We start from the raw sequence: 72,089 nt of genomic DNA on the forward strand, positions 1-72,089 counted from the left end.
ATATCACTAATACACGGAATGTAAACTTGGCTACACAGGAACTGAATTACAAAACAGAACAGGGTCTCAAATGTAGAAAACCAACTTATGCTTGCTTAAGGGGAAAGGTGAGTTGGGGTGCTGCATAAAACCAGAGATTGAAATTAGCACAGATACCGTTCCATAAGCCAAATATGTAATAGACAAGAGCTACTCCTTGCTCAACGAAGTGGACTCAACACCCCATATTAAACGCCTAAGAATATACCTGACTAGTAAGAATCTTAAAACCTATGGATTTATATGTCTCCGAAAGAGAATCAAGCGTGTGTACAGCGGCATAAACGCAGCAGTGATAGGATTGGTGAGGTTCGGTGAGCAAATGCAGACCCTTTGAAGTCATATTGCATGGTACCCATTCCATGGGTCTCAACTCTGCAGGTTTAAGGATTCTTCCTTCAGCTAAAACATGCATGTGGAACCCAGAGTATGATCCACCGTGTGATCGGGAACGTGTTCAAATGTGTCTCAGTTTTTGTCCCCTGGAACTCGGGTGCAACATTCGAGATGCTTTACTAACTCTACCTACTTGGAGAGTCCGTGCCTTTAACCTCCTGTTTGGCCCAGTTTGCAATTTCTGCGGAAAATGAACAGGAATAGGGAGAACCAATGAGAGACTAGCTGGAGGTGTCTGGACGGGCAAATTTAACTCTCATTTCCCACCAGAAAGAGGAATTAACCAAAGGCTCAGCATGCCGTGCCGGAACCACACTAGGGCCTGAAGCAATCCTGCGGTGTTGCGGCCAGCTCACGAGAAAGCGAGTTGAAGAAAGGAGCTCAGGGGCACTGTAATTCACAAACCTGCAGAGTTATAAATGACAGCTATCGTCCAAAAATATATTGAAGTAAGGCTGCCAAGAGGACTGGAAAGCGGGGCAGAATTGCAGGAAACCGATTTCAGGAGGTAGACTGGAATTGCATGTAAAGCATAGGAAAAGAGGCAGAACGTCCACAATGATGCACTTGGCCAAAAAGGGCGTATGCGTTTTTTCCTGAATATATTCAAGAAAAAACGCATACGCACTTTTTGGCCAACCAAGCAAGCTTGCAAAGGAAATCTGCACTACAATGAAGTCTCACTGCCCCCCGGTCAAAAGGGCCATCTGAAAAAAGTGTATTATCCAGAAAGGCAGGACAGGCCATGGAGAACTGGGAGCCTTGTTATGCTGATGGGCGGGATGTAAATTGCCAACAGCCACTCTGGAGAAGTGTATGGTGTTTCCTGAAACATCTCAAGAACAAAGCAACAGAGCCTAGGGCACTTCCACTTATGGTCCTATAGCTTAGGGAAATTAAAATCAAAAAGACACAGCCACCCCAAAGTTTCGGATGGCTCTGTTTACAAGAACCTCGTTTACAGTACAAGTTCAATATCACAGAAAGCTAAAAATGGATAAAGAAGTTGTGGTACTTACGCACAATGCAATATCACTCAGCAATGAAATCTATGTCATCAGGCCCGTAGCAGCATAATGAGTGGATTCAGGTATGATGATTCTAAGTGAAATAAGTCACACAGAAAAAGAAACATCATAAGATATCACTAATAAACGGAATGTAAACTTGGCTACACAGGAACTGAAATACAAAACAGAACAGGGTCTCAAATGTAGAAAACCAGCTTATGCTTGCTTAAGGGGAAAGGTGAGTTGGGGTGCTGCATAAAACCAGAGATTAAATTAGCACAGATACCGTTCCATAAGCCAAATATGTAATAGACAAGAGCTACTCCTTGCTCAACGAAGTGGACTCAACACCCCATATTAAACGCCTAAGAATATATCTGAGTAGTAAGAATCTTTAAACCTATGGATTTATATGTCTCCGAAGGAGAATCAAGCGTGTGTACAGCGGCATAAGCGCAGCAGTTTTAGGATTGGTGAGGTTCGGTGAGCAAATGCAGACCCTTTGAAGTCATATTGCATGGTACCCATTCCATGGGTCTCAACTCTGCAGGTTTAAGGGATTCTTCCTTCAGCTAAAACATGCATGTGGAACCCAGAGTATGATCCACCGTGTGATCGGGAAACGTGTTCAAATGTGTCTCAGTTTTTGTCCCCTGGTACTCGGGTGCAACATTCGAGACGCTTTACTAACTCTACCTACTTGGAGAGTCCTTGCCTTTAACCTCCTGTTTGGCCCAGTTTGCAATTTCTGCGGAAAATGAACAGGAATAGGGAGAACCAATGAGAGACTAGCTGGAGGTGTCTGGACGGGCAAATTTAACTCTCATTTCCCACCAGAAAGAGGAATTAACCAAAGGCTCAGCATGCCGTGCCGGAACCACACTAGGGCCTGAAGCAATCCTGCGGTGTTGCGACCAGCTCACAAGAAAGCGAGTTAAAGAAAGGAGCTCAGGGGCACTGTCATTCACAAAACTGCAGAGTTATAAATGACAGCTATCGTCCAAAAATATATTGAAGTAAGGCTGCCAAGAGGACTTGAATGTGGGGCAGAATTGCAGGAAACCGATTTCAGGAGGTAGACTGGAATTCCATGTAAAGCATAGGAAAAGAGGCAGAACGTCCACAATGATGCACTTGGCCAAAAAGGGCGTATGCGTTTTCTCCTGAATATATTCAGGAGAAAACGCATACGCCCATTTTGGCCAACCAAGCAAGCTTGCAAAGGAAATCTGCACTACAATGAAGTCTCACTGCCCCCCGGTCAAAAGGGCCATCTGAAAAAAGTGTAAAATCCAGAAAGGCAGGACAGGCCATGGAGAACTGGAAGCCTTCTTATGCTGATGGGCAGGATGTAAATTGCAAACAGAAACTCTGGAGAAATGTATGGTGTTTCCTGAAACATCTAAAAAACACAGCAACAGAGCCTAGGGCACTTCCACTTATGGTCCTATAGCTTAGGGAAATTAAAATCAAAAAGACACAGCCACCCAAAAGTTTGGGACGGCTCTGTTTACAAGAACCTCGTTTACAGTACAACTTCAATATCACAGAAAGCGAAAAATGGATAAAGAAGTTGTGGTACTTACATACAATGCAATATCACTCAGCAATGAAATCTATGTCATCAGGCCCGTAGCGGCATAATGAGTGGGTTCAGGTACGATGATTCTAAGTGAAATAAGTCACACAGAAAAATAAACATCATAAGATATCACTAATACACGGAAAGTAAAATTGGCTACACAGGAGCTGAATTATAAAACAGAACAGGGTCTCAAATGTAGAAAACCAACTTATTCTTGCTTAAGGGGGAAGGTGAGATGGGGTGCTGCATAAAACCAGAGATTGAAATTAGCACAGATACTATTCCATAAGCCAAATATGTAATAGAAAAGAGCTACTCCTTGCTGAACGAAGTGGACTCAACACCCCATATTAAAGGCCTAAGAATATACCTGACTAGTAAGAATCTTAAAACCTATGGATTTATATGTCTCCGAAAGAGAATCAATCGTGTGTACAGCAGCATTAACGCAGCAGTGATAGGATTGGTGAGGTTCGGTGAGCAAATGCAGACCCTTTGAAGTCATATTGCATGGTACCCATTCCATGGGTCTCAACTCTCCAGGTTTAAGGGATTCTGCCTTCAGCTGAAACATGTATGTGGAACCCAGAGTATGATCCACCGTGGGATCGGGAAACGTGTTCAAATGTATCTCAGTTTTCGTCCCCTGGTACTCGGCTGCAACATTCCAGAGGCTTTACTAACACTCTCCCCACTTGGAGAGTCAGTGCCTTTAACCTCCTCTTTGGCCCAGTTTGCAATTTCTGCGGAAAATGAACAGGAATAGGGAGAACCAATGAGAGACTAGCTGGAGGTGTGTGGACGGGCAAATTTAACTCTCATTTCCCACCAGGAAGAGGAATTAACCAAAGGCTCAGCGTGCCATGCCGGAACCACACTCGGGCCTGAAGCAATCTTGCGGTGTTGCGGCCAGCTCACAAGAAAGCGAGTTGAAGAAAGGAGCTCAGCGGCACTGTCATTCACAAACCTGCAGAGTTATAAATGACAGCTATCATCCAAAAATATATTGAAGTAAGGCTGCCAAGAGGACTTGAAAGCAGGGCAGAATTGCAGGAAACCAATTTCAGGAGGTAGACTGGAATTGCATGTAAAGCAGAGGAAAAGAGGCAGAACGTCCACAATGGTGCACTTGGCCAAAAAGGGCGTATGCGTTTTTTCCTGAATATATTCAGGAAAAAACGCATACGCCCTTTTTGGCCAACCAAGCAAGCTTGCAAAGGAAATCTGCAGTACAATGAAGTCTCACTGCCCCCCAGTCAAAAGGGCCATCTGAAAAAAGTGTAAAATCCAGAAAGGCAGGACAGGCCATGGAGAACTGGGAGCCTTGTTATGCTGATGGGTGGGATGTAAATTGCCAACAGCCACTCTGGAGAACTGTATGGTGTTTCCTGAAACATCTAAAAAACAAAGCAACAGAGGCTAAGGCACTTCCACTTATGGTGCTATAGCTTAGGGAAATTAAAATCAAAAAGACACAGCCAACCCAAAGTTTGGGACGACTCTGTTTACAAGAACCTCATTTACGGTACAAGTTCAATATCACAGAAAGCGAAAAATGGATAAAGAAGTTGTGGTACTTACGTACAATGCAATATCACTCAGCAATGAAATCTATGTCATCAGGTCCGTAGCAGCATAAAGAGTGGATTCAGGTAGGATGACTCTAAGTGAAATAAGTCACACAGAAAAAGAAACATCATAAGATATCACTACTACACGGAATGTAATCTTGGCTACACAGGAACTGAATTACAAAACAGAACAGGGTCTCAAATGTAGAAAACCAACTTATGCTTGCTTAAGGGGAAAGGTGAGTTGGGGTGCTGCACAAAACCAGAGATTGAAAGTAGCACAGATATCGATCCATAAGCCAAATATGTAATAGAGAAGAGCTACTCCTTGCTCAATGAAGTGGACTCAACACCACATATTAAACGGCTACGAATATACCTAACTAGTAAGAATCTTAAAACCTATGGATTTCTATGTCTCCGAAAGAGAATCAAGCGTGTGTACAGTGGCATAAACGCAGCAGTGATAGGATTGGTGAGGTTCGGTGAGCAAATGCAGACCCTTTGAAGTCATGTTGCATATTACCCATTCCATGGGTCTCAACTCTCCAGGTTTAAGGGATTCTTCCTTCAGCTAAATCATGCATGTAGAACCAAGAGTATGATCACCGTGTGATTGGGAATCGTGTTCAAATGTGTCTCAGTTTTCGTCCCCTGATACTCAGGTGCAACATTCCAGACGCTTCACTAACACTCTCCCCACTTGGAAAGTCAGTGCCTTTAAACTGCTGTTTGGCCCAGCTTGCAATTTCTGCGGAAAATGAACAGGAATAGGGAGAACCAAGGAGAGACTAGCTGGAGGTGTCTGGACGGGCAAATTTAACTCTCATTTCCCACCAGGAAGAGGAATTATCCAAAGGCTCAGCGTGCCGTGCCGGAACCAGATTAGGGCCTGAAGTAATCCTGCGGTGTTGCGGCCAGCTCACAAGAAAGGGAGTTGTAGAAATGAGCTCAGGGGCACTGTCATTCACAAACCTGCAGAGTTATAAATGACAGCTATTGTCCAAAAATATATTGAAGTAAGGCTGCCAAGAGGACTTGAACGCGGGGCAGAATTGCACGAAACCGATTTCAGGAGGTAGACTGGAATTGCATGTAAAGCATAGGAAAAGAGGCAGAAAGTCCACAATGATGCACTTGGCCAAAAAGGGCGTATGCGTTTTTTCCTGAATATATTCAGGAAAAAACGCATACGCCCTTTTTGGCCAACCAAGCAAGCTTGCAAAGGAAATCTGCACTACAATGAAGTCACACTGCCCCCCGGTCAAAAGGGCCATCTGAAAAAAGTGTAAAATCCAGAAAGGCAGGACAGGCCATGGAGAACTGGGAGCCTTGTTATGCTGATGGGTGAGATGTAAATTGCCAACAGCCACTCTGGAGAAGTGTATGGTGTTTCCTGAAACATGCAAAAAACAAAGCAACAGAGCCTAGGGCACTTCCACTTATGGTCCTATAGCTTAGGGAAATTAAAATCAAAAAGACACAGCCACCCCAAAGTTTGGGACGGCTCTGTTTACAAGAACCTCGTTTACGGTACAAGTTCAATATCACAGAAAGCGAAAAATGGATAAAGAAGTTGTGGTACTCACGTACAATGCAATATCACTCAGCAATGAAATCTATGTCATCAGGCCCGTAGCAGCATAATGAGTGGATTGAGGTACGATGATTCTAAGTGAAATAACTTACACAGAAAAAGAAACATCATAAGATATCACTAATCCACGGAATGTAAACTTGGCTACACAGGAACTGAATTACAAAACAGAACAGGGTCTCAAATATTGAAAACCAACTTATGATTGCTTAAGGGGAAAGGTGAGTTGGGGTGCTGCATAAAACTAGAGATTGAAATTAGCACAGATACCGTTCCATAAGCCAAATATGTAATAGACAAGAGCTACTCCTTGCTCAACGAAGTGGACTCAACACCCCATATTAAACGCCTAAGAATATACCTGACTAGTAAGAATCTTAAAACCTATGGATTTATATGTCTCCGAAAGAGAATCAAGCGTGTGTACAGTGGCATAAACGCAGCAGTGATAGGATTGGTGAGGTTCGGTGCGCAAATGCATACCCTTTGAAGTCATATTGCATATTACCCATTCCATGGGTCTCAACTCTCCAGGTTTAAGGGATTCTTCCTTCAGCTAAAACATGCATGTGGAACCCAGAGTATGATCCACCGTGTGATCGGGAAATGTGTTCAAATGTGTCTCAGTTTTCGTCCCCTGGTACTTGGGTGCAACATTACAGACACTTTACTAACACTCTCCCCACTTGGAGAGCCAATGCCTTTAACCTCCTGTTTGGCCAAATTTGCAATTTCTGCGGAAAATGAACAGGAATAGGGAGAACCAATGAGAGACTATCTGGAGGTGTCTGGACGGGCAAATTTAACTCTCATTTCCCACCAGGAAGAGGAATTTACCAAAGGCTCAGCATGCCGTGTCAGAACCACACTAGGGCCTGAAGCAATCCTGCGGTGTTGCGGCCAGCTCACAAGAAAGCGAGTTGAAGAAAGGAGCTCAGGGGCACTGTAATTCACAAACCTGCAGAGTTATAAATGACAGCTATCGTCCAAAAATATATTGAAGTAAGACTGCGAAGAGGACTTGAAAGCGGGGCAGAATTGCAGGAAACCAATTTCAGGAGATAGACTGGAATTGCATGTAAAGCATAGGAAAAGAGGCAGAACGTCCACAATGATGCACTTGGTCAAAAACGGCTTATGCGTTTTTTCTTGAATATATTCAGGAAAAAACGCATATGCCCTTTTTGGCCAACCAAGCAAGCTTGCAAAGGAAATCTGCACTACAATGAAGTCTCACTGCCCCCCGGTCAAAAGGGACATCTGAAAAAAGTATAAAATCCAGAAAAGCAGGACAGGCCATGGAGAACTGGGAGCCTTGTTATGCTGATGGGCGGGATGTATATTGCCAACAGCCACTCTGGAGAAGTGTATGGTGTTTCCTGAAACATGCAAAAAACAAAGCAACAGAGCCTAGGGCACTTCCACTTATGGTCCTATAGCTTAGGGAAATTAAAATCAAAAAGACACAGCCACCCCAAAGTTTGGGACGGCTCTGTTTACAAGAACCTCGTGTACGGAACAAGTTCAATATCACAGAAAGCGAAAAATGGATAAAGAAGTTGTGGTACTCACGTACAATGCAATATCACTCAGCAATGAAATCTATGTCATCAGGTCCGTAGCAGCATAATGAGTGGATTCAGGTACGATGATTCTAAGTGAAATAACTTACACAGAAAAAGAAACATCATAAGATATCACTAATCCACGGAATGTAAACTTGGCTACACAGGAACTGAATTACAAAACAGAACAGGGTCTCAAATGTTGAAAACCAACTTATGCTTGCTAAAGGGGAAAGGTGAGTTGGGGTGCTGCATAAAACCAGAGATTGAAATTAGCACAGATACTATTCCATAAGCCAAATATGTAATAGAAAAGAGCTACTCCTTGCTGAACGAAGTGGACTGAACACCCCATATTAAAGGCCTAAGAATACACCTGACTAGTAAGAATCTTAAAACCTATGGATTTATATGTCTCCGAAGGAAAATCAAGCGTGTGTACAACGGCATAAACGCAGCAGTGATAGTATTGGTGAGGTTCGGTGCGCAAATGCAGACCCTTTGAAGTCATATTGCATGGTACCCATTCCATGGGTCTCAACTCTCCAGGTGTAAGGGATTCTTCTTTCAGCTAAAACATGCATGTGGAACCCAGAGTATGATCCACTGTGTGATCGGGAAATGTGTTCAAATGTGTCTCAGTTTTCGTCCCCTGGTACTCAGGTGCAACATTCCAGACGCTTTACTAACACTCTCCCCACTTGGAGAGTCAGTGCCTTTAACCTCCTATTTGGCCCAGTTTGCAATTTCTGTGAAAAATGAACAGGAATAGGGAGAACCAATGAGAGACTAGCTGGAGGTGTCTGGACGGGCAAATTTAACTCTCATTTCCCACCAGGAAGAGGAATTAACCAAAGGCTCAGCATGCCATGCCGGAACCACACTAGGGCCTGAAGCAATCTCGTGGTGTTGCGGCCAGCTCACAAGAAAGCGAGTTGAAGAAAGGAGCTCAGGGGCACTGTCATTCACAAAACTGCAGAGGTATAACTGACAGCTATCGTCCAAAAATATACTGAAGTAAGGCTGCCAAGAGGAGTTGAAAGCGGGGCAGAATTGCAGGAAACCGACTTCAGGAGGTAGACTGGAATTGCATGTAAAGCATAGGAAAAGAAGCAGAACGTCCACAATGATGCACTTGGCAAAAAAGGGTGTATGCGTTTATTCCTGAATATATTCACGAAAAAAGGCAAACGCACTTTTTGGCCAACAAAGCAAGCTTGCAAAGGAAATCTGCACTACAATGAAGTCTCACCTCCCCCTGGTCAAAAGGGCCATCTGAAAAAAGTGTAAAATCCAGAAAGGCAGGAAAGGCCATGGAGAACTGGGAGCCTTGTTATGCTGATGGGCAGGATGTAAATTGCCACAGCCACTCTGGAGAAGTGTATGGTGTTTCCTGAAACATCTAAAAAACAAAGCAACAGAGCCTAGGGCACTTCCACTTATGGTCCTATAGCTTAGGGAAATTAAAATCAAAAAGGCACAGCCACCCCAAAGTTTGGGACGGCTCTGTTTACAAGAACCTCGTTTACGGTACAAGTTCAATATCACAGAAAGCGAAAAATGGATAAAGAAGTTGTGGTACTTACGTACAATGCAATATCACTCAGCAATGAAATCTATGTCATCAGGCCCGTGGCAGCATAATGAGTGGATTCAGGTACGTTGATTCTAAGCGAAATAAGTCACACAGAAAAAGAAACATCATAAGATATCACTAATACACGGAATGTAAACTTGGCTACACAGGAACTGAATTACAAAACAGAACAGGGTCTCAAATGTAGAAAACCAACTTATGCTTGCTAAAGGGGAAAGGTGAGATGGGGTGCTGCATAAAACCAGAGATTGAAATTAGCACAGATACTATTCCATAAGCCAAATATGTAATAGAAAAGAGCTACTCCTTGCTGAACGAAGTGGACTGAACACCCCATATTAAAGGCCTAAGAATATACCTGACTAGTAAGAATCTTAAAACCTATGGATTTATATGTCTCTGAAAGAAAATCAAGCGTGTGTACAACGGCATAAACGCAGCAGTGATAGGATTGGTGAGGTTCGGTGAGCAAATGCAGACCCTTTGAACTCACATTGCATATTACCCATTCCATGGGTCTCAACTCTCCTTGTTTAAGCGATTCTTCCTTCAGCTAAAACATGCGTGTGGAACCCAGAGTATGATCCACCATGTGATCGGGAAACGTGTTCAAATGTGTCTCAGTTTTTGTCCCCTGGTACTCGGGTGCAACATTCCAGATGCTTTACTAACACTCTCCCCACTTGGAGAGTCAGTGCCTTTAATCTCCTGTTTGGCCCAGTTTGCAATTTCTGCGGAAAATGAACAGGAATAGGTAGAACCCATGAGGGACTAGCTGGAGGTGTCTGGACGGGCAATTTTAACTCTCATTTCCCACCAGGAAGAGGAATTAACCAAAGGCTCAGCATGCCATGCCGGAACCACACTAGGGCCTGAAGCTATCTCGCGGTGTTGCGGCCAGCTCACAAGAAAGCGAGTTGAAAAAAGGAGCTCAGGGGCACTGTAATTCACAAACTGCAGAGTTATAACTGACAGCTATCGTCCAAAAATATACTGAAGTAAGGCTGCCAAGAGGACTTGAAAGCGGGGCAGAATTGCAGGAAACCGATTTCAGGAGGTAGACTGGAATTGCATGTAAAGCATAGGAAAAGAAGCAGAACGTCCACAATGATGCACTTGGCGAAAAAGTGTGTATGCGTTTATTCCTGAATATATTCACGAAAAAAGGCAAATGCACTTTTTGGCGAACCAAGCAAGCTTGCAAAGGAAATCTGCATAACAATGAAGTCTCACCTCCCCCTGGTCAAAAGGGCCATCTGAAAAAAGTGTAAAATCCAGAAAGGCAGGACAGGCCATGGAGAACTGGAAGCCTTGTTATGCTGATGGGCGGGTTGTAAATTGCCAACAGCCACTCTGTACAAGTGTATGGTGTTTCCTGAAACATCTAAATAACAAAGCAACAGAGCCTAGGGCAATTCCACTTATGGTCCTATAGCTTAGGGAAATTAAAATCAAAAAGACACAGCCACCCCAAGTTTGGGACGGCTCTGTTTACAAGAACCTCGTTTACGGTACAAGTTCAATATCACAGAAAGCGAAAAATGGATAAAGAAGTTGTGGTACTTACGCACAATGCAATATCACTCAGCAATGAAATCTATGTCATCTGCCCGGTAGCAGCATAATGAGTGGATTCAGGTACGATGATTCTAAGTGAAATAAGTCACACAGAAAAAGAAACATCATAAGATATCACTAATACACGTAATGTAAACTTGGTTACACAGGAACTGAATTACAAAACAGAACAGGGTCTCAAATGTAGAACACCAACTTATGCTTGCTTAAGGGGAAAGGTGAGTTGGAGTGCTGCATAAAACAAGAGATTGAAATTAGCACAGATACCATTCCATAAGCCACATATGTAATAGACAAGAGCTACTCCTTGCTCAACGAAGTGGACTCAACACCCCATATTAAACGCCTAAGAATATACCTGACTAGTAAGAACCTTAAAACCTATGTATTTATATGTCTCCGAAAGAGAATCAAGCGTGTGTACAGCGGCATAAACGCAGCAGTGATAGGATTGGTGAGGTTCGGTGAGCAAATGCAGATCCTTTGAAGTCATATTGCATGGTACCCATTCCATGGGTCTCAACTCTCCAGGTTTAAGGGATTCTTCCTTCAGCTAAAACATGCATGTGGAACCCGGAGTATGATCCACCGTGTGATCAGGAAACGTGTTCAAATGTGTCTCAATTTTCATCCCCTGGTACTCGGGTGCAACATTCCAGACGCTTTACTAACACTCTCCCCACTTGGAGACTTAGTGCCTTTAAACTCCTGTTTGGCCCAGTTTCCAATTTCTGCGGAAAATGAACAGGAATAGGGAGAACCAATGAGAGACTAGCTGGAGGTGTTTGGCCGGGCAAATTTAACTCTCATTTTCCACCAGGAAGAGGAATTAACCAAAGGCTCAGCGTGCCAGGCCGGAACCACACTAGGGCCTGAAGCAATCCTGCGGTGTTGCGGCCAGCTCACAAGAAAGCGAGTTGAATAAAGGAGCTCAGGAGCACTCTAATTCACAAAACTGCACAGTTATAAATGACAGCTATAGTCAAAAAACATATTGCAGTAAGGCTGCCAAGAGGACTTGAAAGCGGGACAGAATTGCAGGAAACCGATTTCAGGAGGTAGACTGGAATTGCATGTAAAGCATAGGAAAAGAGGCAGAACGTCCACAATGATGCACTTGGCCAAAAAGGGCGTAAGCGTTTTTTCCTCAATATATTAAGGAAAAAACGCATACGCACTTTTTGGCCAACCAAGCAAGCTTGCAAAGGAAATCTGCACTACAATGAAGTATCACTGCCCCCTGGTCAAATGGGCCATCTGAAAAAACTGAAAATCCAGAAAGGCAGGACAGGCCATGGAGAACTGGGAGCCTTGTTATGCTGATGGGCGGGATGTAAATTGCCAACAGCCACTCTGGAGAAGTGTATGGTGTTTCCTGAAACATCTAAAAAACAAAGCAACAGAGCCTAGGGCACTTCCACTTATGGTCCTATAGCTTAGGGAAATTAAAATCAAAAAGAAACAGCCACCACAATGTTTGGGACGGCTCTGTTAACAAGAACCTCCTTTACAGTACCAGTTCAATATCGCAAAAAGTGAAAAATGGATAAAGAAGTTGTGGTACTTACGTACAATGCAATATCACTCAGCAATGAAATCTATGTCATCAGGCCTGTAGCAGCATAATGAGTGGATTCAGGTACGATGACACTAAGTGAAATAAGTCACACAGAAAAAGAAACATCATAAGATATCATTAGTACACGGAATGTAAACTTGGCTACACAGGAACTGAATTACAAATCAGAACAGGGTCTCAAATGTAGAAAACCAACTTATGCTTGCTGAATGGGAAAGGTGAGTTCGGGTGCTGCATAAAACCAGAGATTGAAATTAGCACAGATACCATTCCATAAGCCACATATGTAATAGACAAGAGCTACTCCTTGCTCAACGAAGTGGACTCAACACCCCATATTAAACGCCTAAGAATATACCTGACTAGTAAGAATCTTAAAACCTATGTATTTATATGTCTCCGAAAGAGAATCAAGCGTGTGTACAGCGGCATAAACGCAGCAGTGATAGGATTGGTGAGGTTCGGTGAGCAAATGCAGATCCTTTGAAGTCATATTGCATGGTACCCATTCCATGGGTCTCAACTCTCCAGGTTTAAGGGATTCTTCCTTCAGCTAAAACGTGCATGTGGAACCCGGAGTATGATCCACCGTGTGATCAGGAAACGTGTTCAAATGTGTCTCAATTTTCATCCCCTGGTACTCTGGTGCAACATTCCAGACGCTTTACTAACACTCTCCCCACTTGGAGACTCAATGCCTTTAAACTCCTGTTTGGCCCAGTTTCCAATTTCTGCGGAAAATGAACAGGAATAGGGAGAACCAATGAGAGACTAGCTGGAGGTGTTTGGCCGGGCAAATTTAACTCTCATTTTCCACCAGGAAGAGGAATTAACCAAAGGCTCAGCGTGCCAGGCCGGAACCACACTAGGGCCTGAAGCAATCCTGCGGTGTTGCGGCCAGCTCACAAGAAAGCAAGTTGAAGAAAGGAGCTCAGGAGCACTCTAATTCACAAAACTGCACAGTTATAAATGACAGCTATAGTCAAAAAACATATTGCAGTAAGGCTGCCAAGAGGACTTGAAAGCGGGACAGAATTACAGGAAACCGATTTCAGCAGGTAGACTGGAATTGCATGTAAAGCATAGGAAAAGAGGCAGAACGTCCACAATGATGCACTTGGCCAAAAAGGGCGTAAGCGTTTTTTCCTCAATATATTAAGGAAAAAACGCATACGCACTTCTTGGCCAACCAAGCAAGCTTGCAAAGGAAATCTGCACTACAATGAAGTCTCACTGCCCCCCGGTCAAAAGGGCCATCTGAAAAAAGTGTAAAATCCAGAAAGGCAGGACAGGCTGTGGAGAACTGGGAGCCTTGTCATGCTGAATGGCAGGATGAAAATTGCCAACAGCCACTCTGGAGAAGTGTATGGTGTTTCCTGAAACATCTAGAAAACAAAGCAACAGAGCCTAGGGCACTTCCACTTATGGTCCTATAGCTTAGGGAAATTAAAATCAAAAAGACACAGCCACCCCAAAGTTTGGGACGGCTCTGTTTACAAGAGCCTCGTTTACGGTACAAGTTCAATATCACAGAAAGCGAAAAATGGATAAAGAAGTTCTGGTACTTACGTACCATGCAATATCACTCAGCATTGAAATCTATGTCATCAGGCCAGTAGCAGCATAATGAGTAGATTCAGGTACGATGATTCTAAGTGAAATAAGTCACACAGAAAAAGAAACATCATAAGATATCACTACTACACGGAATGTAAACTTGGCTACACAGGAACTGAATTACAAAACAGAACAGGGTCTCAAATGTAGAAAACCAACTTATGCTTGCTTAAGGGGAAAGGTGAGTTGGGGTGCTGCATAAAACCAGAGATTGAAATTAGCACATATACCGTTCCATAAGCCAAATACGTAATAGACAAGAGCTACTCCTTGCTCAACGAAGTGGACTCAACACCCCATATTAAACGCCTAAGAATATACCTGACTAGTAAGAATCTTAAAACCTATGGATATATATGTCTCCGAAAGAGAATCAAGCATGTGTACAGCGGCATAAACGCAGCAGTGATAGGATTGGTGAGGTTCGGTGAGCAAATGCAGACCCTTTGAAGTCATATTGCATGGTACCCATTCCATGGGTCTCAACTCTCCAGGTTTAAGGGATTCTTCCTTCAGCTAAAACATGCATGTGGAACCCACAGCATGATCCACCGTGTGATCGGGAAACGTGTTCAAATGTGTCTCAGTGTTCGTCCCCTGGTACTCGGGTGCAACATTCCAGACGCTTTACTCACACTCTCCGAACTTGGAGAGTCAGTGCCTTTAAACTCCTGTTTGGCCCAGTTTGCAATTTCTGTGGAAAATGAACAGGAATAGGGAGAACCAATGAGAGACTAGCTGGAGGTGTCTGGACGGGCAAATTTAACTCTCATTTCCCACCAGGAAGAGGAATTAACCAAAGGCTCAGCATGCCATGCCAGAACCACACTAGGACCTGAAGCAATCCTGCGGTGTTGCGGCCAATTCACAAGAAAGCGAGATGAAGAAAGGAGCTCAGGGGCACTGTAATTCACAAACCTGCAGAGTTATAAATGACAGCTATCATCCAAAAATATATTGAAGTAAGGCTGCCAAGAGGACTTGAAAGCGTTGCAGAATTGCAGGACACCTATTTCAGGAGGTAGACTGGAATTGCATGTAAACCATAGGAAAAGAGGCAGAACGTCCACAATGATGCACTTGGCCAAAAAGGGCGTATGCGTTTTTTATTGAATGTATTCGGGAAAAAACTCATACACCCATTTTGGCCAACCAAGCAAGCTTGCAAAGGAAACCTGCAGAACAATGAAGTCTCACTGCCCCCCGGTCAAAAGGGCCATCTGAAAAAAGTGTAAAATCCAGAAAGGCAGGACAGGCCATGGAGAACTGGGAGCCTTGTTATGCTGATGGGCGGGATGTAAATTGCCAACAGCCACTCTGGAGAAGTGTATGGTGTTTCCTGAAACATCTAAGAAACAAAGCAACAGAGCCTAGGGCACTTCCACTTATGGTCCTATAGCTTAGGGAAATTAAAATCAAAAAGACACAGCCACCCCAAAGTTTGGGATGGCTCTGTTTACAAGAACCTCGTTTACGGTACAAGTTCAATATCACAGAAAGCGAAAAATGGATAAAGAAGTTGTGGTACTTACGTACAATGCAATATCACTCAGCAATGAAATCTATGTCATCAGGCCCGTAGCAGCATAATGAGTGGATTCAGGTATGATGATTCTAAGCGAAATAAGTCACACAGAAAAAGAAACATCATAAGATATCACTACTACACGGAATGTAAATTTGGCTACACAGGAACTGAATTACAAAACAGAAGAGGGTCTCAAATGTAGAAAACCAACTTATGCTTGCTTAAGGGGAAAGGTGAGATGGGGTGCTGCATAAAACCAGAGATTGAAATTAGCACAGATACCGTTCCATAAGCCAAATAGGTAATAGACAAGAGCTACTCCTTGCTCCTCGAAGTGGACTCAACAACGCATATTAAACGCCTAAGAATCTACGTGACTAGTAAGAATCTTAAAACCTATGGATTTACATGTCTCCGAAAGAGAATCAAGCGTGTGTACAGAGGCATAAACGCAGCAGTGATAGGATTGGTGAGGTTCGGTGAGCAAATGCAGACCCTTTGAAGTCATATTGCATGGCACCCATTCCATTGGTCTCAACTCTCCAGGTTTAAGGGATTCTTCCTTCAGCTAAAACATGCATGTGGAACCCAGAGTAGGATCCACCGTGTGATCGGGAAACGTGTTCAAATGTGTCTCAGTGTTCATCCCCTGGTACTCGGGTGCAACATTCCACACGCCTTACTAACACACTCCGAACTTGGAGAGTCAGTGCCTTTAAACTCCTGTTTGGCCCAGTTTGCAATTTCTGCGGAAAATGAACAGGAATAGGGAGAACCAATGTGAGACTAGCTGGAGGCGTCTGCATGGGCAAATTTAACTCTCATTCCCCACAAGGAAGAGGATTTAACCAAAGGCTCAGCGTGCCATGCCGGAACCACACTAGGGTCTGAAGCAATCCTGCGGTGTTGCGGCTAGCTCACAAGAAAGCGAGTTGAAGAAAGGAGCTCAGGGGCACTGTCATTCACAAACCTGCAGAGTTATAAATGACAGCTATCGTCCAAAAATATACTGAAGTAAGGCTGCCAAGAGGACTTGAATGCGGGGCAGAATTGCAGGAAACCGATTTCAGGAGGTAGACAGGAATTGCATGTAAAGCATAGGAAAAGAGGCAGAAAGTCCACAATGATGCACTTGGACAAAAAGGGCATATGCGTTTTTTCCTGAATATATTCAGGAAAAAACGCATACACACTTTTTGGCCAACCAAGCAAGCTTGCAAAGGAAATCTGCACTACAATGAAGTCTCACTGCCCCCCGGTCAAAAGGGCCATCTGAAAAAAGTGTAAAATCCAGAAAGGCAGGACAGGCTGTGGAGAACTGGGAGCCTTGTCATGCTGAAGGGCAGGATGAAAATTGCCAACAGCAACTCTGGAGAAGTGTATGGTGTTTCCTGAAACATCTAGAAAACAAAGCAACAGAGCCTAGGGCACTTCCAATTATGGTCCTATAGCTTAGGGAAATTAAAATCAAAAAGACACAGCCACCCCAAAGTTTGGGACGGCTCTGTTTAAAAGAGCCTCGTTTACGGTACAAGTTCAATATCACAGAAAGCGAAAAATGGATAAAGAAGTTCTGGTACTTACGTACCATGCAATATCACTCAGCATTGAAATCTATGTCATCAGGCCAGTAGGAGCATAATGAGTGGATTCAGGTACGATGATTCTAAGTGAAATAAGTCACACAGAAAAAGAAACATCATAAGATATCACTACTACACGGAATGTAAACTTGGCTACACAGGAACTGAATTACAAAACAGAACAGGGTCTCAAATGTAGAAAACCAACTTATGCTTGCTTAAGGGGAAAGGTGAGTTGGGGTGCTGCATAAAACCAGAGATTGAAATTAGCACAGATAACGTTCCATAAGCCAAATATGTAATAGACAAGAGCTACTCCTTTCTCAACGAAGTGGACTCAACACCCCATATTAAATGCCTAAGAATATACCTGACTAGTAAGAATCTTAAAACCTATGGATTTATATGTCTCCGAAAGAGAATCAAGCATGTGTACAGCGGCATAAACGCAGCAGTGATAGGATTGGTGAGGTTCGGTGAGCAAATGCAGACCCTTTGAAGTCATATTGCATGGTACCCATTCCATGGGTCTCAACTCTCCAGGTTTAAGGGATTCTTCCTTCAGCTAAAACATGCATGTGGAACCCAGAGTATGATCCACCGTGTGATCGGGAAACGTGTTCAAATGCGTCTCAGTGTTCGTCCCCTGGTACTCGGGTGCAACATTCCAGACGGTTTACTAACACTCTCCGAACTTGGAGAGTCAGTGCCTTTAAACTCCTGTTTGGCCCAGTTTGCAATTTCTGCGGAAAATGAACAGGAATAGAGAGAACAAATGAGAGACTAGCTGGAGGTGTCTGCACGGGCAAATTTAACTCTCATTTCCCACAAGGAAGAGGATTTAACCAAAGGCTCAGCGTGACGTGCCGGAACCACACTAGGTCCTGAAGCAATCCTGCGGTGTTGCGGACAGCTCACAAGAAAGCGAGTTGAAGAAAGGAGATCAGGGGCACTGTCATTCACAAAACTGCAGAGTTATAAATGACAGCTATCGTCAAAAAATATATTGAAGTAAGGCTGCCAAGAGGACTTGAAAGCGGGGCAGAATTGCAGGAAACCGATTTCAGGAAGTAGACTGGAATTGCATGTAAAGCATAGGAAAAGAGGCAGAACGTCCACAATGATGCACTTGGCAAAAAAGGGCGTATGCGTTTTTTCCTGAATATATTCATGAAAAAACGCATACGCGCTTTTTGGCCAACCAAGCAAGCTTGCAAAGGAAATCTGCACTACAATGAAGTCTCACTGCCCCCCGGTCAGAAGGAGCATCTGAAAAAGTGTAAAATCCAGAAGGCAGGACATGCCATGGAGAACTGGGAGCCTTGTTATGCTGAAGGGCGGGATGTAAATTGCCAACAGCCACTCTGGAGAAGTGTATGGTGTTTCCTGAAACATCCAAAAAACAAAGCCACAGAGCCTAGGGCACTTCCACTTATGGTCCTATATCTTAGGGAAATTAAAATCAAAAAGACACAGCCACCCCAAAGTTTGGGACGGCTCTGTTTACAAGAACCTCGTTTATGGTACAAGTTCAATATCACAGAAAGCGAAAAATGGATAAAGAAGTTGTGGTACTTCCGTACAATGCAATATCACTCAGCAATGAAATCTATGTCATCAGGCCCATAGCAGCATAATGAGTGGATTCAGGTACGATAATTCTAAGTGAAATAAGTCACAGAGAAAAAGAAACGTCATAAGATATCACTAATACATGGAATGTAAACTTGGCTACACAGGAACTGAATTACAAAACACAACAGGAACTCAAATGTAGAAAACCAACTTATGCTTGCTTAAGGGGAAAGGTGAGTTGGGGTGCTGCATAAAGCAAGAGATTGAAATTAGCACAGATACCGTTCCATAAGCCAAATATGTAATAGACAAGAGCTACTCCTTGCTCAACTAAGTGGACTCAACACCCCATATTAAACGCCTAAGAATATACCTGACTAGTAAGAATCTTAAAACCTATGGGTTTATATGTCTCCGAAAGAGAATCAAGCGTGTGTACTGCGGCATAAACGCAGCAGTGATAGGATTGGTGAGGTTCTTTGAGCAAATGCAGACCCTTTGAAGTCATATTGCATGGTACCCATTCCATGGGTCTCAACTCTCCAGGTTTAAGGGATTCTTCCTTCAGCTAAAACATGCATGAGGAACCCAGAGTATGATCCACAGTGTGATCGGGAAATGTGTTCAAATGTGTCTCAGTTTTCGTCCCCTGGTACTCGGGTGCAACATTCCAGACGCTTTACTAACACTCTCCCCACATGGAGAGTCAGTGCCTTTAACCTCCTGTTTGGCCCAGTTTGCAATTTCTGCGGAAAATGAACAGGAATAGGGAGAACTAAAGAGAGACTAGCTGGAGGTGTCTGGACCGGCATATTTAACTCTCATTTCCCACCAGGAAGAAGAATTAACCAAAGGCTCAGCGTGCCGTGTCGGAACCACACTAGGGCCTGAAGCAATCCTGCTGTGGTGTGCCACCTCACAAGAAAGCGTGTTGAAGAAAGGTGCTCAGGGGCACTGTCATTCACAAACCTGCAGAGTTATAAATGACAGCTATCGTGCAAAAATATATTGAAGTAAGGCTGCCAAGAGGACTTGAAAGCGGGGCAGAATTTCAGGAAACCGATTTCAAGAGTTAGACTGGAATTGAATGTAAAGCATAGGAAAAGAGGCAGAACGTCCACAATGATGCACTTGGCCAAAAAGTGTGTATGAGTTTATTCCTGAATATATTCAGGAAAAAACGCATACGCGCTTTTTGGCCAACCAAGCAAACTTGCAAAGGAAATCTGCACTACAATGAAGTCTCACTGCCCCCCGGTCAAAAGGGCCATCTGAAAAAAGTGTAAAATCCAGAAAGGCAGGAGAGGCCATGGAGAACTGGGAGCCTTGTTATGTTAATGGGCGGGATGTAAATTGCCAACAGCCACTCTGGAGAAGTGTATGGTGTTTCCTGAAACATCTAAAAAACAAAGCAACAGAGCCTAGGGCACTTCCACTTATGTTCCTATAGCTTAGGGAAATTAAAATCAAAACGACACAGCCACCCCAAAGTTTGGGACGGCTGTGTTTACAAGAACCTCGCGTGCGGTACAAGTTCAATATCACAGAAAGCGAAAAATGGATAAAGAAGTTGTGGTACTTACGTACAATGCAATATCACTTCGCAATGAAATCTATGTCATCAGGCCCGTAGCAGCATAATGAGTAGATTCAGGTATGATGATTCTAAGTGAAATAAGTAACACAGAAAAAGAAACATCATAAGATATCACTAATACACGGAATGTAAACTTGGCTACACAGGAACTGAATTACAAAACAGAACAGGGTCTCAAATGTAGAAAACCAATTTATGCTTGCTTAAGGGGAAAGGTGAGTTGGGGTGCTGCATAAAACCAGAGATTGAAATTAGCACAGATACCGTTCCATAAGCCAAATATGTAATAGACTAGAGCTACTCCTTGCTCAACGAAGTGGACTCAACACCCCATATTAAACGCCTAAGAATATACCTGACTAGTAAGAATCTTAAAACCTATGGATTTCTATGTCTCTGAAAGAGAATCAAGCGTGTGTACAGCGGCATAAACACAGCAGTGATAGGATTGGTGAGGATCGGTGAGCAAATGCAGACCCTTTGAAGTCATATTGCATGGTACCCATTCCATGGGTCTCAACTCTCCAAGTTTAAGGGATTCTTCCTTCAGCTAAAACATGCATGTGGAACCCAGAGTATGATCCACCATGTGATCGGGAAACATGTTCAAATGTGTCTCAGTTTTCGTCCCCTGGTACTCGAGTGCAACATTCCAGTCGCTTTACTAACACTCTCCCCACTTGGAGAGTTAGTGCCTTTAAACTCCTGTTTGGCCCAGTTTGCAATTTCTGCGGAAAATGAACAGGAATAGGGAGAAGCAATGAGAGACTAGCTGGAGGTGTCTGGACGGGCAAATTTAACTCTCATTTCGCACCAGGAAGAGGAATTAACCAAAGACTCAGCGTGCCATGCCGGAACCACACTAGGGCCTGAAGCAATTCTGCGGCGTTGTGGCCAGCTCACAAGAAAGGGAGTTGAAGAAAGGAGCTCAGGGGCACTGTAATTCACAAACCTGCACAATTATAAATGACAGCTATCGTCCAAAAATATATTGAAGTAAGGCTGCCAAGAGGACTTGAAAGTGGGGTAGAATTGCAGGAAACCGATTTCAGGAGGTAGACTGGAATTGCATGTAAAGCATAGGAAAAGAGGCAGAACGTCCACAATGATGCACTTGGTCAAAAAGGGCATATGCGTTTATTCCTGAATATATTCAGGAAAAATCGCATACGCCCTTTTTGGCCAACCAAGCAAGCTTGCAAAGGAAATCTGCACTACAATGAAGTCTCACATCCAACTGGTCAAAAGGGCCATCTGAAAAAATGGTAAAATCCAGAAAGGCAGGACAGGCCATGGAGAACTGGGAGCCTTGTTATGCTGATGGGCGGGATGTAAATTGCCAACAACCACTCTGGAGAAGTGTATGGTGTTTCCTGAAACATCCAAAAAACAAAGCAACAGAGCCTAGGGCACTTCCACTTATGGTCCTATAGCTTAGGGAAATTAAAATCAAAAAGACACAGCCACCCCAAAATTTGGGATGGCTCTGTTTACAAGAACCTCATTTACGGTTCAAGTTCAAAATCACAGAAAGCAAAAAATGGATAAAGAAGTTGTGGTACTTACGTACAATGCAATATCACTCAGCAATGAAATGTATGTCATCAGTCCCGAGGCAGCATAATGAGTGGATTCAGGTTCGATGATTCTAAGCAAAATAAGTCACACAGAAAAAGAAACATCATACTATATCACTAGTACACCGAATGTAAACTTGGCTACCCAGGAACTGAATTACAAAACAGACCAGTGTCTCAAATGTAGAAAACCAACTTATGCTTGCTTAAGGGGAAAGGTGAGTTGGGGTGCTACATAAACCAGAGATTGAAATTAGCACAGATACCATTCCATAAGCCAAATATGTAATAGACAAGAGCTACTCCTTTCTCAACGAAGTGGGCTCAAGACACCATATTTAACGCCTAAGAATATACCTGACTAGTAAGAATGTTAAAACCTATGGATTTGTATGTCTCCGAAAGAGAATCAAGCGTGTGTACAGCGGCATAAACGCAGCAGTGATAGGATTGGTGAGGTTGGGTGAGCAAATGCAGACCCTTTCAAGTCATATTGCATGGTACCCATTCATAGGGTCTCAACTCTCCAGGTTTAAGGGCTTCTTCCTTCACCAAAAACATGCATGTGGAACCCAGAGTATGATCCACCGTGTGATCGGGAAACGTGTTCATATGTGTCTCAGTTTTCGTCCCTTGGTACTCGGGTGCAACATTCCAGACGCCTTACTAACACTCTCCCCACTTGGAGAGGCAGTGCCTTTAAAATCCTGTTTGGCTCAGTTTGCAATTTCTTCGGAAAATGAACAGGAATAGGGAGAACCCATGAGAGACTAGCTGGAGGTGTCTGGACGGACAAATTTAACTCTCATTTCCCAGCAGGAAGAGAAATTAACCATAGGCTCAGCGTGCCGTGCCAGAACCACACTAGGGCCTGAAGCAATCCTGCGGTGTTGCGGCCAGCTCACAAGAAAGCGAGTTGAAGAAAGGAGCTCAGGGGCACTGTCATTCACAAACCTGTAGAATAATAAATGACAGCTATCGTCCAAAAATATATTGAAGTAAGGCTGCCAAGAGGACTTGAAAGCGGGGCAGAATTGCAGGAAACCGATTTCAGGAGGTTGAGTGGAATTGCATGTAAAGCATAGGAAAAGAGGCAGAACGTCCACAATGATGCACTTGGCCAAAAAGGGCGTATGCGTTTTTTCCTGAATATATTCAGGAAAAAACGCATACGCAGTTTTTGGCCAACCAAGCAAGCTTGCAAAGAAATCTGCACTAAAATGAAGTCTCACTACCCCCCAGTCAAAAGGGCCATCTGAAAAAAGTGTAAAATCCAAAAAGGCAGGACAGGCCATGGAGAACTGGGAGCATTGTTATGCTGATAGGCAGGATGTAAATTGCCAATAGCCACTCTGGAGAAGTGTATGGTGTATCCTGAAACATCTAAAAAACAAAGCAACAGAGCCTAGGGCACTTCTACATATGGTCCTATAGCTTAGGGAAATTAAAATCAAAAAGACACAGCCACCCCAAAGTTTCGGCCGGCTCTGTTTTCAAGAACCTCGTTTATGGTACAAGTTCAATACCGCAGAAAGTGAAAAATGGATAAAGAAATTGTGGTACTTACGTACAACGCAATATCACTCAGCAATGAAATCTATGTCATCAGGCACGTAGCAGCATAATGAGTGGATTCAGGTACGATGATTCTAAGTGAAATAAGTCACACAGAAAAAGAAACATCATAAGATATCACTAGTACACGGAATGTAAACTTGGCTACACAGGAACTGAATTACAAAACAGAACACGGTTTCAAATGTAGAAAACCAACTTATGCTTGCTTAAGGGGAAAGGTGAGTTGGGGTGCTGCATAAAACCAGAGATTGAAATTAGCACAGATACCGTTCCATAAGCCAAATATGTAATAGAAAAGAGCTACTCCTTGCTCAACGAAGTGGACTCAACACCCCATATTAAACGCCTAAGAATATACCTGACTAGTAAGAATCTGAAAACCTATGGATTTATATGTCTCCGAAAGAGAATCAAGCGTGTGTACAGCGGCATAAACGCAGCAGTGATAGGACTGGTGAGGTTTGGTGAGCAAATGCAGACCCTTAGAAGTCATATTGCATGGTACCCATTTCATGGGTCTCTACTCTCCAGGTTTAAGGGATTTTCCTTCAGCTAAAACATGTATTTGGAACCCAGAGTATGATCCACCGTGTGATCGGGAAACGTGTTCAAATGTATCTCAGTTTTCGTCGCCTGGTACTCAGGTGCAACATTCCAGACGCTTTTCTAACACTCTCCCCACTTGGAGAGTCAGTGCCTTTAACCTGCTGTTTGGCCCAGTTTGCAATTTGTGCGTAAGATGAACAGGAATAGGGAGAATCCATGAGAGACTAGCTGGGGGTGTCTGGACGGGCAAATTTAACTCTCATTTCCCACCAGGAAGAGGAATTAAACAAAGGCTCAGTGTGCTATGCCGGAACCACACTAGGGCCTGAAGCAATCCTGCGGTGTTGCGGCCAGCTCACAAGAAAGCGAGTTGAAGAAAGGAGCTCAGGGGCACTGTCATTCACAAACCTGCAGAGTTATAAATGACAGCTATCGTCCAAAAATATATTGAAGTAAGGCTGCCAAGAGGACTTGAAAGCGGGGCAGGTTGCAGGAAACCGATTTCAGGAGGTAGACTGGAATTGCATGTAAAGCATAGGAAAAGAGGCAGAACGTCCACAATGATGCACTTGGCCAAAAAGTGCGTATGCGTTTTTTCCTGAATATATTCAGGGAAAAACGCATACGCACATTTTGGCCAACCAAGCAAGCTTGCAAAGGAAATCTGCACTACAATGAAGTCTCACTTCCCCCAGGTCAAAAGGGCCATCTGAAAAAAGTGTAAAACCCAGAAAGGCAGGACGGGCCATGGAGACCTGGGAGCCTTGTTATGCTGATGGGCGGGATGTAAATTGACAACAGCCACTCTGGAGAAGTGTATGGTGTTTCCTGAAACATCCAAAAAACAAAGCAACAGAGCCTAGGGCACTTCCACTTATGGTCCTATAGCTTAGGGAAATTAAAATCAAAAAGACACAGCCACCCCAAAGTTTGGGACGGCTCTGTTTACAAGAACCTAGTTTACAGTACAAGTTCAATATCACAGAAAGCGAAAAGTGGATAAAGAAATTGTGGTACTTACGTACAATGCAATATCACACAGCAATGAAATCTATGTCATCAGGCCCGTAGCAGCATAATGAGGGGATTCAGGAAGGGTGATTCTAAGTGAAATAAGTCACACAGAAAAAGAAACATCATAAGATGTGACTACTACACAGAATGTAAACTTGGCTACACAGGAACTGAATTAAAAAACAGAACACGTTCTCAAATGTAGAAAACCAACTTATGCTTGCTTAAGGGGAAAGGTGAGTTAGGGTGCTGCATAAAACCAGAGATTGAAATTAGCACAGATACCGTTCCATAAGCCAAATATGTAATAGACAAGAGCTACTCCTTGCTCAACTAAGTGGACACAACACCCCATATTAAACGCCTAAGAATATACCTGAGTAGTAAGAATCTTAAAACCTATGGATTTATATGTCTCTGAAAGAGAATCAAGCGTGTGTACAGTGGCATAAACACAGCAGTGATAGGACTGGTGCGGTTCGGTGAGCAAATGCAGAGCCTTTGAAGTCATATTGCATATTAGCCATTCCATGGGTCTCAACTCTCAAGGTTTAAGGGATTCTTCCTGCAGCTACAACATGCATGTGGAACCCAGAGTATGATCCACCATGTGATCGGGAAACGTGTTCAAATGTGTCTAAGTTTTTGCCCCCTGGTACTCGGGTGCAACATTCCAGACGCTTTACTAACACTCTCCCCACTTGGAGAGTCAGTGCCTTTAACCTCCTGTTTGGCCCAGTTTGCAGTTTCTGCGAAAAATGAACAGGAATAGGGAGAACCAATGAGAGACTAGCTGGAGGTGTCTGGACGGGCAAATTTAACTCTCATTTCCCACCAGGAAGAGGAATTAACCAAAGGCTCAGCGTGCCATGTCGGAACCACACTAGGACCTAAAGCAATACTGCGGTGTTGCGGCCAGCTCACAAGAAATCGAGTTGAAGAAAGGAGCTCAGGGGCACTGTCATTCACAAACTTGCAGAGTTATAAATGACAGCTATCGTCCAAAAATATATTGAAGTAAGGCTGAAAAGAGGACTTGAAAGCGGGGCAGAATTGCAGGATACCTATTTCAGGAGGTAGACTGGAATTACATGTAAAGCATAGGAGAAGAGGCAGAACGTCCACAATGATGCAGTTGGCCAACCAAGCAAACTTGCAAAGGAAATCTGCACTACAATGAAGTCTCACTGCCCCCCGGTCAAAAGGGCCATCTGGAAAAAGTGTAAAATCCAGAAAGGCAGGACAGGCCATGGAGAACTGGGAGCCTTGTTATGCTGATGGGCGGGATGTAAATTGCCAACAGCCACTCTGGAGAAGTGTATGGTGTTTCCTGAAACATCCAAAAAACAAAGCAACAGAGCCTACGGCACTTCCACTTATGGTCCTATAGCTTAGGGAAATTAAAATCAAAAAGACACAGCCACCCCAAAGTTTGGGACGGCTCTGATTACAAAAACCTCGTTTACGCTACAAGTTCAATATCACAGAAAGCGAAAAATGGATAACGAAGTTGTGGTAATTACGTACAATGCAATATCACTCAGCAATGAAATCTATGTCATCAGGCCCAAAGCAGCATAATGAGTGGATTCAGGTACGATGATTCTAAGTGAAATAAGTCACACAGAAAATGAAACATCATAAGATATCACTAATACACGGAATGTAAACTTGGCTACACAGGAACTGAATTACAAAGCAGAACAGGGTCTCAAATGTAGAAAACCAACATATGCTTGCTTAAGGGGAAAGGACAGTTGGGGTGCTGCATAAAACCAGAGATTGAAATTAGCACAGATACCGTTCCATAAGCCAAATATGTAATAGACAAGAGCTACTCCTTGCTCAACGAAGTGGACTCAACACCACATATTAAACGCCTAAGAATATACCTGACTAGTAACAATCTTAAAACCTATGGATTTATATGTCTCCGAAAGAGAATCAAGCGTGTGTACAGTGGCATAAACACAGCAGTGATAGGATGGTGAGGTTCGGTGAGCAAATGAAGACCCTTTGAATTCACATTGCATGGTACCATTCCATGGGTCTCAATTCTCCAGGTTTAAGGGATTCGTCCCTCAGCTAAAACATGCATGTGAAACCCAGAGTATGATCCACTGTGTATTCGGGAAACGTGTTCAAATGTGTCTCAGTTCGTCCCCTGGTACTCGGGTGCAACATTCCAGACGCTTTACTAACACTCTCCCCACTTGGAGAGTCAGTGCCTTTAACCTCCTGTTTTGCCCAGTTTGCAATTTCTTCGGAAAATCAACAGGAATAGGGAGAACAAATGAGAGACTAGCTGGAGGTGTCTGGACGGGCAAATTTAACTCTCATTTCCCACCAGGAAGAGGAATTAACCAAAGGCTCAGCGTGCCATGCCGGAACCACACTAGGGCCTGAAGCAATCCTGCGGTGTTGCGGCCAGCTCACAAGAAAGCGAGTTGAAGAAAGGAGCTCAGGGGCACTGTAATTCAAAAACCTGCAGAGTTATAAATGACAGCTATCGTCCAAAAATATATTGAAGTAAGGCTGCCAAGAGGACTTGAATGCGGGGCAGAATTGCAGGAAACCGATTTCAGAAGGTAGACAGGAATTGCATGTAAAGCATAGGAAAAGAGGCAGAACGTCCACAATGATGCACTTGGCCAAAAAGGGCGTATGCGTTTTTTCCTGAATATATTCAGGAAAAAACGCATACGCCCTTTTTGGCCAACCAAGCAAGGTTGCAAAGGAAATCTGCATTACAATGAAGTCTCACTGCACCCAGGTCAAAAATGCCATCTGAAAAAAGTGTAAAATCCACAAAGGCAGGACAGGCCATGGAGAACTGGGAGCCTTGTCATGCTGAAGTGCGGGATGAAAATTGCCAACAGCCACTCTTGAGAAGTTTATGGTGTTTCCTGAAACATCTACAAAACAAAGCAACAGAGCTTAGGGCACTTCCTCTTATGGTCCTATAGCTTAGGAAAATTAAAATCAAAAAGACACAGCCACCCCAAGGTTTGGGACGGCTCTGTTTACAAGAACCTCGTTTACGGTACAAGTTCAATATCACAGAAAGTGAAAAATGGATAAAGAAGTTGTGGTACTTACGTACAATGCAATATCACTCAGCAATGAAATCTATGTCATCAGGCCCGAAGCAGCATAATGAGTGGATTCAGGTACGATGATTGTATGTGAAATAAGTCACACAGAAAAAGAAACATCATAAGATATCGCTACTACACGCAATGTAAACTTGGCTACACAGGAACTGAATTACAAAACAGATCAGGGTCTCAAATGTAGAAACCAACTTATGCTTGCTTAAGGGGAAAGGTGAGTTGAGGTTCGGTGAGCAAATGCAGACCCTTTGAAGTCATATTGCATGGTACCAATTCCATGGGTCTCAACTCTCCAGGTTTAAGGGATTCTTCATTCAGCTTAAGCATGCATGTGGAACCCAGAGTATGATCCACTTTGTGATCGGGAAACGTGTTCAAATGTGTCTCAGTTTTCGTCCCCTTGTACTCGGGTGCAACATTCCAGAGGCTTTACTAACACTCTCCCCACTTGGAGAGTCAGTGCCTTTAACCTCCTGTTTGGCCCAGTATGCAATTTCTGCGGTAAATGAACAGGAATAGGGAGAACCAATGAGAGACTAACTGGAGGTGTCTGGACGGGCAAATTTAACTCTCATTTCCCACCAGGAAGAGGAATTAACCAAAGGCTCAGCGTGCCATGCCAGAACCACACTAGGGCCTGAAGCAACCCTGCGGTGTTACGGCCAGCTCACAAGAAAGTGAGTTGAAGAAAGGAGCACAGGGGCACTGAATATATTCAGGAAAAAAAGCATACGCCCTTTTTGGCCAACCAAGCAAGCTTGCAAAGGAAATCTGCACTACATTGAAGTCTTACTTCCCCCCAGTCAAAAGGGCCATCTGAAAAAAGTGTAAAATCCAGAAAGGCTGGACAGTGCGTGGAGAAATGGGAGCCCTGTCATGCTGAAAGGCAGGATGAAAATTGCCAACAGCCACTCTGGAGAAGTGTATGGTGTTTCCTGAAACATCTAAAAAACAAAGCAACAGAGCCTAGGGCACTTCCACTTATGGCGCTATAGCTTAGGGAAATTAAAATCAAAAAGACACAGCCACCCCAAAGTTTGGGACGGCTCTGTTTACAAGAACCTCATTTACGGTACAAGTTCAATATCACAGAAAGCGAAAAATGGATAAAGAAGTTGTGGTACTTACGTACCATGAAATATCACTCAGCATTGAAATCTATGTCATCAGGCCCATAGCAGCATAATGAGTGGATTCAGGTACGATGATTCTAAGTGAAATAAGTCACACAGAAAAAGAAACATCATAAGATATCACTACTACACGGAATGTAAACTTGGCTACACAGGAACTGAATTACAAAACAGAACAGGGTCTCAAATGTAGAAAACCAACTTGTGCTTGATTAAGGGGAGAGGTGAGTTGGGGTGCTGCATAAAATCAGAGATTGAAATTAGCACAGATACCATTCCATAAGCCAAATATGTAATAGACAAGAGCTACTCCTTGCTCAACGAAGTGGACTCAACACCCCATATTAAACGCCTAAGAATATACCTGACTAGTAAGAATCTTAAAACCTATGGATTTATATGTCTCCGAAAGAGAAACAAGCGTGTGTACAGAGGCATAAACGCAGCAGTGATAGGACTGGTGAGGTTCGGTGAGCAAATGCAGAGCCTTTGAAGTCATATTGCATGGTACTCATTCCATGGGTCTCAACTCTCCAGGTTTAAGGGATTCTTCCTTCAGCTAAAACATGCATGTGGGACCCAGAGTAGGATCCACCCTGTGATCGGGAAACGTGTTCAAATGTGTCTCAGTTTTCGTCCCCTGGTACTCGGGTGCAACATTCCAGACGCTTTACTAACACTCTCCCCACTTGGAGAGTCAGTGCCTTTAACCTCCTGTTTGGCCCAGTTTGCAATTTCTGCGGAAAATGAACAGGAATAGGGAGAACCAATGAGAGACTAGCTGGAGGTGTCTGGACGGGCAAATTTAACTCTCATTTCACACCAGGAAGAGGAATTAACCAGAGGCTCAGCGTGCTGTGCCGGAAACACACTAGGGCCTGAAGCAATCCTGCGGCTTTGCGGACAGCTCACAAGAAAGCGAGTTGAAGAAAGGAGATCAGGGGCACTGTCATTCATAAAACTGCAGAGTTATAAATGACAGCTATCGTCCAAAAATATATTGAAGTAAGGCTGCCAAGAGGACTTGAAAGCGGGGCAGAATTGCAGGAAACCGATTTCAGGAAGTAGACTGGAATTGCATGTAAAGCATAGGAAAAGAGGCAGAACGTCCACAATGATGCACTTGGCAAAAAAGGGCGTATGCGTTTTTTCCTGAATATATTCATGAAAAAACGCATATGCCCTTTTTGGCCAACCAAGCAAGCTTGCAAAGGAAATCTGCACTACAATGAAGTCTCACTGCCCCCCGGTCAGAAGGAGCATCTGAAAAAGTGTAAAATCCAGAAGGCAGGACATGCCATGGAGAACTGGGAGCCTTGTTATGCTGAAGGGCGGGATGTAAATTGCCAACAGCCACTCTGGAGAAGTGTATGGTGTCTCCTGAAACATCCAAAAAACAAAGCCACAGAGCCTAGGGCACTTCCACTTATGGTCCTATATCTTAGGGAAATTAAAATCAAAAAGACACAGCCACCCCAAAGTTTGGGACGGCTCTGTTTACAAGAACCTCGTTTATGGTACAAGTTCAATATCACAGAAAGCGAAAAATGGATAAAGAAGTTGTGGTACTTCCGTACAATGCAATATCACTCAGCAATAAAATCTATGTCATCAGGCCCATAGCAGCATAATGAGTGGATTCAGGTACGATAATTCTAAGTGAAATAAGTCACAGAGAAAAAGAAACGTCATAAGATATCACTAATACATGGAATGTAAACTTGGCTACACAGGAACTGAATTACAAAACAGAACAGGATCTCAAATGTAGAAAACCAACTTATGCTTGCTTAAGGGGAAAGGTGAGTTGGGGTGCTGCATAAAGCAAGAGATTGAAATTAGCACAGATACCGTTCCATAAGCCAAATATGTAATAGACAAGAGCTACTCCTTGCTCAACTAAGTGGACTCAACACCCCATATTAAACGCCTAAGAATATACCTGACTAGTAAGAATCTTAAAACCTATGGGTTTATATGTCTCCGAAAGAGAATCAAGCGTGTGTACTGCGGCATAAACGCAGCAGTGATAGGATTGGTGAGGTTCGTTGAGCAAATGCAGACCCTTTGAAGTCATATTGCATGGTACCCATTCCATGGGTCTCAACTCTCCAGTTTTAAGGGATTCTTCCTTCAGCTAAAACATGCATGAGGAACCCAGAGTATGATCCACAGTGTGATCGGGAAATGTGTTCAAATGTGTCTCAGTTTTCGTCCCCTGGTACTCGGGTGCAACATTCCAGACGCTTTACTAACACTCTCCCCACTTGGAGAGTCAGTGCCTTTAACCTCCTGTTTGGCCCAGTTTGCAATTTCTGCGGAAAATGAACAGGAATAGGGAGAACTAAAGATAGACTAGCTGGAGGTGTCTGGACCGGCATATTTAACTCTCATTTCCCACCAGGAAGAAGAATTAACCAAAGGCTCAGCGTGCCGTGTCGGAACCACACTAGGGCCTGAAGCAATCCTGCTGTGGCGTGCCACCTCACAAGAAAGCGTGTTGAAGAAAGGTGCTCAGGGGCACTGTCATTCACAAACCTGCAGAGTTATAAATGACAGCTATCGTGCAAAAATATATTGAAGTAAGGCTGCCAAGAGGACTTGAAAGCGGGGCAGAATTTCAGGAAACCGATTTCAAGAGTTAGACTGGAATTGAATGTAAAGCATAGGAAAAGAGGCAGAACGTCCACAATGATGCACTTGGCCAAAAAGTGTGTATGAGTTTATTCCTGAATATATTCAGGGAAAAAGGCATACGCGCTTTTTGGCCAACCAAGCAAACTTGCAAAGGAAATCTGCACTACAATGAAGTCTCACTGCCCCCCGGTCAAAAGGGCCATCTGAAAAAAGTGTAAAATCCAGAAAGGCAGGAGAGGCCATGGAGAACTGGGAGCCTTGTTATGTTAATGGGCGGGATGTAAATTGCCAACAGCCACTCTGGAGAAGTGTATGGTGTTTCCTGAAACATCTAAAAAACAAAGCAACAGAGCCTAGGGCACTTCCACTTATGTTCCTATAGCTTAGGGAAATTAAAATCAAAACGACACAGCCACCCCAAAGTTTGGGACTGCTGTGTTTACAAGAACCTCGTTTGCGGTACAAGTTCAATATCACAGAAAGCGAAAAATGGATAAAGAAGTTGTGGTACTTACGTACAATGCAATATCACTTCGCAATGAAATCTATGTCATCAGGCCCGTAGCAGCATAATGAGTGGATTCAGGTATGATGATTCTAAGTGAAATAAGTCACACAGAAAAAGAAACATCATAAGATATCACTAATACACGGAATGTAAACTTGGCTACACAGGAACTGAATTACAAAACAGAACAGGGTCTCAAATGTAGAAAACCAATTTATGCTTGCTTAAGGGGAAAGGTGAGTTGGGGTGCTGCATAAAACCAGAGATTGAAATTAGCACAGATACCGTTCCATAAGCCAAATATGTAATAGACTAGAGCTACTCCTTGCTCAACGAAGTTGACTCAACACCCCATATTAAACGCCTAAGAATATACCTGACTAGTAAGAATCTTAAAACCTATGGATTTCTATGTCTCCGAAAGAGAATCAAGCGTGTGTACAGCGGCATAAACACAGCAGTGATAGGATTGGTGAGGATCGGTGAGCAAATGCAGACCCTTTGAAGTCATATTGCATGGTACTCATTCCATGGGTCTCAACTCTCCAAGTTTAAGGGATTCTTCCTTCAGCTAAAACATGCATGTGGAACCCAGAGTATGATCCACCATGTGATCGGGAAACGTGTTCAAATGTGTCTCAGTTTTCGTCCCCTGGTACTCGGGTGCAACATTCCAGACGCTTTACTAACACTCTCCCCACTTGGAGAGTCAGTGCCTTTAAACTCCTGTTTGGCCCAGTTTGCAATTTCTGCGGAAAATGAACAGGAATAGGGAGAAGCAATGAGAGACTAGCTGGAGGTGTCTGGACGGGCAAATTTAACTCTCATTTCGCACCAGGAAGAGGAATTAACCAAAGACTCAGCGTGCCATGCCGGAACCACACTAGGGCCTGAAGCAATTCTGCGGCGTTGTGGCCAGCTCACAAGAAAGGGAGTTGAAGAAAGGAGCTCAGGGGTACTGTAATTCACAAACCTGCAGAATTATAAATGACAGCTATCGTCCAAAAATATATTGAAGTAAGGCTGCCAAGAGGACTTGAAAGTGGGGCAGAATTACAGGAATCCGATTTCAGGAGGTAGACTGGAATTGCATGTAAAGCATAGGAAAAGAGGCAGAACGTCCACAATGATGCACTTGGTCAAAAAGGGCATATGCGTTTATTCCTGAATATATTCAGGAAAAAACGCATACGCCCTTTTTGGCCAACCAAGCAAGCTTGCAAAGGAAATCTGCACTGCAATGAAGTCTCACATCCAACTGGTCAAAAGGGCCATCTGAAAAAATGGTAAAATCCAGAAAGGCAGGACAGGCCATGGAGAACTGGGAGCCTTGTTATGCTGATGGGCGGGATGTAAATTGCCAACAGCCACTCTGGAGAAGTGTATGGTGTTTCCTGAAACATCCAAAAAACAAAGCAACAGAGCCTAGGGCACTTCCACTTATGGTCCTATAGCTTAGGGAAATTAAAATCAAAAAGACACAGCCACCCCAAAATTTGGGATGGCTCTGTTTACAAGAACCTCATTTACGGTTCAAGTTCAAAATCACAGAAAGCAAAAAATGGATAAAGAAGTTGTGGTACTTACGTACAATGCAATATCACTCAGCAATGAAATGTATGTCATCAGTCCCGAGGCAGCATAATGAGTGGATTCAGGTTCGATGATTCTAAGCAAAATAAGTCACACAGAAAAAGAAACATCATACTATATCACTAGTACACCGAATGTAAACTTGGCTACCCAGGAACTGAATTACAAAACAGACCAGTGTCTCAAATGTAGAAAACCAACTTATGCTTGCTTAATGGGAAAGGTGAGTTGGGGTGCTGCATAAACCAGAGATTGAAATTAGCACAGATACCATTCCATAAGCCAAATATGTAATAGACAAGAGCTACTCCTTTCTCAACGAAGTGGGCTCAAGACACCATATTTAACGCCTAAGAATATACCTGACTAGTAAGAATGTTAAAACCTATGGATTTGTATGTCTCCGAAAGAGAATCAAGCGTGTGTACAGCGGCATAAACGCAGCAGTGATAGGATTGGTGAGGTTGGGTGAGCAAATGCAGACCCTTTCAAGTCATATTGCATGGTACCCATTCATAGGGTCTCAACTCTCCAGGTTTAAGGGCTTCTTCCTTCACCAAAAACATGCATGTGGAACCCAGAGTATGATCCACCGTGTGATCGGGAAACGTGTTCATATGTGTCTCAGTTTTCGTCCCTTGGTACTCGGGTGCAACATTCCAGACGCCTTACTAACACTCTCCCCACTTGGAGAGGCAGTGCCTTTAAAATCCTGTTTGGCTCAGTTTGCAATTTCTTCGGAAAATGAACAGGAATAGGGAGAACCCATGAGAGACTAGCTGGAGGTGTCTGGACGGACAAATTTAACTCTCATTTCCCAGCAGGAAGAGAAATTAACCATAGGCTCAGCGTGCCGTGCCGGAACCACACTAGGGCCTGAAGCAATCCTGCGGTGTTGCGGCCAGCTCACAAGAAAGCGAGTTGAAGAAAGGAGCTCAGGGGCACTGTCATTCACAAACCTGCAGAATAATAAAATACAGCTATCGTCCAAAAATATATTGAAGTAAGGCTGCCAAGAGGACTTGAAAGCGGGGCAGAATTGCAGGAAACCGATTTCAGGAGGTTGAGTGGAATTGCATGTAAAGCATAGGAAAAGAGGCAGAACGTCCAAATGATGCACTTGGCTAAAAAGGGCGTATGCGTTTTTTCCTGAATATATTCAGGAAAAAACGCATACGCAGTTTTTGGCCAACCAAGCAAGCTTGCAAAGAAATCTGCACTAAAATGAAGTCTCACTATCCCCCAGTCAAAAGGGCCATCTGAAAAAAGTGTAAAATCCAAAAAGGCAGGACAGGCCATGGAGAACTGGGAGCATTGTTATGCTGATAGGCAGGATGTAAATTGCCAATAGCCACTCTGGAGAAGTGTATGGTGTTTCCTGAAACATCTAAAAAACACAGCAACAGAGCCTAGGGCACTTCCACTTATGGTCCTATAGCTTAGGGAAATTAAAATCAAAAAGACACAGCCACCCCAAAGTTTCGGCCGGCTCTGTTTTCAAGAACCTCGTTTATGGTACAAGTTCAATACCGCAGAAAGTGAAAAATGGATAAAGAAATTGTGGTACTTACGTACAACGCAATATCACTCAGCAATGAAATCTATGTCATCAGGCACGTAGCAGCATAATGAGTGGATTCAGGTACGATGATTCTAAGTGAAATAAGTCACACAGAAAAAGAAACATCATAAGATATCACTAGTACACGGAATGTAAACTTGGCTACACAGGAACTGAATTACAAAACAGAACACGGTCTCAAATGCAGAAAACCAACTTATGCTTGCTTAAGGGGAAAGGTGTGTTGGGGTGCTGCATAAAACCAGAGATTGAAATTAGCACAGATACCGTTCCATAAGCCAAATATGTAATAGAAAAGAGCTACTCCTTGCTCAACGAAGTGGACTCAACACCCCATATTAAACGCCTAAGAATATACCTGACTAGTAAGAATCTGAAAACCTATGGATTTCTATGTCTCCGAAAGAGAATCAAGCGTGTGTACAGCGGCATAAACGCAGCAGTGATAGGACTGGTGAGGTTTGGTGAGCAAATGCAGACCCTTAGAAGTCATATTGCATGGTACCCATTTCATGGGTCTCTACTCTCCAGGTTTAAGGGATTTTCCTTCAGCTAAAACATGTATTTGGAACCCAGAGTATGATCCACCGTGTGATCGGGAAACGTGTTCAAATGTATCTCAGTTTTCGTCGCCTGGTACTCAGGTGCAACATTCCAGACGCTTTTCTAACACTCTCCCCACTTGGAGAGTCAGTGCCTTTAACCTGCTGTTTGGCCCAGTTTGCAATTTGTGCGTAAGATGAACAGGAATAGGGAGAATCCATGAGAGACTAGCTGGGGGTGTCTGGACGGGCAAATTTAACTCTCATTTCCCACCAGGAAGAGGAATTAAACAAAGGCTCAGTGTGCTATGCCGGAACCACACTAGGGCCTGAAGCAATCCTGCGGTGTTGCGGCCAGCTCACAAGAAAGCGAGTTGAAGAAAGGAGCTCAGGGGCACTGTCATTCACAAACCTGCAGAGTTATAAATGACAGCTATCGTCCAAAAATATATTGAAGTAAGGCTGCCAAGAGGACTTGAAAGCGGGGCAGGTTGCAGGAAACCGATTTCAGGAGGTAGACTGGAATTGCATGTAAAGCATAGGAAAAGAGGCAGAACGTCCACAATGATGCACTTGGCCAAAAAGTGCGTATGCGTTTTTTCCTGAATATATTCAGGGAAAAACGCATACGCACATTTTGGCCAACCAAGCAAGCTTGCAAAGGAAATCTGCACTACAATGAAGTCTCACTTCCCCCAGGTCAAAAGGGCCATCTGAAAAAAGTGTAAAACCCAGAAAGGCAGGACGGGCCATGGAGACCTGGGAGCCTTGTTATGCTGATGGGCGGGATGTAAATTGACAACAGCCACTCTGGAGAAGTGTATGGTGTTTCCTGAAACATCCAAAAAACAAAGCAACAGAGCCTAGGGCACTTCCACTTATGGTCCTATAGCTTAGGGAAATTAAAATCAAAAAGACACAGCCACCCCAAAGTTTGGGACGGCTCTGTTTACAAGAACCTAGTTTACAGTACAAGTTCAATATCACAGAAAGCGAAAAGTGGATAAAGAAATTGTGGTACTTACGTACAATGCAATATCACACAGCAATGAAATCTATGTCATCAGGCCCGTAGCAGCATAATGAGGGGATTCAGGAAGGATGATTCTAAGTGAAATAAGTCACACAGAAAAAGAAACATCATAAGATGTGACTACTACACAGAATGTAAACTTGGCTACACAGGAACTGAATTAAAAAACAGAACACGTTCTCAAATGTAGAAAACCAACTTATGCTTGCTTAAGGGGAAAGGTGAGTTAGGGTGCTGCATAAAACCAGAGATTGAAATTAGCACAGATACCGTTCCATAAGCCAAATATGTAATAGACAAGAGCTACTCCTTGCTCAACTAAGTGGACACAACACCCCATATTAAACGCCTAAGAATATACCTGAGTAGTAAGAATCTTAAAACCTATGGATTTATATGTCTCTGAAAGAGAATCAAGCGTGTGTACAGTGGCATAAACACAGCAGTGATAGGACTGGTGAGGTTCGGTGAGCAAATGCAGAGCCTTTGAAGTCATATTGCATATTAGCCATTCCATGGGTCTCAACTCTCAAGGTTTAAGGGATTCTTCCTGCAGCTACAACATGCATGTGGAACCCAGAGTATGATCCACCATGTGATCGGGAAACGTGTTCAAATGTGTCTAAGTTTTTGCCCCCTGGTACTCGGGTGCAACATTCCAGACGCTTTACTAACACTCTCCCCACTTGGAGAGTCAGTGCCTTTAACCTCCTGTTTGGCCCAGTTTGCAGTTTCTGCGAAAAATGAACAGGAATAGGGAGAACCAATGAGAGACTAGCTGGAGGTGTCTGGACGGGCAAATTTAACTCTCATTTCCCACCAGGAAGAGGAATTAACCAAAGGCTCAGCGTGCCATGTCGGAACCACACTAGGACCTAAAGCAATACTGCGGTGTTGCGGCCAGCTCACAAGAAATCGAGTTGAAGAAAGGAGCTCAGGGGCACTGTCATTCACAAACTTGCAGAGTTATAAATGACAGCTATCGTCCAAAAATATATTGAAGTAAGGCTGAAAAGAGGACTTGAAAGCGGGGCAGAATTGCAGGATACCTATTTCAGGAGGTAGACTGGAATTACATGTAAAGCATAGGAGAAGAGGCAGAACGTCCACAATGATGCAGTTGGCCAACCAAGCAAACTTGCAAAGGAAATCTGCACTACAATGAAGTCTCACTGCCCCCCGGTCAAAAGGGCCATCTGGAAAAAGTGTAAAATCCAGAAAGGCAGGACAGGCCATGGAGAACTGGGAGCCTTGTTATGCTGATGGGCGGGATGTAAATTGCCAACAGCCACTCTGGAGAAGTGTATGGTGTTTCCTGAAACATCCAAAAAACAAAGCAACAGAGCCTACGGCACTTCCACTTATGGTCCTATAGCTTAGGGAAATTAAAATCAAAAAGACACAGCCACCCCAAAGTTTGGGACGGCTCTGATTACAAAAACCTCGTTTACGCTACAAGTTCAATATCACAGAAAGCGAAAAATGGATAACGAAGTTGTGGTAATTACGTACAATGCAATATCACTCAGCAATGAAATCTATGTCATCAGGCCCAAAGCAGCATAATGAGTGGATTCAGGTACGATGATTCTAAGTGAAATAAGTCTCACAGAAAATGAAACATCATAAGATATCACTAATACACGGAATGTAAACTTGGCTACACAGGAACTGAATTACAAAGCAGAACAGGGTCTCAAATGTAGAAAACCAACATATGCTTGCTTAAGGGGAAAGGACAGTTGGGGTGCTGCATAAAACCAGAGATTGAAATTAGCACAGATACCGTTCCATAAGCCAAATCTGTAATAGACAAGAGCTACTCCTTGCTCAGCGAAGTGGACTCAACACCACATATTAAACGCCTAAGAATATACCTGACTAGTAACAATCTTAAAACCTATGGATTTATATGTCTCCGAAAGAGAATCAAGCGTGTGTACAGTGGCATAAACACAGCAGTGATAGGATGGTGAGGTTCGGTGAGCAAATGAAGACCCTTTGAAGTCACATTGCATGGTACCATTCCATGGGTCTCAATTCTCCAGGTTTAAGGGATTCGTCCCTCAGCTAAAACATGCATGTGAAACCCAGAGTATGATCCACTGTGTATTCGGGAAACGTGTTCAAATGTGTCTCAGTTCGTCCCCTGGTACTCGGGTGCAACATTCCAGACGCTTTACTAACACTCTCCCCACTTGGAGAGTCAGTGCCTTTAACCTCCTGTTTTGCCCAGTTTGCAATTTCTTCGGAAAATCAACAGGAATAGGGAGAACAAATGAGAGACTAGCTGGAGGTGTCTGGACGGGCAAATTTAACTCTCATTTCCCACCAGGAAGAGGAATTAACCAAAGGCTCAGCGTGCCATGCCGGAACCACACTAGGGCCTGAAGCAATCCTGCGGTGTTGCGGCCAGCTCACAAGAAAGCGAGTTGAAGAAAGGAGCTCAGGGGCACTGTAATTCAAAAACCTGCAGAGTTATAAATGACAGCTATCGTCCAAAAATATATTGAAGTAAGGCTGCCAAGAGGACTTGAATGCGGGGCAGAATTGCAGGAAACCGATTTCAGAAGGTAGACAGGAATTGCATGTAAAGCATAGGAAAAGAGGCAGAACGTCCACAATGATGCACTTGGCCAAAAAGGGCGTATGCGTTTTTTCCTGAATATATTCAGGAAAAAACGCATACGCCCTTTTTGGCCAACCAAGCAAGGTTGAAAAGGAAATCTGCATTACAATGAAGTCTCACTGCACCCAGGTCAAAAATGCCATCTGAAAAAAGTGTAAAATCCACAAAGGCAGGACAGGCCATGGAGAACTGGGAGCCTTGTCATGCTGAAGTGCGGGATGAAAATTGCCAACAGCCACTCTTGAGAAGTTTATGGTGTTTCCTGAAACATCTACAAAACAAAGCAACAGAGCTTAGGGCACTTCCTCTTATGGTCCTATAGCTTAGGAAAATTAAAATCAAAAAGACACAGCCACCCCAAGGTTTGGGACGGCTCTGTTTACAAGAACCTCGTTTACGGTACAAGTTCAATATCACAGAAAGTGAAAAATGGATAAAGAAGTTGTGGTACTTACGTACAATGCAATATCACTCAGCAATGAAATCTATGTCATCAGGCCCGAAGCAGCATAATGAGTGGATTCAGGTACGATGATTGTATGTGAAATAAGTCACACAGAAAAAGAAACATCATAAGATATCGCTACTACACGCAATGTAAACTTGGCTACACAGGAACTGAATTACAAAACAGATCAGGGTCTCAAATGTAGAAACCAACTTATGCTTGCTTAAGGGGAAAGGTGAGTTGAGGTTCGGTGAGCAAATGCAGACCCTTTGAAGTCATATTGCATGGTACCCATTCCATGGGTCTCAACTCTCCAGGTTTAAGGGATTCTTCATTCAGCTTAAGCATGCATGTGGAACCCAGAGTATGATCCACTTTGTGATCGGGAAACGTGTTCAAATGTGTCTCAGTTTTCGTCCCCTTGTACTCGGGTGCAACATTCCAGAGGCTTTACTAACACTCTCCCCACTTGGAGAGTCAGTGCCTTTAACCTCCTGTTTGGCCCAGTATGCAATTTCTGCGGTAAATGAACAGGAATAGGGAGAACCAATGAGAGACTAACTGGAGGTGTCTGGACGGGCAAATTTAACTCTCATTTCCCACCAGGAAGAGGAATTAACCAAAGGCTCAGCGTGCCATGCCAGAACCACACTAGGGCCTGAAGCAACCCTGCGGTGTTGCGGCCAGCTCACAAGAAAGTGAGTTGAAGAAAGGAGCACAGGGGCACTGAATATATTCAGGAAAAAACGCATACGCCCTTTTTGGCCAACCAAGCAAGCTTGCAAAGGAAATCTGCACTACATTGAAGTCTTACTGACCCCAGCTCAAAAGGGCCATCTGAAAAAAGTGTAAAATCCATAAAGGCAGGACAGTGCGTGGAGAAATGGGAGCCCTGTCATGCTGAAAGGCAGGATGAAAATTGCCAACAGCCACTCTGGAGAAGTGTATGGTGTTTCCTGAAACATCTAAAAAACAAAGCAACAGAGCCTAGGGCACTTCCACTTATGGCGCTATAGCTTAGGGAAATTAAAATCAAAAAGACACAGCCACCCCAAAGTTTGGGACGGCTCTGTTTACAAGAACCTCATTTACGGTACAAGTTCAATATCACAGAAAGCGAAAAATGGATAAAGAAGTTGTGGTACTTACGTACCATGGAATATCACTCAGCATTGAAATCTATGTCATCAGGCCCATAGCAGCATAATGAGTGGATTCAGGTACGATGATTCTAAGTGAAATAAGTCACACAGAAAAAGAAACATCATAAGATATCACTACTACACGGAATGTAAACTTGGCTACACAGGAACTGAATTACAAAACAGAACAGGGTCTCAAATGTAGAAAACCAACTTATGCTTGCTTAAGGGGAGAGGTGAGTTGGGGTGCTGCATAAAATCAGAGATTGAAATTAGCACAGATACCATTCCATAAGCCAAATATGTAATAGACAAGAGCTACTCCTTGCTCAACGAAGTGGACTCAACACCCCATATTAAACGCCTAAGAATATACCTGACTAGTAAGAATCTTAAAACCTATGGATTTATATGTCTCCGAAAGAGAAACAAGCGTGTGTACAGAGGCATAAACGCAGCAGTGATAGGACTGGTGAGGTTCGGTGAGCAAATGCAGAGCCTTTGAAGTCATATTGCATGGTACTCATTCCATGGGTCTCAACTCTCCAGGTTTAAGGGATTCTTCCTTCAGCTAAAACATGCATGTGGGACCCAGAGTAGGATCCACCCTGTGATCGGGAAACGTGTTCAAATGTGTCTCAGTTTTCGTCCCCTGGTACTCGGGTGCAACATTCTAGACGCTTTACTAACACTCTCCCCACTTGGAGAGTCAGTGCCTTTAAACTCCTGTTTGGCCCAGTTTGCAATTTCTGCGGTAAATGAACAGGAATAGGGAGAACCAATGAGAGACTAGCTGGAGGTGTCTGGACGGGCAAATTTAACTCTCATTTCACACCAGGAAGAGGAATTAACCAGAGGCTCAGCGTGCTGTGCCGGAAACACACTAGGGCCTGAAGCAATCCTGCGGCTTTGCGGACAGCTCACAAGAAAGCGAGTTGAAGAAAGGAGCTCAGGGGCACTGTCATTCACAAACCTGCAGAGTTATAAATGACAGCTATCGTCCAAAAATATATTGAAGTAAGGCTGCCAAGAGGACTTGAAAGCGGGGCAGAATTGCAGGAAACCGATTTCAGGAAGTAGACTGGAATTGCATGTAAAGCATAGGAAAAGAGGCAGAACGTCCACAATGATGCACTTGGCAAAAAAGGGCGTATGCGTTTTTTCCTGAATATATTCATGAAAAAACGCATATGCCCTTTTTGGCCAACCAAGCAAGCTTGCAAAGGAAATCTGCACTACAATGAAGTCTCACTGCCCCCCGGTCAGAAGGAGCATCTGAAAAAGTGTAAAATCCAGAAGGCAGGACATGCCATGGAGAACTGGGAGCCTTGTTATGCTGAAGGGCGGGATGTAAATTGCCAACAGCCACTCTGGAGAAGTGTATGGTGTCTCCTGAAACATCCAAAAAACAAAGCCACAGAGCCTAGGGCACTTCCACTTATGGTCCTATATCTTAGGGAAATTAAAATCAAAAAGACACAGCCACCCCAAAGTTTGGGACGGCTCTGTTTACAAGAACCTCGTTTATGGTACAAGTTCAATATCACAGAAAGCGAAAAATGGATAAAGAAGTTGTGGTACTTCCGTACAATGCAATATCACTCAGCAATAAAATCTATGTCATCAGGCCCATAGCAGCATAATGAGTGGATTCAGGTACGATAATTCTAAGTGAAATAAGTCACAGAGAAAAAGAAACGTCATAAGATATCACTAATACATGGAATGTAAACTTGGCTACACAGGAACTGAATTACAAAACAGAACAGGATCTCAAATGTAGAAAACCAACTTATGCTTGCTTAAGGGGAAAGGTGAGTTGGGGTGCTGCATAAAGCAAGAGATTGAAATTAGCACAGATACCGTTCCATAAGCCAAATATGTAATAGACAAGAGCTACTCCTTGCTCAACTAAGTGGACTCAACACCCCATATTAAACGCCTAAGAATATACCTGACTAGTAAGAATCTTAAAACCTATGGGTTTATATGTCTCCGAAAGAGAATCAAGCGTGTGTACTGCGGCATAAACGCAGCAGTGATAGGATTGGTGAGGTTCGTTGAGCAAATGCAGACCCTTTGAAGTCATATTGCATGGTACCCATTCCATGGGTCTCAACTCTCCAGGTTTAAGGGATTCTTCCTTCAGCTAAAACATGCATGAGGAACCCAGAGTATGATCCACAGTGTGATCGGGAAATGTGTTCAAATGTGTCTCAGTTTTCGTCCCCTGGTACTCGGGTGCAACATTCCAGACGCTTTACTAACACTCTCCCCACTTGGAGAGTCAGTGCCTTTAACCTCCTGTTTGGCCCAGTTTGCAATTTCTGCGGAAAATGAACAGGAATAGGGAGAACTAAAGATAGACTAGCTGGAGGTGTCTGGACCGGCATATTTAACTCTCATTTCCCACCAGGAAGAAGAATTAACCAAAGGCTCAGCGTGCCGTGTCGGAACCACACTAGGGCCTGAAGCAATCCTGCTGTGGTGTGCCACCTCACAAGAAAGCGTGTTGAAGAAAGGTGCTCAGGGGCACTGTCATTCACAAACCTGCAGAGTTATAAATGACAGCTATCGTGCAAAAATATATTGAAGTAAGGCTGCCAAGAGGACTTGAAAGCGGGGCAGAATTTCAGGAAACCGATTTCAAGAGTTAGACTGGAATTGAATGTAAAGCATAGGAAAAGAGGCAGAACGTCCACAATGATGCACTTGGCCAAAAAGTGTGTATGAGTTTATTCCTGAATATATTCAGGGAAAAAGGCATATGCGCTTTTTGGCCAACCAAGCAAACTTGCAAAGGAAATCTGCACTACAATGAAGTCTCACTGCCCCCCGGTCAAAAGGGCCATCTGAAAAAAGTGTAAAATCCAGAAAGGCAGGAGAGGCCATGGAGAACTGGGAGCCTTGTTATGTTAATGGGCGGGATGTAAATTGCCAACAGCCACTCTGGAGAAGTGTATGGTGTTTCCTGAAACATCTAAAAAACAAAGCAACAGAGCCTAGGGCACTTCCACTTATGTTCCTATAGCTTAGGGAAATTAAAATCAAAACGACACAGCCACCCCAAAGTTTGGGACTGCTGTGTTTACAAGAACCTCGTTTGCGGTACAAGTTCAATATCACAGAAAGCGAAAAATGGATAAAGAAGTTGTGGTACTTACGTACAATGCAATATCACTTCGCAATGAAATCTATGTCATCAGGCCCGTAGGAGCATAATGAGTGGATTCAGGTATGATGATTCTAAGTGAAATAAGTCACACAGAAAAAGAAACATCATAAGATATCACTAATACACGGAATGTAAACTTGGCTACACAGGAACTGAATTACAAAACAGAACAGGGTCTCAAATGTAGAAAACCAATTTATGCTTGCTTAAGGGGAAAGGTGAGTTGGGGTGCTGCATAAAACCAGAGATTGAAATTAGCACAGATACCGTTCCATAAGCCAAATATGTAATAGACTAGAGCTACTCCTTGCTCAACGAAGTTGACTCAACACCCCATATTAAACGCCTAAGAATATACCTGACTAGTAAGAATCTTAAAACCTATGGATTTCTATGTCTCCGAAAGAGAATCAAGCGTGTGTACAGCGGCATAAACACAGCAGTGATAGGATTGGTGAGGATCGGTGAGCAAATGCAGACCCTTTGAAGTCATATTGCATGGTACTCATTCCATGGGTCTCAACTCTCCAAGTTTAAGGGATTCTTCCTTCAGCTAAAACATGCATGTGGAACCCAGAGTATGATCCACCATGTGATCGGGAAACGTGTTCAAATGTGTCTCAGTTTTCGTCCCCTGGTACTCGGGTGCAACATTCCAGACGCTTTACTAACACTCTCCCCACTTGGAGAGTCAGTGCCTTTAAACTCCTGTTTGGCCCAGTTTGCAATTTCTGCGGAAAATGAACAGGAATAGGGAGAACCAATGAGAGACTAGCTGGAGGTGTCTGGACGGGCAAATTTAACTCTCATTTCGCACCAGGAAGAGGAATTAACCAAAGACTCAGCGTGCCATGCCGGAACCACACTAGGGCCTGAAGCAATTCTGCGGCGTTGTGGCCAGCTCACAAGAAAGGGAGTTGAAGAAAGGAGCTCAGGGGTACTGTAATTCACAAACCTGCAGAATTATAAATGACAGCTATCGTCCAAAAATATATTGAAGTAAGGCTGCCAAGAGGACTTGAAAGTGGGGCAGAATTACAGGAATCCGATTTCAGGAGGTAGACTGGAATTGCATGTAAAGCATAGGAAAAGAGGCAGAACGTCCACAATGATGCACTTGGTCAAAAAGGGCATATGCGTTTATTCCTGAATATATTCAGGAAAAAACGCATACGCCCTTTTTGGCCAACCAAGCAAGCTTGCAAAGGAAATCTGCACTGCAATGAAGTCTCACATCCAACTGGTCAAAAGGGCCATCTGAAAAAATGGTAAAATCCAGAAAGGCAGGACAGGCCATGGAGAACTGGGAGCCTTGTTATGCTGATGGGCGGGATGTAAATTGCCAACAGCCACTCTGGAGAAGTGTATGGTGTTTCCTGAAACATCCAAAAAACAAAGCAACAGAGCCTAGGGCACTTCCACTTATGGTCCTATAGCTTAGGGAAATTAAAATCAAAAAGACACAGCCACCCCAAAATTTGGGATGGCTCTGTTTACAAGAACCTCATTTACGGTTCAAGTTCAAAATCACAGAAAGCAAAAAATGGATAAAGAAGTTGTGGTACTTACGTACAATGCAATATCACTCAGCAATGAAATGTATGTCATCAGTCCCGAGGCAGCATAATGAGTGGATTCAGGTTCGATGATTCTAAGCAAAATAAGTCACACAGAAAAAGAAACATCATACTATATCACTAGTACACCGAATGTAAACTTGGCTACCCAGGAACTGAATTACAAAACAGACCAGTGTCTCAAATGTAGAAAACCAACTTATGCTTGCTTAAGGGGAAAGGTGAGTTGGGGTGCTGCATAAACCAGAGATTGAAATTAGCACAGATACCATTCCATAAGCCAAATATGTAATAGACAAGAGCTACTCCTTTCTCAACGAAGTGGGCTCAAGACACCATATTTAACGCCTAAGAATATACCTGACTAGTAAGAATGTTAAAACCTATGGATTTGTATGTCTCCGAAAGAGAATCAAGCGTGTGTACAGCGGCATAAACGCAGCAGTGATAGGATTGGTGAGGTTGGGTGAGCAAATGCAGACCCTTTCAAGTCATATTGCATGGTACCCATTCATAGGGTCTCAACTCTCCAGGTTTAAGGGCTTCTTCCTTCACCAAAAACATGCATGTGGAACCCAGAGTATGATCCACCGTGTGATCGGGAAACGTGTTCAAATGTGTCTCAGTTTTCGTCCCCTGGTACTCGGGTGCAACATTCCAGACGCTTTACTAACACTCTTCCCACTTGGAGAGTCAGTGCCTTTTACCTCCTGTTTGGCCCAGTTTGCAATTTCTGCGGAAAATGAACAGGAATAGGGAGAACCAATGAGAGACTAGCTGGAGGTGTCTGGACGGGCAAATTTAACTCTCATTTCCCACCAGGAAGAGGAATTAACGAAAGGCTTAGCGTGCCATGCCAGAATGACACTAGGGCCTGAAGCAATCCTGCGGTGTTGCGGCCAGCTCACAAGAAAGCGAGTTGAAGAAAGGACCTCAGGGGCAATGTAATTCACAACCATGCAGAGTTATAAATGACAGGTATCGTCCAAAAATATATTGAAGTAAGGCTGCCAAGAGGACTTGAAAGCGGGGCAGAATTGCAGGAAACCGATTTCAGGAGGTAGACTGGAATTGCATGTAAAGCATAGGAAAAGAGGCAGAATGTCCACAATGATGCACTTGGCCAAAAAGGGCGTATGCGTTTTTTCCTGAATATATTCAGGAAAAAACACCTACGCACTTTTTGGCCAACCAAGCAAGCTTGCAAAGGAAATCTGCGCTACAATGAAGTCTCACTGCCCCCCAGTCAAAAGGGCCATCTGAAAAATGAGTAAAATCCAAAAAGGCAGGACAGGCCATGGAGAACTAGAAGCCTTGTTATGCTGATGGGCGGGATGTAAATTGCCAACAGCCACTCTGGAGAAGTGTATGGTGTTTCCTGAAACATCCAAAAACAAAGCAACAGAGCCTATGGCACTTCCACTTATGGTCCTATAGCTTAGGGAAATTAAAATCAAAAAGACACAGCCACCCCAAAGTTTGGGATGGCTCTGTTTACAAGAACCTCGTTTACGGTACATGTTCTATATCGCAGAAAATGAAAAATGGATAAAGAAGTTGTGGTACTTAGGTACAATTCAATATCACACAGCAATGAAATCTATGTCATCAGGCCCGTAGCAGCATAATGAGGGGATTCAGGAAGGATGATTCTAAGTGAAATAAGTCACACAGAAAAAGAAACATCATACTATATCACTAGTACACCGAATGTAAACTTGGCTACCCAGGAACTGAATTACAAAACAGACCAGTGTCTCAAATGTAGAAAACCAACTTATGCTTGCTTAATGGGAAAGGTGAGTTGGGGTGCTGCATAAACCAGAGATTGAAATTAGCACAGATACCATTCCATAAGCCAAATATGTAATAGACAAGAGCTACTCCTTTCTCAACGAAGTGGGCTCAAGACACCATATTTAACGCCTAAGAATATACCTGACTAGTAAGAATGTTAAAACCTATGGATATGTATGTGTCCGAAAGAGAATCAAGAGTGTGTACAGCGGCATAAACGCAGCAGTGATAGGATTGGTGAGGTTGGGTGAGCAAATGCAGACCCTTTGAAGTCATATTGCATGGTACCCATTCATAGGGTCTCAACTCTCCAGGTTTAAGGGCTTCTTCCTTCACCAAAAACATGCATGTGGAACCCAGAGTATGATCCACAGTGTGATCGGGAAACGTGTTCATATGTGTCTCAGTTTTCGTCCCTTGGTACTCGGGTGCAACATTCCAGACGCCTTACTAACACTCTCCCCACTTGGAGAGGCAGTGCCTTTAAAATCCTGTTTGGCTCAGTTTGCAATTTCTTCGGAAAATGAACAGGAATAGGGAGAACCCATGAGAGACTAGCTGGAGGTGTCTGGACGGACAAATTTAACTCTCATTTCCCAGCAGGAAGAGAAATTAACCATAGGCTCAGCGTGCCGTGCCGGAACCACACTAGGGCCTGAAGCAATCCTGCGGTGTTGCGGCCAGCTCACAAGAAAGCGAGTTGAAGAAAGGAGCTCAGGGGCACTGTCATTCACAAACCTGCAGAATAATAAATGACAGCTATCGTCCAAAAATATATTGAAGTAAGGCTGCCAAGAGGACTTGAAAGTGGGGCAGAATTGCAGGAAACCGATTTCAGGAGGTTGAGTGGAATTGCATGTAAAGCATAGGAAAAGAGGCAGAACGTCCACAATGATGCACTTGGCCAAAAAGGGCGTATGCGTTTTTTCCTGAATATATTCAGGAAAAAACGCATACGCAGTTTTTGGCCAACCAAGCAAGCTTGCAAAGAAATCTGCACTAAAATGAAGTCTCACTACCCCCCAGTCAAAAGGGCCATCTGAAAAAAGTGTAAAATCCAAAAAGGCAGGACAGGCCATGGAGAACTGGGAGCATTGTTATGCTGATAGGCAGGATGTAAATTGCCAATAGCCACTCTGGAGAAGTGTATGGTGTTTCCTGAAACATCTAAAAAACAAAGCAACAGAGCCTAGGGCACTTCCACTTATGGTCCTATAGCTTAGGGAAATTAAAATCAAAAAGACACAGCCACCCCAAAGTTTCGGCCGGCTCTGTTTTCAAGAACCTCGTTTATGGTACAAGTTCAATACCACAGAAAGTGAAAAATGGATAAAGAAATTGTGGTACTTACGTACAACGCAATATCACTCAGCAATGAAATCTATGTCATCAGGCACGTAGCAGCATAATGAGTGGATTCAGGTACGATGATTCTAAGTGAAATAAGTCACACAGAAAAAGAAACATCATAAGATATCACTAGTACACGAATGTAAACTTGGCTACACAGGAACTGAATTACAAAACAGAACACGGTCTCAAATGCAGAAAACCAACTTATGCTTGCTTAAGGGGAAAGGTGTGTTGGGGTGCTGCATAAAACCAGAGATTGAAATTAGCACAGATACCGTTCCATAAGCCAAATATGTAATAGAAAAGAGCTACTCCTTGCTCAACGAAGTGGACTCAACACCCCATATTAAACGCCTAAGAATATACCTGACTAGTAAGAATCTTAAAACCTATGGATTTATATGTCTCCGAAGGAGAATCAAGCGTGTGTATAGCGGCATAAACGCAGCAGTGATAGGACTGGTGAGGTTCGGTGAGCAAATGCAGAGCCTTTGAAGTCATATTGCATATTACCCTTTCCATGGGTCTCAACTCTCCAGGTTTAAGGGATTCTTTCTTCAGCTAAAACATGCATGTGGAACCCAGAGTATGATCCACCGTGTGATCGGGAAACGTGTTGAAATGTGTCTCAGTTTTTGTCCCCTGGTACTCGGGTGCAACATTCCAGACGCTTTACTAACACTCTCCCCACTTGGATAGTCAGTGCCTTTAACCTCCTGTTTGGCCCAGTTTGCAATTTCTGCGGAAAATGAACAGGAATAGGGAGAACCCATGAGAGACTAGCTGGAGGTGTCTGGACGGGCAAATTTAACTCTCATTTCCCACCAGGAAGAGGAATTAAACAAAGGCTCAGTGTGCTATGCCGGAACCACACTAGGGCCTGAAGCAATCCTGCGGTGTTGCGGCCAGCTCACAAGAAAGCGAGTTGAAGAAAGGAGCTCAGGGGCACTGTCATTCACAAACCTACAGAGTTATAAATGACAGCTATCGTCCAAAAATATATTGAAGTAAGGCTGCCAAGAGGACTTGAAAGCGGGGCAGGTTGCAGGAAACCGATTTCAGGAGGTAGACTGGAATTGCATGTAAAGCATAGGAAAAGAGGCAGAACGTCCACAATGATGCACTTGGCCAAAAAGGGCGTATGTGTTTTTTCTTGAATATATTCAGGAAAAAACGCATACGCACTTTTTGGCCAACGAAGCAAGGTTGCAAAGGAAATCTGCATTACAATGAAGTCTCACTGCCCCCCGGTCAAAAGGGATATCTGAAAAAATTGTAAAATCCAGAAAGGCAGGACAGGCTGTGGAGAACTGGGAGCCTTGTCATGCTGATGGGCGGGATGTAAATTGCCAACAGCCACTCTGGAGAAGTGTATGGTGTTTCCTGAAACATCCAAAAAACAAAGCAACAGAGCTTAGGGCACTTCCACTTATAGTCCTATAGCTTAGGGAAATTAAAATCAAAAACACACAGCCACACCAAAATTTGGGACAGCTCTGTTTACAAGAACCTCATTTACGGTACAAGTTCAATATCACAGAAAGCGAAAAATGGATAAAGAAGTTGTGGTACTTACGTACAATGCAATATCACTCAGCAATGAAATCTATGTCATCAGGCCCATAGCAGCATAATGAGTGGATTCAGGTACGATGATTCTAAGTGAAATAAGTCACACAGAAAAAGAAACATCATAAGATATCCCTACTACACGGAATGTAAACTTGGCTACAAAGGAACTGAATTACAAAACAGAACAGGGTCTCAAATGTAGAAAACCAACTTATGCTTGCTTAAGGGGGAATGTGAGTTGGGGTGCTACATAAAACCAGAGATTGAAATTAGCACAGATACCGTTCCATAAGCCAAATATGTAATAGACAAGAGCTACTCCTTGCTCAACGAAGTGGACTCAACACCCCATTTTAAATGCCTAAGAATATACCTGACTGGTAAGAATCTTAAAACCTATGGATTTATATGTCTCCGAAAGAGAATCAAGCGTGTGTACAGCGGCATAAACGCAGCAGTGATAGGATTGGTGAGGTTCGGTGAGCAAATGCAGACCCTTTGAAGTCATATTGCATGGTACGCATTCAATAGGTCTCAACTCTGCAGATTTAAGGGATTCTTCCTTCAGCTAAAACATGCATGTGGAACCCAGAGTATGATCCACCGTGTGATTGGGAAACGTGTTCAAATGTGGTCTCAGTTTTCGTCCCCTGGTACTCGGGTGCAACATTCCAGATGCTTTACTAACACTCTCCCACTTGGAGAGTCAGTGCCTTTAAACTCCTGTTTGGCCCAGTTTGCGATTTCTGCGGAAAATGAACAGGAATAGGGAGAACCAATGAGAGACTCGCTGGAGGTGTCTGGACAGGCAAATTTAACTCTCATTTCCCACCAGGAAGAGGATTTAACCAAAGGCTCAGCGTGCCGTGCCGCAACAACACTAGGGCCTGAAGCATTCCTGCGGTGTTGCGGCCAGCTCACAAAAAAGCGAGTTGAAGAAAGGAGATCAGGGGCACTGTAATTCACAAACATGCAGAGTTATAAATGACAGCTATCGTCCAAAAATATATTGAAGTAAGGCCACCAAGAGGACTTGAAAGCGGGGCAGAATTGCAGGAAACCAATTTCAGGAGGTAGACTGGAATTGCATGTAAAGCATAGGAAAAGAGGCTGAACGTCCACAATGAGGCACTTGGCCAAAAAGGGCGTATGCGTTTTTTCCTGAATATATTCAGGAAAAAACGCATACACCCTTTTTGGCCAACCAAGCAAGCTTGCAAATGAAATCTGCACTACAATGAAGTCTCACTGCCCCTTGGTCAAAAGGGCCATGTGAAAAAAGTGTAAAATCCAGAAAGGCAGGACAGGCCATGGAGAACTGGGAGCCTTGTTATGCTGATGGGCGGGATGTAAATTGCCAACAGCCACTCTGGAGAAGTGTATGGTGTTTCATGAAACATCTAAAAAACATAGCAACAGAGCCTAGGGCACTTCCACTTATGGTCCTATAGCTTAGGGATATTAAAACCAAAAAGCACAGCCACCCCAAAGTTTGGGATGGCTCTGTTATAAGAACCTCGTTTACAGTACAAGTTCAATATCACAGAAAGCGAAAAATGGATGAAGAAGTTGTGGTACTTACATACAATGCAATATCACTCAGCAATGAAATCTATGTCATCAGGCCCGTAGCAGCATAATGAGTGGATTCAGGTACGATGATTCTAAGTGAAATAAGTCACACAGAAAAAGAAACATCATAAGATATCACTACTACATGGAATGTAAACTTGGCTAAACAGGAACTGAATTACAGAACAGAACATGGTCTCAAATGTAGAAAACCAACTTATGCTTGTTTAAGGGGAAAGGTGAGTTGGGGTGCTGCATAAAACCAGAGATTGAAATTAGCACAGATACCATTCCATAAGTCACATATGTAACAGACAAGGGCTACTCCTTGCTCAACGAAGTGGACTCAACACCCCATATTAAACGCCTAAGAATATACCTGACTAGTAAGAATCTTAAAACCTATGGATATATATGTCTCCGAAAGAGAATCAAGCGTGTGTACAGCGGCATAAACGCAGCAGTGATAGGATTGGTGAGGTTCGGTGAGCAAATGCAGAACCTTTGAAGTCATATTGCATGGTACCCATTCCATGGGTCTGAACTCTCCAGTTTTAAGGGATTCTTCCTTCAGCTTAAACATGCATGTGGAACACAGAGTATGATCCACTTTGTGATCGGGAAACGTGTTCAAATGTGTCTCAGTTTTTGTCCCCTTGTACTCGGGTGCAACATTCTAGACGCTTTAATAACACTCTCCCTACTTGGAGAGTCAGTGCCTTTAACCTCCTGTTTGGCCGAGTATGCAATGTCTGCGGAAAATGAACAGGAATAGGGAGAACCAATGATAGACTAGCTGGAGGTGTCTGGACGGGCCAATTTAACTCTCATTTCCCACCAGGAAGAGGAATTAACCAAAGGCTCAGCGTGCCATGCCAGAAACACAGTAGGGCCTGAAGCAATCCTGCGGTGTTGCGGCCAGCTCACAAGAAAGCGAGTTGAAGAAAGGAGCTCAGGGGCACTGTCATTCACAAACCTGCAGAGTTATAATGGACAGCTATCATCCAAAAATATATTTAAGTAAGGTTGCCAAGAGGACTTGAATGCGGGGCAGAATTGCAGGAAACCGATTTCAGGAGGTAGACTGGAATTGCATGTAAAGCATAGGAAAAGAGGCAGAAAGTCCACAATGATGCACTTGGCCAAAAAGGGCGTATGCGTTTTTTCCTGAATGTATTCAGGAAAAAACGCATACGCCCTTTTTGGCCAACCAAGCAAGCTTGCAAAGAAATCTGCACTAAAATGAAGTCTCACTGCCCCCCGGTCAAAATGGCCATCTGAAAAAAGTGTAAAATCCAGAAAGGCAGGACAGGCCATGGAGAACTTGGAGCCTTGTTATGCTGCTGGGCAGGATGTAAATTGCCAACAGCCACTCTGGAGAAGTGTATGGTGTTTCCTGAAACATCTAAAAAACAAAGCAACAGAGCCTACGGCACTTCCACTTATGGTCCTATAGCTTAGGGAAATTAAAATCAAAAAGACACAGCCACCCCAAAGTTTGGGACGGCTCTGTTTACAAGAACCTCGTTTACAGTACAAGTTCAATATCACAGAAAGCGAAAAATGGATAAAGAAGTTGTGGTACTTACGTACAATGCAATATCACTCAGCAATGAAATCTATGTCATCAGGCCCGTAGCAGCATAATGAGTAGATTCAGGTATGATGATTCTAAGTGAAATAAGTCACACAGAAAAAGAAACATCATAAGATATCACTAGTACACGGAATGTAAACTTGGCTACACAGGAACTGAATTACAAAACAGAACAGGGTCTCAAATGTAGAAAACCAACTTATGCTTGCTTAAGGGGAAAGGTGAGTTGGGGTGCTGCATAAAACCAGAGATTGAAATTAGCACAGATACCGTTCCATAAGCCAAATATGTAATAGACAAGAGCTACTCCTTGCTCAACGAAGTGGACTCAACACCCCATATTAAACGCCTAAGAATATACCTGACTAGTAACAATCATAAAACCTATGGATTTATATGTCTCCGAAAGAGAATCAAGCGTGTGTACAGCGGCATAAACGCAGCAGTGATAGGATTGGTGAGGATTGGTGAGCAAATGCAGACCCTCTGAAGTCATATTGCATGGTACCCATTCTATGGGTCTCAACTCTCCAAGTTTAAGGGATTCTTCCTTCAGCTAAAACATGCATGTGGAACCCAGTATGATCCACCGTGTGATCGGGAAATGTGTTCAAATGTGTCTCAGTTTTCATCCCCTGGTACTCGGGTGCAACATTCCAGACGCTTTACTAACACTCTCCCCACTTGGAGAGTCAGTGCCTTTAAACTCCTGTTTGGCCCAGTTTGCAATTTCTGCGGAAATTGAACAGGAATAGGTAGAACCAATGAGAGACTAGCTGGAGGTGTCTGGACGGGCAAATTTAACTCTCATTTTGCACCAGGAAGAGGAATTAACCAAAGGCTCAGCGTGCCATGCCAGAACCACACTAGGGTCTGAAGCAATCCTGCAGCATTGTGTTCAGCTCACAAGAAAGGTAGGTGAAGAAAGGACCTCAGGGGCACTGACATTCACAAACCTGCAGAATTATTAATGACAGCTATCGTCCAAAAATATATTGAAGTAAGGCTGCCAAGAGGACTTGAAAGTGGGGCAGAATTGCAGGAAACCGATTTCAGGAGGTAGACTGGAATTGCATGTAAAGCATAGGAAAAGAGGCAGAACGTCCACAATGATGCACTTGGCCAAAAAGTGTGTATGAGTTTTTTCCTCAATATATTCAGGGAAAAACGCATATGCCCTTTTTGGCCAACCAAGCATGCTTGCAAAGGAAATCTGCACTACAATGAAGTCTCACTGCCCCCTGGTCAAAAGGGCCATCTGAAAAAAGTGTAAAATCCAGAAAGGCAGGACAGGCCATGGAGAACTTGGAGCCTTGTTATGCTGATGGGCGGGATGTAAATTGCCAACAGCCACTCTTCAGAAGTGTATGGTGTTTCCTGAAACATCCAAAAAACAAAGCAACAGAGCCTAGGGCACTTCCACTTATGGTCCTATAGCTTAGGGAAATTAAAATCAAAAAGACACAGCCACCCCAAAGTTTGGGACGGCTCTATTTACAAGAACCTCTTTTACGGTACAAGTTCAATATCACAGAAAGCGACAAATGGATAAAGAAGTTGTGGTACTTACGTACAATGCAATATCACTCAGAAATGAAATCTATGTCATCAGGCCCATAGCAGCATAATGAGTGGATTCAGGTACGATGATTCTAAGTGAAATACGTCACACAGAAAAAGAAACATCATAAGATATTTCTAGTACACGGAATGTAAACTTGGCTACAGAGGAACTGAATTACAAACCAGAACATGGTCTCAAATGTAGAAAACCAACTTATTCTTGCTGAAGGGGAAAGGTGAGTTGGGGTGCTGCATAAAACCAGAGATTGAAATTAGCACAGATACCATACCATAAGCCAAATATGTAATAGACAAGAGCTACTCCTTGCTTAACGAAGTGGACTCAAAACCCCATATTAAATGCCTAAGAATATACCTGACTAGTAAGAACCTTAAAACCTATGGATTTCTATGACTCCGAAAGAGAATCAAGCATGTGTACAGCGGCATAAACGCAGCAGTGATAGGATTGGTGAGGTTTGGTGAGCAAATGCAGACCCTTTGAAGTCATATTGCATGGTACCCATTCCATGGGTCTCAAGTCTCCAGGTTTAAGGGATTCTTCCTTCAGCTAAAACATGCATGTGGAACCCAGAGTATGATCCACCGTGTGATCGGGAAACGTGTTCAAATGTGTCTCAGTTTTCGTCCCCTGCTACTCGGGTGCAACATTCTAGATGCTTTACTAACACTCTCCCCACTTGGAGAGTCAGTGCCTTTAAACTCCTGTTTTTCCCAGTTTGCAATTTCTGCGGAAAATGAACAGGAATAGGGAGAACCAATGAGAGACTAGCTGGAGGTGTCTGGACGGGCAAATTTAACTCTCATTTCCCACCAGGAAGAGGAATTAACCAAAGGCTCAGCGTGCCATGCCAGAACCACCCTAGGGCCTGAAGCAATCCTGCAGGGTTGTGGCCAGCTCACAAGAAAGCAAGTTGACGAAAGGAGCTCAGGGGCACTGTAATTCACAAACCTGCAGAGTTATAAATGACAGCTATCGTCCAAAAATATGTTGAAGTAAGGCTGCCAAGAGGACTTGAATGTGGAGCAGAATTGCAGGAAACCGATTTCAGGAGGTAGACTGGAATTGCATGTAAAGAATAGGAAAAGAGGCAGAACGTCCACAATGATGCACTTGGCCAAAAAGGGCGTATGCGTTTTTTCCTGAATATATTCAGGAAAAAACGCATACGCCCTTTTTGGCCAACCAAGCAAGCTTGCAAAGGAAATCTGCATTACAATGAAGTCTCACTGCCCCCGGTCAAAAGGGCCATCTGAAAAAAGTGTAAAATCCAGAAAGGCAGGACAGGCCATGGAGAACTGGGAGCCTTGTTATGCTGATGGGCGGGATGTAAATTGCCAACTGCCACTCTGGAGAAGTGTATGGTGTTTCCTGAAACATCTAGAAAACAAGCAACAGAGCCTAGGGCACTTCCACTTATGATCCTATAGCTTAGGGAAATTAAAATCAAAAAGACACAGCCACCCCAAATTTTGGGACGGCTCTGTTTACAAGAACCTCGTTTACGGTACAAGTTCAATATCACAGAAAGCGAAAAATGGATAAAGAAGTTGTGGTACTTACGTACCATGCAATATCACTCAGCATTGAAATCTATGTCATCAGGCCCGTAGCAGCATAATGAGTGGATTCAGGTACGATGATTCTAAGTGAAATAAGTCACACAGAAAAAGAAACATCATAAGAGATCACTAATACACGGAATGTAAACTTGGCTACACAGGAACTGAATTACAAAACAGAACAGGGTCTCAAATGTAGAAAAACAACTTATGCTTGCTAAAGGGGAAAGGTGAGTTGGGGTGCTGCATAAAACAAGAGATTGAAATTAGCACAGATACCGTTCCATAAGCCAAATATGTAATAGACAAGAACTACTCCTTGCTCAACGAAGTGGACTCAACACCCCATATTAAACGCCTAAGAATATACCTGACTAGTAAGAATTTTAAAACCTATGGATTTATATGTCTCCGAAAGCGAATCAAGCGTGTGTACAGCGGCATAAATGCAGCAGTGATAGGATTGTTGAGGTTCGGTGAGCAAATGCAGACCCTTTGAATTCATATTGCATGGTACCCATTCCATGGGTCTCAACTCTCCAGGTTTAAGGGATTCTTCTTCCAGCTAAAACATGCATGTGGAACCCAGAGTATGATCCACCGTGCCTTCGGGAAACGTGTTCAAATGTGTCTCAGTTTTCGTCCCCTGGTACTCGGGTGCAACATTCCAGACGCTTTACTAACACTCTCCCCACTTGGAGAGTCAGGGCCTTTAAACTCCTCTTTGGCCCAGTTTGCAATTTCTGCGGAACATGAACAGGAATAGGGAGAACCAATGAGAGACTAGCTGGAGTATCTGAACGGGTAAATTTAACTCTCATTTCCCACCAGGAAGAGGAATTAACCAAAGGCTCAGCGTCCCATGCCAGAACCACACTAGGGCCTGAGGCAATACTGCGGTGTTGCGGCCATCTCTCAAGAAAGCGAGTTGAAGAAAGGAGCTCATGGGCACTGTAATTCACAAACCTGCAGAGTTATAAATGACAGCTATCGTCCAAAAATATATTGAAGTAAGGCTGCCAAGAGGACTTGAAAGAGGGGCAGAATTGTAGGAACCTGATTTCAGGAGGTAGACTGGAATTGCATCTAAAGCATAGGAAAAGAGGCAGAATGTCCACAATGATGCACTTGGCCAAAAAGGGCGTATGCGTTTTTTCCTCAATATATTCAGGAAAAAACGCATACGCACTTCTTGGCCAACCAAGCAAGCTTGCAGGGGAAATCTGCACTACAATGAAGTCTCACTGCCCCCCGGTCAAAAGGGCCATCTGAAAAAAGTGTAAAATCCAGAAAGGCAGGACAGGCCATGGAGACCTGGGAGCCTTGTTATGCTGATGGGCGGGATGTAAATTGCAAACAGCCACTCTGGAGAAGTGTATGGTGTTTCCTGAAACATCCAAAAAACAAAGCAACAGAGCCTAGGGCACTTCCACTTATGGTCCTATAGCTTAGGGAAATTAAAATCAAAAAGACACATCCACCCCAAAGTTTGGGACGGCTCTGTTTACAAGAACCTCGTTTACAGTACAAGTACAATATCGCAGAACGCGAAAAATGCATAAAGACGTTGTGGTACATACGTACAATGCAATATTACTCAGCAATGAAATCTATGTCATCAGGCCCATAGCAGCATAATGAGTGGATTCAGGTCGATGATTCTAAGTGAAATAACTCACACAGAAAAAGAAATATTATAAGATATCACTACTACACGGAATGTAAACTTGGCTACAGAGGAACTGAATTACAAAACAGAACAGGGTCTCAAACGTAGAACACCAACTTATGCTTGCTTAAGGGGAAAGGTGAGTTGGGGTGCTGCATAAAACCAGAGATTGAAATTAGCACAGATACCGTTCCATAAGCCAAATATGTAATAGACAAGAGCTACTCCTTGCTGAACGAAGTGGACTCAACAGGCCATATTAAACGCCTAAGAATATACCTGACTAGTAAGAATCTTAAAACCTATGGATTTATATGTCTCCAAAACAGAATCAAGCGTGTGTACAGCGACATAAACGCAGCAGTGATAGGATTGGTGAGATTCGGTGAGCAAATGCAGACCCTTTGAAGTCATAATGCATGGTACCCATTCCATGGGTCTCAACTCTCCAGGTTTAAGGGGTGCTTCCTACAGCTAAAACATGCATGTGGAACCCAGAGTATGATCCACCATGTGATCGGCAAACGTGTTCAAATGTGTCTCAGTTTTCGTCCCCTGGTACTCGGGTGCAACATTCCAGACGCTTTACTAACACTCTCCCTAATTGGAGAGTCAGTGCCTTTAATCTCCTGTTTGGCCCAGTTTGCAATTTCTGCGGAAGATGAACAGGAATAGGGAGAACCAATGAGAGACTAGCTGGAGGTGTCTGGACGGGCAAATTTAACTCTCATTTCCCACCAGGAAGAGGAATTAACCAAATGCTCAGCATTCCATGCCATAACCACACTAGGGTCTGAAGCAATCCTGCAGGGTTGCGGCCAGCTCACAAGCAAGCGAGTTGAAGAAAGGAGCTCAGTGGCCCTGTAATTCAAAAACATGCAGAGTTATAAATGACAGCTATCGTCCAAAAATATACTGAAGTAAGGTTGCCAAGAGGACTTGAATGAGGGGCAGAATTGCAGTAAACAGATTTCAGGAGGTAGACTGGAATTGCATGTAAAGCATAGGAAAAGAGGCAGAACGTCCACAATGATGCACTTGGCAAAAAAGGGCGTATGCGTTTTTTCCTGAATATATTCAGGAAAAAACGCATACGCCCTTTTTGGCCAACCAAGCAAGCTTGCAAAGGAAATCTGCACTACAATGAAGTCTCACTGTCCCCCGGTCAAAAGGGCCATCTGAAAAAAGTGTAAAATCCAGAAAGGCAGGACAGGCCGTGGAGAACTGGGAGCCTTGTCATGCTGAAGGGCAGGATAATAATTGCCAACAGCCACTCTGGAGAAGTGTATGGTGTTTCCTGAAACATCTACAAAACAAAGCAAGAGAGCCTAGGGAACTTCCACTTATGGTCCTATAGCTTAGGGAAATTAAAATCAAAAGGACACAGCCACCCCAAATTTTGGGACGGCTCTGTTTACAAGAACCTCGTTTACGGTACAAGTTCAATATCACAAAATGCGAAAAATGGATAAAGAAGTTGTGGTACTTACGTACCATGCAATATCACTCAGCATTGAAATCTATGTCTTCAGGCCCGTAGCAGCATAATGAGTGGATTCAGGTACGATGATTCTAAGGGAAATAAGTCACACAGAAAAAGAAACATCATAAGATATCTCTAATGCACGGAAGGTAAACTTGGCTACACGGGAACTGAATTACAAAACAGAACAGTGTCTCAAATGTAGAAAACCAACTTATGCTTGCTTAAGGGGAAAGGAGAGTTGGGGTGCTGCATAAAACCAGAGATTGAAATTAGCACAGATACCGTTCCATAAGCCAAATATGTAATAGACAAGAGCTACTCCTTGCTCAACGAAGTGGACTCAACACCACATATTAAGCGCCTAAGAATATACCTGACTAGTAAGAATCTTAAAACCTATGGATATATATGTCTCCAAAAGAGAATGAAGCGTGTGTACAGTGGCATAAACACAGCAGTGATAGGATGGTGAGGTTCAGTGAGCAAATGCAGACCCTTTGAAGTCATAATGCATGGTACCCATTCCATGGGTCTCAACTCTCCAGGTTTAAGGGATTCTTCCTTCAGCTAAAATATGCATGGGGAACCCAGAGTATGATCCACCGTGCGTTCGGGAAAAGTGTTCAAATGTGTCTCAGTTTTCGTCCCCTGGTACTCGGGTGCAACATTCCAGACGCTTTTCTAACACTCTCCCCACTTGGAGAGTCAGTTCCTTTAACCTCCAGTTTGGCCCAGTTTGCAATTTCTGCATAAGATGAAGAGGAATAGGGAGAACCAATCAGAGACTAGCTGGAGGTGTCTGGACGGGTAAATTTAACTCTCATTTCCCACCAGGAAGAGGAATTAACCAAAGGCTCAGTGTGCCGTGCCGGAATCACACTAGGTCCTGAAGCAATCCTGCGGTGTTGCGGCCAGCTCACAAGAAAGCGAGTTGAAGAAAGGAGCTCAGGGGCACTGTAATTCACAAACCTGCAGAGTTATAAATGACAGCTATCGTCCAAATATATATTGAAGTAAGGCTGCCAAGAAGACTTGAAAGCGCGGCAGAATTGCAGGAAACCGATTTCAGGAGGTAGACTGGAATTTCATGTAAAGCACAGGAAAAGGGGCAGAACGTCCACAATGATGCACTTGGCCAAAAAGGGCGTATGCGTTTTTTCCTGAATATATTCAGGGAAAAATGCATACGCACTTTTTGGTCAACCAAGCAAGGTTGCAAAGGAAATCTGCACTACAATGAAGTCTCACTGCCCCCCGGTCAAAAGGGCCATCTGAAAAAAGTGTAAAATCCAGAAAGGCAGGACAGGCCATGGAGAACTGGGAGCCTTGTTATGCTGATGGACAAGATGTAAATTGCCATCAGCCACTCTGCAAAAGTGTATGGTGTTTCCTGAAACATCTAAAAATCAAAGCAACAGAGCCTCGGGCACTTCCACATATGGTCCTATAGCTTAGGGAAATTAAAATCAAAAAGACACAGCCACCCCAATATTTGGGACGGCTCTGTTTACAAGAACCTCATTTACGGTACAAGTTCAATATCACAGAAAGCGAAAAATGGGTAAAGAAGTTGTGGTACTTACGTACAATGCAATATCACTCAGCAATGAAATCTATGTCATTAGGCCCGTAGAAGCATAATGAGTGGATTCAGGTACGATGATTCTAAGTGAAATAAGTCACACAGAAAAAGAAACATCATAAGATATCACTACTACACGGAATGTAAACTTGGCTACACAGGAACTGAATTACAAAACAGAACATGGTCTCAAATGTAGAACACCAACTTATGCTTGCTTAAGGGGAAAGGTGAGTTGGGGTGTTGCATAAAACCAGAGATTGAAATTAGCACAGATACCGTTCCATAAGCCAAATATATAATAGACAAGATCTACTCCTTGCTCAACGAAGTGGACTCAACACCACATATTAAACGCCTAAGAATATACGTGACTAGTAAGAATCTTAAAACCTATGGATTTATATGTCTCCGAAAGAGAATCAAGCGTGTGTACAGCGGCATAAACGCAGCAGTGATAGGATTGGTGAGGTTGGGTGAGCAAATGCAGACCCTCTGAAGTCATATTGCATGGTACCCATTCATAGGTTCTCAACTCTCCAGGTTTAAGGGATTCTTCCTTCACCTAAAACATGCATGTGGAACCCAGAGTATGATCCACTGTGTGATCGGGAAACGTGTTCAAATGTGTCTCAGTTTTCGTCCCCTGGTACTCGGGTGCAACATTCCAGATGCTTTACTAACACTCTCCTCACTTGGAGAGTCAGTGCCTTTAACCTCCTGTTTGGCCCAGTTTGCAATTTCTGCGGAAAATGAACAGGAATAGGGAGAACCAATGAGAGACTAGCTGGAGGTGTCTGGACAGGTAAATTTAACTCTCATTTCCCACCAGGAAGAGGAATTAACCAAAGGCTCTGCGTGCCATGGCATAACCACACTAGGGCCTGAAGCAATCCTGCGGTGTTGCGGCCAGCTCACAAGAAAGCGAGTTGAAGAAAGGAGCTCAGGAGCCCTGTCTTTCACAAACCTGCAAGTTATAAATAACAGCTATCGTCCAAAAATATATTGAAGTAAGTCTGCCAAGAGGACTTGAAGGTGGGGCAGAATTGCCGGAAACCGATTTCAGGAGGTAGACTGGAATTGCATGTAAAGCATAGGAAAAGAGGCAGAACGTCCACAATGACGCACTTGGCCAAAAAGGGCGTATGCGTTTTCTCCTGAATATATTCAGGAAAAAACGCATACGCCCTTTTTGGCCAACCAAGCAAGCTTGCAAAGGAAATCTGCACTACAATGAAGTCTCACTGCCCCCCGGTCAAAAGGGCCATCTGAAAAAAGTGTAAAATCCAGAAAGGCAGGAGAGGCCATGGCGAACTGGGAGCCTTGTTATGCTGATGGGCGGGATGTAAATTGCCAACAGCCACTCTGGAGAAGTGTATGGTGTTTCCTGAAACATCTAAAAAACAAAGAAACAGAGCCTAGGGCACTTCCACTTATGGTCCTATAGCTTAGGGAAATTAAAATCAAAAAGACACAGCCACCCCAAAGGTTGGGCCGGCTCTGTTTACAAGAACCTCGTTTACAGTACAAGTTCAATATCACAGAAAGCTAAAAATGGATAAAGAAGTTGTGGTACTTACGTACAATGCAATATCATTCAGCAATGAAATCTATGTCATCAGGCCCGTAGCAGCATAATGAGTGGATTCAGGTACGATGATTCTAAGTGAAATAAGTCACACAGAAAAAGAAACATCATAAGATATCACTAATACACGGAATGTAAACTTGGCTACACAGGAACTGAATTACAAAACAGAACAGGGTCTCAAATGTAGAAAACCAACTTATGCTTGCTTAAGGGGAAAGGTGAGGTGGGGTGCTGCATAAAACCAGAGATTGAAATTAGCACAGATAACGTTCCATAAGCCAAATATGTAATAGACAAGAGCTACTCCTTGCTCAACGAAGTGGACTCAACACCCCATATTAAACGCCTAAGAATATACCTGACTAGTAAGAATCTTAAAACCTATGGATTTATATGTCTCCGAAAGAGAATCAAGCGTGTGTATAGCGGCATAAACGCAGCAGTGATAGGATTGGTGAGGTTCGGTGAGCAAATGCAGACCCTTTGAAGTCATATTGCATGGTACCCATTCCATGGGTCTCAACTCTGAGGTTTAAGGGATTCTTCCTTCAGCTAAAACATGCATGTGGAACCCAGAGTATGATCCACCGTGTGATCGGGAAACGTGTTCAAATGTGTCTCAGTTTTTGTCCCCTGGTACTCGGGTGCAACATTCGAGACGCTTTACTAACTCTACCTACTTGGAGAGTCCGTGCCTTTAACCTCCTGTTTGGCCCAGTTTGCAATTTCTGCGGAAAATGAACAGGAATAGGGAGAACCAATGAGAGACTAGCTGGAGTAGTCTGGACAGGCAAATTTAACTCTCATTTCCCACCAGAAAGAGGAATTAACCAAAGGCTCAGCATGCCGTGCCGGAACCACACTAGGGCCTGAAGCAATCCTGCGGTGTTGCGGCCAGCTCACGAGAAAGCGAGTTGAAGAAAGGAGCTCAGGGGCACTGTAATTCACAAACCTGCAGAGTTATAAATGACAGCTATCGTCCAAAAATATATTGAAGTAAGGCTGCCAAGAGGACTTGAAAGCGGGGCAGAATTGCAGGAAACCGATTTCAGGAGGTAGACTGGAATTGCATGTAAAGCATAGGAAAAGAGGCAGAACGTCCACAATGATGCACTTGGCCAAAAAGGGCGTATGTGTTTTTTCCTGAATATATTCAGGAAAAAACGCATATGCACTTTTTGGCCAACCAAGCAAGCTTGCAAAGGAAATCTGCACTACAATGAAGTCTCACTGCCCCCCGGTCAAAAGGGCCATCTGAAAAAAGTGTAAAATCCAGAAAGGCAGGACAGGCCATGGAGAACTGGGAGCCTTGTTATGCTGATGGGCGGGATGTAAATTGCCAACAGCCACTCTGGAGAAGTGTATGGTGTTTCCTGAAACATCTAAAAAACAAAGAAACAGAGCCTAGGGCACTTCCACTTATGGTCCTATAGCTTAGGGAAATTAAAATCAAAAAGAGACAGCCACCCCAAAAGTTGGGCCGGCTCTGTTTACAAGAACCTCGTTTACGGTACAAGTTCAATATCACAGAAAGCTAAAAATGGATAAAGAAGTTGTGGTACTTACGTACAATGCAATATCACTCAGCAATGAAATCTATGTCATCAGGCCCGTAGCAGCATAATTAGTGGATTCAGGTACGATGATTCTAAGTGAAATAAGTCACACAGAAAAAGAAACATCATAAGATATCACTAATAAACGGAATGTAAACTTGGCTACACAGGAACTGAATTACAAAACAGAACAGGGTCTCAAATGTAGAAAACCAGCTTATGCTTGCTTAAGGGGAAAGGTGAGTTGGGGTGCTGCATAAAACCAGAGATTGAAATTAGCACAGATACCGTTCCATAAGCCAAATATGTAATAGACAAGAGCTACTCCTTGCTCAACGAAGTGGACTCAACACCCCATATTAAACGCCTAAGAATATATCTGAGTAGTAAGAATCTTAAAACCTATGGATTTATATGTCTCCGAAAGAGAATCAAGCGTGTGTACAGCGGCATAAGCGCAGCACTGATAGGATTGGTGAGGTTCGGTGAGCAAATGCAGACCCTTTGAAGTCATATTGCATGGTACCCATTTCATGGGTCTCAACTCTGCAGGTTTAAGGGATTCTTCCTTCGGCTAAAACATGCTTGTGGAACGCAGAGTATGATATACCGTGTGATCGGGAAACGTGTTCAAATGTGTCTCAGTTTTCGTCCCCTGGTACTGGGGTGCAATATTCCAGACGCTTAACTAACACTCTCCCCACTTGGAGAGTCAGTGCCTTTAACCTCCTGTTTGGCCCAGTTTGCAATTTCAGTGGAAGATGAACAGGAATAGGGAGAACCAATGAGAGACTAGCTGGAGGTGTCTGGACGGGCAAATTTAACTCTCATTTCCCACCAGGAAGAGGAATTAACCAAAGGCTCAGCGTGCCATGCCGGAACCACACTAGGGCCTGAAGCAATCCTGCGGTGTTGCGGCAAGCTCACAAGAAAGCGAGTTGAAGAAAGGAGCTCAGGGGCACTGTCATTCACAAACCTGCAGAGTTATAAATGACAGCTATCGTCCAAAAATATATTGAAGTAAGGCTGCCAAGAGGACTTCATAGCAGGGCAGAATTGCAGAAAAACCGATTTCAGGAGGTAGACTGGAATTCCATGTAAAGCATAGGAAAAGAGGCAGAACGTCCACAATGATGCACTTGGCCAAAAAGGGCGTATGCGTTTTCTCCTGAATATATTCAGGAGAAAACGCATACGCCCTTTTTGGCCAACCAAGCAAGCTTGCAAAGGAAATCTGCACTACAATGAAGTCTCACTGCCCCCCGGTCAAAAGGGCCATCTGAAAAAAGTGTAAAATCCAGAAAGGCAGGACAGGCCATGGAGAACTGGAAGCCTTCTTATGCTGATGGGCGGGATGTAAATTGCCAACAGAAACTCTGGAGAAATGTATGGTGTTTCCTGAAACATCTAAAAAACACAATAACAGAGCCTAGGGCACTTCCACTTATGGTCCTATAGCTTAGGGAAATTAAAATCAAAAAGAAACAGCCACCCAAAAGTTTGGGACGGCTCTGTTTACAAGAACCTCGTTTACGGTACAAGTTCAATATCACAGAAAGCGAAAAATGGATAAAGAAGTTGTGGTACTTACGTACAATGCAATATCACTCAGCAATGAAATCTATGTCATCAGGCCCGTAGCAGCATAATGAGTGGATTCAGGTACGATGATTCTAAGTGAAATAAGTCACACAGAAAAAGAAACATCATAACATATCACTAATACACGGAATGTAAAATTGGCTACACAGGAACTGAATTACAAAACAGAACAGGGTCTCAAATGTAGAAAACCAACTTATGCTTGCTTAAGGGGAAAGGTGAGGTGGGGTGCTGCATAAAACCAGAGATTGAAATTAGCACAGATACCGTTCCATAAGCCAAATATGTAATAGACAAGAGCTACTCCTTGCTCAACGAAGTGGACTCAACACCCCATATTAAACGCCTAGGAATATATCTGAGTAGTAAGAATCTTAAAACCTATGGATTGATATGTCTCCGAAAGAGAATCAAGCGTGTGTACAGCGGCATAAACGCAGCAGTGATAGGATTGGTGAGGTTCGGTGAGCAAATGCAGACCCTTTGAAGTCATATTGCATGCTACCCATTCCATGGGTCTCAACTCTGCAGGTTTAAGGGATTCTTCCTTCAGCTAAAACATGCATGTGGAACCCAGAGTATGATCCACCGTGTGATCGGGAAACGTGTTCAAATGTGTCTCAGTTTTTGTCCCCTGGTACTCGGGTGCAACATTCGAGATGCTTTACTAACTCTACCTACTTGGAGAGTCCGTGCCTTTAACCTCCTGTTTGGCCCAGTTTGCAATTTCTGCGGAAAATGAACAGGAATAGGGAGAACCAATGAGAGACTAGCTGGAGGTGTCTGGACGGGCAAATTTAACTCTCATTTCCCACCAGAAAGAGGAATTAACCAAAGGCTCAGCATGCCGTGCCGGAACCACACTAGGGCCTGAAGCAATCCTGCGGTGTTGCGGCCAGCTCACGAGAAAGCGAGTTGAAGAAAGGAGCTCAGGGGCACTGTAATTCACAAACCTGCAGAGTTATAAATGACAGCTATCGTCCAAAAATATATTGAAGTAAGGCTGCCAAGAGGACTTGAAAGCGGGGCAGAATTGCAGGAAACCGATTTCAGGAGGTAGACTGGAATTGCATGTAAAGCATAGGAAAAGAGGCAGAACGTCCACAATGATGCACTTGGCCAAAAAGGGCGTATGCGTTTTTTCCTGAATATATTCATGAAAAAACGCATACGCACTTTTTGGCCAACCAAGCAAGCTTGCAAAGGAAATCTGCACTACAATGAAGTCTCACTGCCCCCCGGTCAAAAGGGCCATCTGAAAAAAGTGTATTATCCAGAAAGGCAGGACAGGCCATGGAGAACTGGGAGCCTTGTTATGCTGATGGGCGGGATGTAAATTGCCAACAGCCACTCTGGAGAAGTGTATGGTGTTTCCTGAAACATCTAAAGAACAAAGCAACAGAGCCTAGGGCACTTCCACTTATGGTCCTATAGCTTAGGGAAATTAAAATCAAAAAGACACAGCCACCCCAAAGTTTCGGATGGCTCTGTTAACAAGAACCTCGTTTACAGTACAAGTTCAATATCACAGAAAGCTAAAAATGGATAAAGAAGTTGTGGTACTTACGCACAATGCAATATCACTCAGCAATGAAATCTATGTCATCAGGCCCGTAGCAGCATAATGAGTGGATTCAGGTATGATGATTCTAAGTGAAATAAGTCACACAGAAAAAGAAACATCATAAGATATCACTAATAAACGGAATGTAAACTTGGCTACACAGGAACTGAAATACAAAACAGAACAGGGTCTCAAATGTAGAAAACCAGCTTATGCTTGCTTAAGGGGAAAGGTGAGTTGGGGTGCTGCATAAAACCAGAGATTAAATTAGCACAGATACCGTTCCATAAGCCAAATATGTAATAGACAAGAGCTACTCCTTGCTCAACGAAGTGGACTCAACACCCCATATTAAACGCCTAAGAATATATCTGAGTAGTAAGAATCTTTAAACCTATGGATTTATATGTCTCCGAAGGAGAATCAAGCGTGTGTACAGCGGCATAAGCGCAGCAGTTTTAGGATTGGTGAGGTTCGGTGAGCAAATGCAGACCCTTTGAAGTCATATTGCATGGTACCCATTCCATGGGTCTCAACTCTGCAGGTTTAAGGGATTCTTCCTTCAGCTAAAACATGCATGTGGAACCCAGAGTATGATCCACCGTGTGATCGGGAAACGTGTTCAAATGTGTCTCAGTTTTTGTCCCCTGGTACTCGGGTGCAACATTCGAGACGCTTTACTAACTCTACCTACTTGGAGAGTCCGTGCCTTTAACCTCCTGTTTGGCCCAGTTTGCAATTTCTGCGGAAAATGAACAGGAATAGGGAGAACCAATGAGAGACTAGCTGGAGGTGTCTGGACGGGCAAATTTAACTCTCATTTCCCACCAGAAAGAGGAATTAACCAAAGGCTCAGCATGCCGTGCCGGAACCACACTAGGGCCTGAAGCAATCCTGCGGTGTTGCGACCAGCTCACAAGAAAGCGAGTTAAAGAAAGGAGCTCAGGGGCACTGTCATTCACAAAACTGCAGAGTTATAAATGACAGCTATCGTCCAAAAATATATTGAAGTAAGTCTGCCAAGAGGACTTGAATGTGGGGCAGAATTGCAGGAAACCAATTTCAGGAGGTAGACTGGAATTCCATGTAAAGCATAGGAAAAGAGGCAGAACGTCCACAATGATGCACTTGGCCAAAAAGGGCGTATGCGTTTTCTCCTGAATATATTCCGGAGAAAACGCATACGCCCATTTTGGCCAACCAAGCAAGCTTGCAAAGGAAATCTGCACTACAATGAAGTCTCACTGCCCCCCGGTCAAAAGGGCCATCTGAAAAAAGTGTAAAATCCAGAAAGGCAGGACAGGCCATGGAGAACTGGAAGCCTTCTTATGCTGATGGGCAGGATGTAAATTGCAAACAGAAACTCTGGAGAAATGTATGGTGTTTCCTGAAACATCTAAAAAACACAGCAACAGAGCCTAGGGCACTTCCACTTATGGTCCTATAGCTTAGGGAAATTAAAATCAAAAAGACACAGCCACCCAAAAGTTTGGGACGGCTCTGTTTACAAGAACCTCGTTTACAGTACAACTTCAATATCACAGAAAGCGAAAAATGGATAAAGAAGTTGTGGTACTTACGTACAATGCAATATCACTCAGCAATGAAATCTATGTCATCAGGCCCGTAGCGGCATAATGAGTGGGTTCAGGTACGATGATTCTAAGTGAAATAAGTCACACAGAAAAAGAAACATCATAAGATATCACTAATACACGGAAAGTAAAATTGGCTACACAGGAGCTGAATTATAAAACAGAACAGGGTCTCAAATGTAGAAAACCAACTTATGCTTGCTTAAGGGGAAAGGTGAGTTGGGGTGCTGCATAAAACCAGAGATTGAAATTAGCACAGATACCGTTCCATAAGCCAAATATGTAATAACAAGAGCTACTCCTTGCTCAAAGAAGTGGACTCAACACCCCATATTAAACGCCTAAGAATATACCTGACTAGTAAGAATCTTAAAACCTATGGATTGATATGTCTCCGAAAGAGAATCAAGCATGTGTACAGCGGCATAAACGCAGCAGTGATAGGATTGGTGAGGTTCGGTGAGCAAATGCAGCCCCTTTGACGTCATATTGCATGGTACCCATTCCATGGGTCTCAACTCTGCAGGTTTAAGGGATTCTTCCTTCAGCTAAAACATGCATGTGGAACCCAGAGTATGATCCACCGTGTGATCGGGAAACATGTTCAAATGTGTCTCAGTTTTTGTCCCCTGGTACTCGGATGCAACATTCGAGACGCTTTACTAACTCTACCTACTTGGAGAGTCCGTGCCTTTAACCTCCTGTTTGGCACAGTTTGCAATTTCTGCGGAAAATGAACAGGAATAGGGAGAACCAATGAGAGACTAGCTGGAGGTGTCTGGACGGGCAAATTTAACTCTCATTTCCCACCAGAAAGAGGAATTAACCAAAGGCTCAGCATGCCGTGCCGGAACCACACTAGGGCCTGAAGCAATCCTGCGGTGTTGCGGCCAGCTCACGAGAAAGCGAGTTGAAGAAAGGAGCTCAGGGGCACTGTAATTCACAAACCTGCAGAGTTATAAATGACAGCTATCGTCCAAAAATATATTGAAGTAAGGCTGCCAAGAGGACTTGAAAGCGGGGCAGAATTGCAGGAAACCGATTTCAGGAGGTAGACTGGAATTGCATGTAAAGCATAGGAAAAGAGGCAGAACGTCCACAATGACGCACTTGGCCAAAAAGGGCGTATGCGTTTTTTCCTGAATATATTCAGGAAAAAACGCATACGCCCTTTTTGGCCAACCAAGCAAGCTTGCAAAGGAAATCTGCACTACAATGAAGTCTCACTGCCCCCCGGTCAAAAGGGCCATCTGAAAAAAGTGTAAAATCCAGAAAGGCAGGAGAGGCCATGGCGAACTGGGAGCCTTGTTATGCTGATGGGCGGGATGTAAATTGCCAACAGCCACTCTGGAGAAGTGTATGGTGTTTCCTGAAACATCTAAAGAACAAAGCAACAGAGCCTAGGGCACTTCCACTTATGGTCCTATAGCTTAGGGAAATTAAAATCAAAAAGACACAGCCACCCCAAAGTTTCGGATGGCTCTGTTAACAAGAACCTCATTTACAGTACAAGTTCAATATCACAGAAAGCTAAAAATGGATAAAGAAGTTGTGGTACTTACGCACAATGCAATATCACTCAGCAATGAAATCTATGTCATCAGGCCCGTAGCAGCATAATGAGTGGATTCAGGTATGATGATTCTAAGTGAAATAAGTCACACAGAAAAAGAAACATCATAAGATATCACTAATAAACGGAATGTAAACTTGGCTACACAGGAACTGAAATACAAAACAGAACAGGGTCTCAAATGTAGAAAACCAGCTTATGCTTGCTTAAGGGGAAAGGTGAGTTGGGGTGCTGCATAAAACCAGAGATTAAATTAGCACAGATACCGTTCCATAAGCCAAATATGTAATAGACAAGAGCTACTCCTTGCTCAACGAAGTGGACTCAACACCCCATATTAAACGCCTAAGAATATATCTGAGTAGTAAGAATCTTTAAACCTATGGATTTATATGTCTCCGAAGGAGAATCAAGCGTGTGTACAGCGGCATAAGCGCAGCAGTTTTAGGATTGGTGAGGTTCGGTGAGCAAATGCAGACCCTTTGAAGTCATATTGCATGGTACCCATTCCATGGGTCTCAACTCTGCAGGTTTAAGGGATTCTTCCTTCAGCTAAAACATGCATGTGGAACCCAGAGTATGATCCACC

This window comes from Orcinus orca, chromosome 4 (genome assembly GCF_937001465.1).
Source record: "Orcinus orca chromosome 4, mOrcOrc1.1, whole genome shotgun sequence".
NCBI lineage: Eukaryota > Metazoa > Chordata > Mammalia > Artiodactyla > Delphinidae > Orcinus > Orcinus orca.